At 32.7% G+C, this 61560-nt stretch overlaps 9 protein-coding genes across 14 annotated transcripts; 5 read left to right on the forward strand and 4 right to left on the reverse strand.

The window, feature by feature from the left end:
• The first annotated feature begins 8184 nt into the window (after nt 1-8184).
• LOC115715900 (receptor-like protein EIX2) lies at nt 8185-9261 on the forward strand. Its single transcript, XM_061116120.1, has one exon. It carries the CDS (start codon nt 8185-8187, stop codon nt 9259-9261), a length of 1077 nt encoding a protein of 358 aa, XP_060972103.1.
• Nucleotides 9262-10248: 987 nt separating this feature from the next.
• On the forward strand, nt 10249-10656 carry LOC133038075 (receptor-like protein EIX1; the record flags this gene model as incomplete). Its single annotated transcript, XM_061116121.1, has 1 exon — nt 10249-10656. A coding segment is annotated over exon 1 (408 nt), but the record flags the coding sequence as incomplete, so codon positions are not given.
• Nucleotides 10657-10686: 30 nt separating this feature from the next.
• LOC115716591 (receptor-like protein EIX2) lies at nt 10687-13566 on the forward strand. The gene has a single exon (XM_061115234.1). It carries the CDS (start codon nt 12024-12026, stop codon nt 13422-13424), a length of 1401 nt encoding a protein of 466 aa, XP_060971217.1. The 5' UTR covers nt 10687-12023; the 3' UTR covers nt 13425-13566.
• On the forward strand, nt 10705-11916 carry LOC133037764 (LRR receptor-like serine/threonine-protein kinase FLS2). The gene has a single exon (XM_061115235.1). It carries the CDS (start codon nt 10705-10707, stop codon nt 11914-11916), a length of 1212 nt encoding a protein of 403 aa, XP_060971218.1.
• A 1502-nt stretch (nt 13567-15068) lies between the features above and the next one.
• LOC115716615 (gluconokinase) lies at nt 15069-16897 on the reverse strand. 4 transcript variants are annotated; one of them, XM_030645445.2, is made up of 5 exons: nt 16701-16897; nt 16184-16260; nt 16004-16064; nt 15832-15911; nt 15069-15587 (listed from the first exon to the last, which is right to left on the reverse strand). In XM_030645445.2, exons 2-5 carry the CDS (start codon nt 16197-16199, stop codon nt 15172-15174), a joined length of 573 nt encoding a protein of 190 aa, XP_030501305.1. In that variant the 5' UTR covers nt 16200-16260; nt 16701-16897; the 3' UTR covers nt 15069-15171. The 4 variants fall into 4 exon arrangements, with proteins under 4 accessions (XP_030501305.1, XP_030501306.1, XP_030501308.1 ...); XM_030645446.2 differs by having other exon boundaries at nt 16004-16058; nt 16701-16836; XM_030645448.2 differs by lacking the exon at nt 16184-16260 and having other exon boundaries at nt 16004-16058.
• Nucleotides 16760-19618, reverse strand: LOC115716614 (pentatricopeptide repeat-containing protein At4g31850, chloroplastic). Of its 2 annotated transcripts, none has more exons than XM_061115233.1 (2): nt 16992-19618; nt 16760-16895 (listed from the first exon to the last, which is right to left on the reverse strand). In XM_061115233.1, the coding sequence occupies exon 1, from the start codon at nt 19297-19299 to the stop codon at nt 17026-17028; it is 2274 nt and encodes a 757-aa protein (XP_060971216.1). In that variant the 5' UTR covers nt 19300-19618; the 3' UTR covers nt 16760-16895; nt 16992-17025. The 2 variants fall into 2 exon arrangements, with proteins under 2 accessions (XP_060971216.1, XP_030501304.2); XM_030645444.2 differs by having other exon boundaries at nt 16762-16899; nt 16993-19618.
• Nucleotides 19619-20223: 605 nt separating this feature from the next.
• On the reverse strand, nt 20224-23698 carry LOC115717063 (altered inheritance rate of mitochondria protein 25). Its single transcript, XM_030646001.2, has 11 exons — nt 23084-23698; nt 22175-22261; nt 22023-22064; nt 21848-21892; nt 21568-21633; nt 21417-21473; nt 21265-21326; nt 21050-21170; nt 20874-20954; nt 20696-20802; nt 20224-20551 (listed from the first exon to the last, which is right to left on the reverse strand). The coding sequence occupies exons 1-11, from the start codon at nt 23513-23515 to the stop codon at nt 20521-20523; spliced, it is 1131 nt and encodes a 376-aa protein (XP_030501861.2). The 5' UTR covers nt 23516-23698; the 3' UTR covers nt 20224-20520.
• An 879-nt stretch (nt 23699-24577) lies between these two features.
• LOC115715773 (uncharacterized protein At1g51745) lies at nt 24578-29446 on the reverse strand. Of its 2 annotated transcripts, XM_030644445.2 has the most exons (5): nt 28867-29438; nt 27380-27975; nt 26921-27205; nt 26171-26436; nt 24578-26078 (listed from the first exon to the last, which is right to left on the reverse strand). In XM_030644445.2, the coding sequence occupies exons 1-5, from the start codon at nt 29046-29048 to the stop codon at nt 25107-25109; spliced, it is 2301 nt and encodes a 766-aa protein (XP_030500305.1). In that variant the 5' UTR covers nt 29049-29438; the 3' UTR covers nt 24578-25106. The 2 variants fall into 2 exon arrangements, with proteins under 2 accessions (XP_030500305.1, XP_030500304.1); XM_030644444.2 differs by having other exon boundaries at nt 26921-27975; nt 28867-29446.
• Nucleotides 29447-30027: 581 nt separating this feature from the next.
• On the forward strand, nt 30028-38513 carry LOC115717019 (serine/threonine-protein kinase TIO). Its single transcript, XM_030645947.2, has 23 exons — nt 30028-30169; nt 30603-30744; nt 30837-30911; nt 31010-31102; nt 31200-31274; nt 31414-31506; nt 31719-31782; nt 31923-32007; nt 32523-32595; nt 32673-32741; nt 32843-32932; nt 33058-33127; nt 33214-33366; nt 33614-33752; nt 33854-34025; nt 34119-34217; nt 34325-34858; nt 35035-36192; nt 36924-37157; nt 37272-37415; nt 37506-37586; nt 37662-37850; nt 37943-38513. Exons 2-23 carry the CDS (start codon nt 30655-30657, stop codon nt 38189-38191), a joined length of 4029 nt encoding a protein of 1342 aa, XP_030501807.2. The 5' UTR covers nt 30028-30169; nt 30603-30654; the 3' UTR covers nt 38192-38513.
• The last annotated feature ends 23047 nt before the right edge of the window (nt 38514-61560 follow it).

Here is a 61560-nt window from a genome sequence, read left to right on the forward strand (position 1 = left end):
ATTCTAAGCCTATAATTACCACCAACACTTATCAATTCAGAAGATGATCAATTGAGTTGAGACTTAGAGAGAGAAAAGATTGAGAGGTAGAGAGAAAGGTACAGAACAAATAGAGAGATTGGGTTTGGATTTTGTAAGAAGAATCTTCTGTTGATGAAAAAGATTCTTAGGTAAGAGTGTGAGACTTGAAACACTTTGAGAGAATCGATCTCGACTGTACATTGAAGATGTTCTAGAACTGGAGTAGAGCTATAAATAATATTGATCTATCAGACTTGAATCAATATATCTTGGTGTTAATTTTACTATTTTACTGCTTTAATTATTTTTTATTTTTTTATACTCTTTCATTCCTGTTTTCTCGATTATTGTTTGTGATTTGTGAATATTTTTTATTATTAATTAATTGATTGTTTAAAATTTAGAGCCAAGAAATAGGCATTTTGAGGATCGAAAGGCTACTTTGTGAGTTTCATATGGTCTAAGTAAGGGAAAACAAGATCACCCAAACACCTTTAAGAGATTGTAATCAGGTAATTGTTTGAAAAGTCTTTCATAGGGGGTTTGGTAGCTCAAGTTGGTGACAGGAAACCTATTGATCAAATAGGCAGCTGAGGTGTAGGCTTCCCACCAAAATTGGAGGGGCATGTTGGCTTGTGCAAGGAGTGTGAGACCTATATCAACAATGTGTCGATGTTTCCTCTCCACACAACCTTGTTGTTGATGTGTGTGAGGACAAGAGTTTCTTCTAACAATTCCTAGTGCGAGGAACAATTTGTAAAGTGGTTCATATTCCTTGCCTAAGTCGATTTGCACACTTTTAATTTGTTTTTGAAATACTCTTTCGACATAGGCATTGAAATGTTGAAAAATAGAAGCAGCTTCAGATTTATTTTTCATGGGAAAAAGCCAAACATATCTTGCGAAATCATCCACAAAACTTAGATAATATTTGTAACCATCATTAGATGGATAGAATGAGGGGCCCCATACATCAGAAAAAATGAGTTCAAAAGGCATAGTAGTTTTATTCTCAGTTTGTTTGAAGGAAAATTGATGTAATTTGCCAACTTGGCAAGCATCACACAAGGGTACATGTGTTTGGAGACACCTTAGAAAAAACTTTAGCTAGGATTCTACTAGACGGGTGTCCTAATCGACAGTGCCAAATGGATGATGTCTTGGACTTGTCTTTGACAGGGTTGCTGGATGTGGTGAAATTAAAAACAGTGGGAGTTGCTGAAGCATGACTGTTCTGAAGTGGATTGGTGAGACTTGAATGTGGGGGCTTGGAGTTGGTAAAGACCATCAATGAGGGTACCCCGAAGAAGAGCTTGCTTCGTTGTCTTGTCCTTAATAAGACAACAAACATCATCAAACTCAATAGTGACATTGTTATGCTTAGTGAACTGAGAAATGCTAAGCAAATTTTTGGTTAAACTTGGGACATGAAAGATGTCTTTTAACAGTAATGACTGATGAGGAAAACGAGTAGGAATGGAAGTGGTACCAATTTTATTCATAGGAAGGTTAGAGCCATTATCAACTACAATTTAGCTTTGCCTTTGAATCTGCTGATGTGTTGGAGATATGATGAGTTGCCCCACTGTCCAAGAACCAAGATCCATAGTTGTCGGGTTGTGCTGTTGTTTCAGACAAGAATGCTTGTGGTGATTCAGAGGAGTTGGATGTTGACGAGGGTGTGCCTTGAGTTTAGGAGGGGTCAGTGAATGTTATATCAAATCTGTGGTAACATTTCAAACCAGTGTGGCCAGCTCTGCCACATAACTGACATATGGGTTTGTTTCCTCTTCCTCCTATGTTGCCTTGATATCCTCTACCGCCCCTTTGACCACGATATCCTCGTCCTTGGTTGCCTTGATATCCACCACGGTTGTGAGAATTCATAGTAGTGTTGGCATAGTTGGCTTGGACATTTGTTAAAGAATCAGCAACCAACTGGTTTATGCGCATTTCTTGAGAGTGAAGCATAAATTGCACTTCTTGAAGTGTAGGATTATCAGTGCGAGAGGTGAGATTCACAATCACAGCCTCATACTCGGATCCAAGGCCACCAAGTATGTAAAGAATCAAATCTTCATTGGAGGGGGGTTGATCTGCAGCAGCTAAGGCATCAGCATATTGTTTCATCTTCAAGAAATACTCATCGATTGAAAGGGATCCTTTCTTTGTGGATTGAAGTAATCCACGAATCTGAAGCAATCTGGCCCTGGATCTTGTTGCAAATAGTTGATTCAAGATTGTCCATATCTCAGCCGAAGTTTGACAGTTTATCACATGAGCAAGAATTGTCTCAGAAATCGAATTCATTAACCAGTGCATAAGAAATTGATCGAGACGAATCCACTGATTAAATGCAGGATTAGGGGTATTACCTGCCAGATTTCGTTGAGGTTGCGGAATTGTTCCAAGCAGATGGCCATCAAGATCATAGGCACGAACTGCTGCAAGAACCAAGGATCTCCATAGCATGTAGTTCGATCGATCGAGTCTCAAATTCAGTGGAAGCAGGTTGTTGTTTGGTAGTGCAGCTGGAGGAGCTTCTTGAGCTTCATTTGGTTGCAGATTTTCTGGTGCTTCTGGTCGACCGGTAGCTGTTAGGCTATTTTTAGCCTAAGTTTTGGATCACATTTTATAGTTGTTTTCCTTCTTTATTATTATTTTTAGAATAGAATTACGCTTGTTTTCTTTGATTTCAGGTTTCTACACTTGGAATGTATAAATTGGACAAATTTCGGAAAACAGTGATCTATAAAATAGAGAAAATTTTGAAAGAGAATAAAGCTGAAAGTTCAAGCCTAAATTCGACTATGTTCTGATCATATTTTGGAAAAAGTCAAAACATAAAAGTTTTAGATCTCTTTCTTATCTTTCCAACGCATCTTTAATCAGCTCATTTGGAGTTTGGATGAGAAAGTTATGCTCATTTTACTAAAACAGATCGAAGCTGAAAATACCATCTCGCCGCGGCGAGAATTCCATGGCCGCGGCTAGAAAGTCTGGGCAGAAACGTGGTTTTTTGATGCACTTTTGGCCGCGGCGAGACCACTTTTGGCCGCGGCGAGCGTCCGTACGGTCAGGAGTATTTTTGTCCGACGAACCCTAAAAATTAGATATAAATAGAAAACTGCGATTGGAAGTCAGGGAGAGCGATTTGGAACCCTAAAACACAGCAGAAAGAGGCAAGAAGAGCAGAGGAAATCAAAGTGAAGATCCAGAGTCAATCCACCAACAGTTTCTTTCTCTATTCCTCTTTAATTTCTTTATGTTGAATATTGTTATAGGAATGGTTATGGATTTATTTCTGAACTAAATTTCTCATTTAGGGAGGATGATGATTGTTGTTTAATGTTTTGCCTAGTTAATGTTTAATTGCCATTCCTCCATTCTTGTTTGTGAAATTATCTTAATTTGTGCTTAATTTCATGTTTAAGATTGATCACCTTGTGCATGCTTTATGATCTCAATTTAAAATCTGAAAAGTGAGAATTGAGAATGCTAAAATTGGATAATCGATGTTCTATGTGAAACGAGAGTATTCACATGACTTATGTGACAAGTAGATTATTACCTAATGCTGATTTCATGTTAGTTTAATTAAGGAATTAATTAGATAACATGTGATTTAGAACCTAGAAGATCTGAAAATAGCTAGGTTACTTTATAATCTGTCATTCACTTCAAGAATAGGATAGCAATTAGGCATTAACGATTTGGGTAAACAACAACAGGATTCTCCTCCCTATTATCTCATCTTGCTCAACTTTTAATTGTGTTATTTAAGTTTTCTGAATTACTTTCATTCTTTTTTAAATCATAAATACTTTTGATTTGCCAAATAGAATTATAAGTATAGTTTAGTAGTAATTAATCCAATTCCCTGTGGTTCGACCTCACTTGCATGAGTATACTACTTGATTGCGTGCACTTGCGTAGTAATTAATAATTTTCAGCAACAAGTTTTTGGCGCCGTTGCTGGGGAATTGTATAAAGATTGATATTACATAAAATTATACTAACTTCTACTTTGGTTAATTTTTTTTGCTTATTTCTAATCTGTTTCTTTTAGATTAAATTTTGTAATATTATTAAAAATTAAATTTTGTTCTAATTTAGTTTTTCTTTTTGGTTTTAGTATTAATTTTGTTGTTTTAAATTTTTATTCTTTTTAGTACTAATCTAGTTTTATTTTTCTTTTAATTTTACTAATGTGTTACTTATGAGTTTGACCTGCAAGATAAATCCAGATGCTATATCTTGAGGATTTTGCCCAACAACACAATGAACCATTCTATTCTGCTTGGAGGAGATTTAAAGAGCTTGGAGAGAGATGTTATCCCACTTTCTCAAGTGGATGTTTTACGTGGCTCTTTTATAACGGGCTTAGTGATGAAACAAGAAACTGGGTTGATTATGGAGTAGAGGTCACTGGAGCGCCTCTATTAATGAGAGGTTATGACGTAATAAATCTATTGAATGATATGGCAGATTTTGATTACGACTGGCATTGGGATCCATCACTTCAGGGTTGGAGTCACCAATACCCACCTTATTGCCCAAATTCATCCCAACAAACTAAAAAAGAGGAGCAACTACTATCACTTCTACAATCACTTCCAGAAGAGATTAACCGCTTAACTGACATGGTGAGATCCTTATGTGATAATTCAATGACTCATGATTCAGAATGTAATAACTCCAATGATGAAAGTTATGAGAGTTATTGCTACAATGAAGAAGGGTCATTAGTTGAATACAAGGAAGATAATGAGCCTACAATTGAAGATCAAGATCCTTGTGAAGAAGAACTCATTGAATATGAAATCACAAGCAAGGGTATGGATAGCCAAGTGGAGAGTGAACAACAAGAAGAAGTGTTGTTAGATGAAAGTGTAGAAACTGTGACATTGGAGGATGAAGAAGGACATGACATCATTGATTCGACTTCATCAATGATATTGACTGATAAACCACCAATGAATCCATATATTTCATCTACACCATATTATATCCTCTACAAGCTACAAAAATCTTCTCCCCAAGCACATCATCCAAAGTCTTATGTTGTTGGTGCTGATTTTAGTTCAAACTCATCACTTGCCAAGCTTGAAGGCAAGTACAACAACAATTTTCAAGTTGTCTTGCATGACGCTTATTACGGGCGTCAACCGCTTGTTGATGTGGCGCTCAGGTAAGTCTCTCTCAACCACAATTTTATTTTAACACATTGGGGACAATGTGCATCTTTAGTTTGGGGGGGAGAGATTTAATTTTTTTTTCAGTTTTTCAGTTTATGTTTTCGTTTTTTTTAGTTTAGTTTTTGTTTTTGTTAGTGTCATGTGTTGATAACTGAGCTAGAATATTGATTGACTTACTGTTATTCACTTGTGCAATGGATTGAAATCTTAATTGTGTGCTTGAGTCATAACTTTTTGAATTGAATTAGATGTGTATTAGAAGGTTGTTCATTTAGATGTAAAACATTTGTTTTTGACGCATATCACTTTTGTTCTACTTGGATTGTGGAATGTTGACTTGACATGAAATAGAATTTGTTTGACATACTTTCTTGAAGCGAAATCCTTGATAATTTTTGTTTGGAAAGTGATTTAAGCAAGTTTTCTTTGGACCGATTGAGCCTTTCAAGCCTACCTAGAAATTTCACCATAGTATACCCAAAGTTGAGCCTTAACCTATTCTAAAAACTTCTCACCACTTACCTAAGCTAAACTCATTATCCTTAACTCTTTTCACTCTAAACATACTTTATTATGCCATGAGCCTTTAAGCAAGTTTGGGGGGATAAATTGTTGTAAGTGGGGAAATAAAGTGTACTAGTGAATGATTGAAAAAAAAAGAGAAAGTATTGTGTGTTGTGCCTCTAGTAAAAAAAAAATAGAAGAAAAAGAGAAAGAAAAGAAAATATGTGATAATGTCTTCTTGAGAAAAACTAAGAAAAAAATATGAGGTATGCACATAGGAAAAAATATGCAATCTCTTACTATTGTCTTTGGGATATATGAAAGAAAAGAAAGAAAAACTAAATGTGGGTGCTTGCTTGGTTAATTGTGCTTATGGTATAATGTAGCTTAAATGACTTGTCACCTACCCATGTACCTAAGCCACGTTGCGATAACCTAAAAAGACCTATTGATTCCAAAGAAAAATTTGTCAACATTAGTGGAGAGAGGTATATCATCCAAACTTATTGAACATGGGTTAGCGGAATGTCGGGAAGTGTAGAATGGTTGTGATATGAATGTCAAATGCGATGTTTTGTGTCTGTATGAATTGCTTACTTCTGAATTGTGCATCCAAGTTAGTTCTTAGAGTTATTGAGTTGAAATTCTGGTTATTGATTTGCTTGAAGTTGTTCAGGTGGTAGTAGCAGTTCAATCATTTGAAGGTTTAGTTATCTATTACATTGTTTTTTTTAGTTTAGTTGAGTTTTAGCTTTACTCGGGGGCGAGTAAAGATTCAGTTTGGGGGAATTTGTTAGGCTATTTTCAGCCTAAGTTTTGGATCACATTTTATAGTTGTTTTCCTTCTTTATTATTATTTTTAGAATAGAATTACGCTTGTTTTCTTTGATTTCAGGTTTCTACACTTGGAATGTATAAATTGGACAAATTTCGGAAAACAGTGATCTATAAAATAGAGAAAATTTTGAAAGAGAATAAAGCTGAAAGTTCAAGCCTAAATTCGACTATGTTCTGATCATATTTTGGAAAAAGTCAAAACATAAAAGTTTTAGATCTCTTTCTTATCTTTCCAACGCATCTTGAATCAGCTCATTTGGAGTTTGGATGAGAAAGTTATGCTCATTTTACTAAAACAGATCGAAGCTGAAAATACCATCTCGCCCCGGCGAGAATTCCATGGCCGCGGCTAGAAAGTCTGGGCAGAAACGTGGTTTTTTGATGCACTTTTGGCCGCGGCGAGACCACTTTTGGCCGCGGCGAGCGTCCGTACGGTCAGGGGTATTTTTGTCCGACGAACCCTAAAAATTAGATATAAATAGAAAACTGCGATTGGAAGTCAGGGAGAGCGATTTGGAACCCTAAAACACAGCAGAAAGAGGCAAGAAGAGCAGAGGAAATCAAAGTGAAGATCCAGAGTCAATCCACCAACAGTTTCTTTCTCTATTCCTCTTTAATTTCTTTATGTTGAATATTGTTATAGGAATGGTTATGGATTTATTTCTGAACTAAATTTCCCATTTAGGGAGGATGATGATTGTTGTTTAATGTTTTGCCTAGTTAATGTTTAATTGCCATTCCTCCATTCTTGTTTGTGAAATTATCTTAATTTGTGCTTAATTTCATGTTTAAGATTGATCACCTTGTGCATGCTTTATGATCTCAATTTAAAATCTGAAAAGTGAGAATTGAGAATGCTAAAATTGGATAATCGATGTTCTATGTGAAACGAGAGTATTCACATGACTTATGTGACAAGTAGATTATTGCCTAATGCTGATTTCATGTTAGTTTAATTAAGGAATTAATTAGATAACATGTGATTTAGAACCTAGAAGATCTGAAAAGAGCTAGGTTACTTTATAATCTGTCATTCACTTCAAGAATAGGATAGCAATTAGGCATTAACGATTTGGGTAAACAACAACATGATTCTCCTCCCTATTATCTCATCTTGCTCAACTTTTAATTGTGTTATTTAAGTTTTCTGAATTACTTTCATTCTTTTTTAAATCATAAATACTTTTGATTTGCCAAATAGAATTATAAGTATAGTTTAGTAGTAATTAATCCAATTCCCTGTGGTTCGACCTCACTTGCGTGAGTATACTACTTGATTGCGTGCACTTGCATAGTAATTAATAATTTTCAGCAACAGTAGCCATATCTCTGATACCATGAAAGAACACAGAAATGCAAGAACTAAACTAGAAGCAGAGTGAGCTTGAGAGATGAAGGTGAGGAGAAAGTGAACAATGGAACATGGAAAGCTCAAGCTGAATTCAGCTGAGAGAGACCTTTGATATATATACAAGAGTTTGGTCAAGGACCTTACAACAGAATCAAAACAGAAAAGTACAGCTGGACAGCTTAACTAACTACCCGATACAACAACTAACAGCAAGATTAGTTAAGGTCGTTATTTCCGTTATTGTCCTGTTCTTCATTAGTTACAATATGTTGGATGTATTGGCCATCATTAAAAGTTTTAAACTTGGATAACAATAATTTCACTGGTGAAATTCCAAGCTCTTTTGGATCTTTACATAATTTAATCTCATTGCATTTGCACAATAATAGCTTGATTGGAGAAATACCAAAGTCTCTGATGAATTGTTCAACTTTAATTGGTCTTAATCTTGGTCTAAATAAGTTGGTGGGATCTATACCAAGATGGATTGGCTGTCTTCCACATTTGAGCTTTCTTGTCATCCCTTCAAACAATTTGAGAGGCCTTATTCCAGTTGACCTTTGTAAACTTTCTACACTTCAAGTATTGGATGCTAGTAATAACAACTTCACAGGAATCATACCCAAATGCTTCAAAAATTTAACGGCTATGACCTCTACTCTAGAAAGAAAATATGACTCCATTTACATTAAATTGGAGAATGAAGTTTCTAGAGAGGATGCAAATCTTGTTATTAAAGGAAGGGAAAACGAGTACGACACTATCTTATATCTCTCAAGTACCTTAGACCTTTCAGAGAACAGATTATCAGGTGAAATTCCAGAAGAACTTACATGCCTCGTCGCATTACAATCATTGAATTTGTCCGGAAACTATTTGAGTGGGAGCATACCAAAAACGATTGGTAATATGACAAAGTTGGAATCTCTTGATCTCTCGAGGAATCAATTGTCCGCTCACATTCCTTCAAGTTTGTCAAGTTTAACATTCTTGAGTTATGTCAACTTATCATGTAACTACTTGTCAGGACAAATTCCAACAAGCACCCAACTTCAAAGCATGAATGCTTCTAGCTTTATGGGCAACAAATTGTGTGGACCACCGCTCCTAAAGTGTGTTGAAGATCGCGACACAACACATTCAGATGCAAGTAACGGAGATGGAGAAAGGGGAGATGATGAATATTGGCTCCGATTAGGCATAGAAATGGGATTTGGAGTGAACTTTGTAGGTGTCATTGGTCCGTTGCTGGTTTGCGGATTTTGGAGGCGTGCTTACTTTTGGTTTTTCGAAGAGTATTTGTGGTACAAGCTTGTGGATTTCTTTATCAAAGTAAAGTATAGTTTTTGAAAATATTTGGGTCAATATCATGTGTTCAAGTGTTTTGTAATAAGATAAGTAAAGACTCTTTTTCTCTTTTATTGGGTCTAACCACATGTTCATCACGAACACTTGTTAATTTCCAAATGTTGTGTCATGGTTTTGTCTTCTTTTGTTTGTTTTTGTTCTTTCTCAAGTCATTTTTATGTACAATATATATCATTTTGGGAGATAGCCCCATTTATATATGTTGTATATGTGTTATAATTTGATGGATTTCCTCAAGAAAATATTATGGTTCTAACTTTACACTAGAAATTTAATTTCCAAATGTTGTGTCATGCCTTTACACTAGAAATTTAATATTTTCAATAAATAGAAAACTATATTTTTCGTATTGAAAAATTAACTTTGAAGAGATAAGTATATATAAAACTATATTCCATATCTTTTGTGATGGCCGGAGTCATTGATCATAAGATATATATAAATTTAATTTCAATTAATAATGTGTATATTATATACGTAATTCTAGCCATGTAATGACATGTGTTTGCTTTCTATTTTACTTCTAGAATGTATTACTTATTCTTTACAATAAATAAATATATAGTAATATATAGTACCACCCTCATATTCATTAACCTAGTAATTTTGACATTTTCTTTATTCTTCTATTTATCTTTTACTAATTAATCGCAAGGCTCCACAAACTTTAAGTGGTGCTAGAGACTAATTGTTTCCCTTAGATTTGAGATAAAATCGAAATAAAAAAGAAAAAAATAAAATAAATAAATCCAATGTTGAATTGAGAGTCCATTAATTGTGTGTAATGTGTAGTGGTCAACAAAGACAATTACATATTTATATATATATGGAGGAACCAATTATAATGTATCTTCTCATATTATTATTATTTTAAAAAACTTTCAAAGCCCAATGGAGGCCATGACAACAAAGGTCTGTCTATATAAAGAAGGCCTCCTTCCCATGCATGCCATTATTATCTATTAATCCATGGCTGCATTATCAGTATCCATGACTATTCATGTTACAACAATCATTATGGTTTTCATGTTTCTGGCAAAGGTAGCTCTTATGGGGAATGTTTTTGGCAATGGAGTTGGAGAATCCAGCATACTCTGCCATGAAACAGAGAAAAAGGCTCTTCTGAGTTTCAAGAAAGATTTGGTAGATGATTATAACAAATTGGTGTCTTGGAATGTTTCTGAAGAAGAAGATTGCTGCAAATGGGCTGGAATTTCTTGCAACGCTCTTACTGGCCACGTCTCGAAGCTCTCTCTCAGGGATGGTTCCCTTACAGGCAAGATCAATCCCTCCTTGCTTAATCTCACACATCTAGCTAACTTAGACTTGAGCTTCAACAATTTTGGGGCAATTCAAATTCCAAGTTTTGTGGGTTCTTTTGTGAGTTTAAGATATCTTAACCTCACATATGGACATTTCAAGGGAATGATTCCCCAACAACTTGGAAATCTCTCAAGTTTGCTCTATCTTGGGCTTGGACATAATTTAGACTTATATGTTGACAACCTTCATTGGGTGTCTAGTCTTTCTTCATTGGAATCACTAGACTTATCTTATGTTGATCTTAGTAAGGCATATGATCATTGGCTTTTAGCAATAAATATGATCCCTTCCTTGCAAGAATTACACTTGTCCTATTGTTATCTTAGTCATATTCATTTTCCATCTCACATAAATCTTACATCCCTTGAGACACTTGACCTGAGTTACAACTCTCTTGAGCTTCGAGGTTCAATTCCTTGTACCTTTCGAAACAACATGAGCCTTTTAAAATATCTTGATTTGTCTCGCAATAATATAGACTCTGTCATTCCTAATTGCTTATTTAGTTTTTCTAATCTTGAACACCTCCACCTTTCTAATACTAAACTGCATGGAGTTATCTCAAGTGATGTAGCAAATTTGACCTCTATAGTCAGTTTAAACTTGAGAAGTAATGCTCTAGCAGGAAAAATCCCTTCATCTATGGGAAAACTCTGCAATTTGAAAGAATTTGATTTAGGAGGCAATAATTACAAAGGCAGTGTCTCAATGGTTTTCGAAAGCTTGTCAGGTCGCCTTTCTAAAAGTTTGAAGTCACTGAATTTGGGGAGGAATTTTTTCGATTCCTTTGGTGGCCAATTAGTGGATAAAATAAAAGATTTTGAGAATTTAGATGATTTCTCTCTTCAATCTAATAAATTTTCAGGCCCCATTCCAATTCCAATATTTAAAAACATAATATCCTTGAAGTCTTTAGATCTTTCTTATAACAATTTTAGTGGACCTCTTCCTGAAAGCTTAGATTCTCTCTCAAAGTTAGAATCTTTCTACATTTCCAATAACCATTTCAATGGTCCTCTACCAAAAAATCTCGGGTCTCTCTCACAATTACAAAAACTAATAATTTACAGTAACCATTTTAGTGGTCTTCTACCAGAAAGTCTTGGGTCTCTCTCACAATTACAAACACTAATAATTTCCAATAACCATTTCAGTGGTCTTCTACCAAAGAGTCTTGGGTCTCTCTCAAATTTAGAATATCTTTCAATTGAATCAAATTCTTTTGAAGGTAATGTGTGTGAGTTTCATTTTGCCAACCTCAAAAAGCTTAAGCACATATTTGCTTCTGAAAATAACTTGAGCTTTAAAGTTTAGATTGGACTCCTCCCTTTTCTCTTGGAACCATAGAAATAAGAAATTGGAACTTAGGTCCTCATTTTCCTACATGGCTAAAATCACAAAAAGATATCTTTAGAATAGACATGTCTAATACTGGAATTTCAGATATCATTCCTTCTTGGTTATGGAATTTTTCTTCAGCTGATATTGACATGTCAAGAAACCAAATTTATGGGGAAATTCCTAATTTTCTAAATGATGGTTATTATATGTTGAACTTGAGTTACAACAAGTTGACAAGACCATTACCTCATATCCCAGTTTGGAACATGCTAGATCTTTCAAATAATTACTTGTCTGGTAACATTTCTAATTTCCTTTGTGATCCAAAGAGTTCTAAACAAAAAGTTATTGCCTTATATCTCGAAAATAATCTTTTATCAGGAAAGATTCCTGATTGTTGGATGTATTGGCCATCATTAAATTTGATAAACTTGGATAACAATAATCTAAGTGGAAAAATTCCAAGCTCTGTGGGATCTTTACTCAACTTAATGTCATTGCATCTACAAAATAATAGTCTCAGTGGAGAAATACCAAAGGCTCTGAAGAATTGTTCAGCTTTAAAAGGTCTTTATCTTGGTTTTAATAAGTTAGCGGGGACTATACCAAGATGGATTGAAAGTCTTCCAACGCTGCGTTTTCTTGTCCTTCGTTCAAACAATTTCACAGGTCATATTCCAAATGAACTCTGTAAACTTTCTATGCTTCAAGTATTGGATGCTAGTGATAATAGTTTGACGGGGAAAATACCAAAATGTTTCAACAATTTAACTGCTATGAGTTCTAAATCACAGAATAATCCATTTCAATATTATCTTGGCGTTAATAATCAAAGATCTAGGGAGAATGCAAATGTGGTTATCAAAGGAAGGGAAAACCAATACAACACCATCTTATACCTCTTAAGTACCTTCGATCTATCTAGCAACAAATTATCAGGAGAAATTCCAGAACAACTTACAAGTCTCGATGCGTTGCAATCATTGAATTTGTCGGGAAATTATTTGAGTGGGAGCATTCCTAAAAAGATTGACAGTATGACCGCCTTAGAATCTCTTGATCTCTCAATGAACCATTTGTTTGGTCACATTCCTACAAGTTTGTCAAGTTTATCATTCTTGAGTCACTTGAACTTGTCATACAACAACTTGTCGGGACAAATTCCAATAGGCACGCAACTGCAAAGCATGGATGCTTCTAGCTTTATGGGAAACAAATTGTGTGGACCGCCGCTCCTCAAAAAGTGTATTGAAGATCCTAACACAACGCATTCAAATGCAAGTAATGAAGATGGAGAAAGGGAAGATGATGAATATTGGTTCAGATTGGGCATAGGAATGGGGTTTGGAGTGAGCTTTGTGGGTGTCATTGTTCCGTTAGTGGTTTGCGGATTTTGGAGGCGTGCTTACTTTTGGTTTTTCGAAGAGTATTTGTGGAACAAGTTTGTGGACTATCTTATCAAAATAAAGTACATGTTTTGAAAGTATTTGTGTCAGTCACCTTTTAAAGTCCTTTTTTTAATAAGGAACGTGTTAGTTATGTCTTTTTTGTAAGTTTGTTTCATGTATTATCATTTTGGGAGATATCACCGTGTTATGTTATTGTTTCAAAAAGTTTAAAGAGTTTAATAAGAACATTGTGTGTTTTGCAACTCATTCTTTTTTTATGTGTTTTGTAATTTGTTTTGTATAGTTGATTGTGTTTTTACTGATAATAATGTGTTTGTGTTTGTTTGAGCAAAAGAAATGTGTATTATCGCTTTTGAAAATGTATTGTGCTTAGGAATATTATAGTTCTAGACTTGTTTACATATCTTAATATATCATTGCATATATATATATATATTAATATATATATTTATATATCTTTATATATTAAAAGTGTCTATCTAACGCCATTTCTTGGTTTAACAGAATATACTTCAAAATAAAAGAATATTCTGTTAAATTTAACGATTAGGTTTGATCTCCCGTTAACAAATAAACCCAATAATTAAACCAAAAAATTAAACAATCTTTTAAATATTAATAATCTATTTTTAAATTTAAAAAAAAATCATCTTAGCCACATATCTCTCTAACAAACCTATATAAGGAGAATATTAATAATTTTTTTTATTTATTTTTTAAAAAAATCTTTATTTTTTTGATTCTGATGCATAATGTGATGTTATTCTTTTTAATTGCTTTATTAATTTCTTTTCTATTCTAATGTGAATAAATTTTTGGCAATAGAGAGTCATCAAATTAGTCCAAGTGTTTGCACTCCATAATCTATATATCTATCTATAATATAGGTCATTACTCTTTTTTTTAACCTATTAATTTTACAGGTATAATTATTAATTTTAATTAATGATAAAATTTATTTTTTCTATTTTTCTATCATATAAGGATAACTATTTTTTTATTGTTATTATTTTTTTCACTATGATGTTTGTAAATATTTTTTTGACTAAATAATTATTAAATATTAAATAGATTAATTAAAAATATCTAAATCATATATCATTTAAATTTAAATTTGATTAGATTTAATTCTGTATCTACTTTCTCATTATTTGTAATTGTTCTAAATCTGATCGTGCAAACTCATATATTAAACACAATACTCCACCTTGAAACTGTTCTCTGTTTTTTTTCTTTCTTATTGGTTGGTGTTAATTCGCCCTGATGATTCAAGTGTCATGGTTTAGCAGAAATACCATTTCTATCTTTAATTTTTTCAAATATAAATATTTAATTTTTTCAAGAAAAAAATTTGTAATCTTTAAAAATAAAATACATTCAAAATCTTAAAAAGACCAAAATCTTAAATAAAACTAGCAATACGTGGCTCGGCACGTAGATTCACCTAGTATATATATATATAGAGAGAGAGAGAGTTGTAAATGTATATATGTAATTAAGCACATATATTGATATACATTTTCTTGGTGGGTTATTGCTCCTTAAATGGTCAAAGTGAAAATATTCATAAATGTATATATGCTTGTCCCATATTAGTTCTCCTTGTCAAAATGATAAAATAAATAAGTTTGACTCAAGACTTGGGCTAAAAAAGTATATATAAACATGAGAAAGCATATTGTTCTGTCTCTTGACATGTCAAAAAACAAATTTGCATTTGAATAAAATAAAATGAAGATTTTTGTTCAATTCATAATTAACATCAAACACAGTTCTAATATAAATCTTTACAACTATTTTTCTAAGCTTAATGTGTTCATCATCCCCTAATCATCAATGTTTGAATAGTATCAACAATAATTTGAGGAGCAAGAGTGGCATCTACCTTCAATATATTTTCGGAATCATCAATTTGAAGCAACTCCAACTGCGATCTCAAAAGGGTAGACGCCATAAAATGCTTTCCTTCTGCAGCTCTCTTCTCCAACCGAGCCTCGAGCACCTCAGCCGAAGCATCCAACAAAACAAACTTCACAATATTGCTTGTGCCATAGCTTTGTGGTGCATAGTTTGGATCGGCTGATCGAAGAATTTCCCTGTATCGCCTTTGCAGCGCTGAACACCCGAGAATCAGGCTTTTCTTATCTTCTAAACTTTTCCTTAAGACATCTCGAAGTGTTTCGAGCCATGGGATCCTGTCTTCTTCTGTAAGAGGGATCCCTTTCTTCATCTTTTCTGTGTTATTAATACAGAACATGGATAATAGTAAAAATACAAAATATGACATTTTTAAAAATCAAATTGGAGGGTTTTGTATTGAAGGATTTTTCGGACCAAGGTGGCGTGGACGCAAGCTGCCCCACCCTTCGGCCGACCCTAGGGCACTTGTAGTTTGCTCCCACAAAGTCTTAGGTACTAATTTTATAGGGTATGAAAAATATACAAAAATTGTGTTTATAAATACAAAAATTGATTATACCTTTGTTTGAATTGGGATGAAAATCATCAGCATCAATGAAGCTGAAATTTGTCATTTTTGCCAACATCTCACCTATTGTACTACATATGATATAGCCACACATAAACCCATCATTATATATATAATTAAAGAAGATAAGAGTAAGTTAAGGATTGATTTTGAGAGTTCTTACGATTTTCCAGCTCCACTGACTCCCATAACAACAATGGCTATCTCTGACTCTGACTCTGTTCCTATAAAAAAAAACAGAGAATTAAACAACACATTATAATAAGATCTCATCTCATCTAATGTTGGGTCTGATTATTATTTTGATTTAATTAAAAGAAAGAAGAAGGAATAAAGATGAGACCTTTGGAAGAAGCCATATCTGTAATAAGGGTCAACAAAATTAAGATCGCCCACTCCTCTTCCAACTCATCTTTATATCTTTATATATATAATAAAATAATATAATATAATATATGCGTGTGAGTACACGTAATTAACTCTTTCTTTATTATTAGCTACATATATATATGTCCTAACCAAATACAGAAAGGGAAAACAGAGTCAAGTACTTGAATTTTTTTTTACATAAAATGAAATAACAACACACAAACAAAAGCTTTTAGCATAAAATGAATAAATAGGTGATTGAAAAAGCTTTGGCCTTTGAGGTGGGCTTCTCTCACTTTTTGTTCTCATCACATCAACTCTTCCCCAAGGGTGTTTACTGTTAAATTATGGCAATGTTTTGGCTTGTTACCAACTCAATTTATTCTCATTCAATTGAATCCATTCAAAGTGAGAATTACCTCTACTCTGGCCAAACACAATTATCCTCTAAAAAGTGAACCAATTCCTAACAGTCAAAGAAAAACTCTAACCTTTCTCTGATCCTTCTGAATAGCAAGCAAAGCTTTAGACTTTAGAGCTGAGGGCAAAGCTTCAATTTCCGTCTCCAAAACATCCACCACCTCAGGAAAGCTATGTCTTTAGGGCCACTGTAGCAATGAAATGATCCACCATTTGCTTAGATGTTTTCACCAGTAGATGCCCTCCTCAGTGAACCACACCAGCTTTCGACTAATTAACAGATAGGTGATGATTTCAGTAACCATACAGCAATACACCGAAAATCTCATATAAGAATGAACACTATAAAATAAATAGGCTTACCTTTTCCATTGATCTCTGCAAAAATTGAAATGTTTATCCACCAAAAAGCACATTGGAAGTTTGATTAGAAAGTTGTACAAACGTTTCCACATTCGGGTCACACCCAACAACTAACATTTTCTTGTAAACTGTAAAGGCATGGTCTGTATTTCCTGATGTGATGTAAGCTCGAATGAGAGCATTGTAGGTGAAAACATCAGCTTCGAAACCTTTAAATTGTAGTTCTTCATACATACTCACTGCTTGCTCCACCATTCCCGCGATCCCAAGACTGAGTATTAGCGAGTTGTATGTGTAACGATCGGGACAAATCCCTCTGCACTGCATTTCTTCGTAGAGTAATAAAGCTTCTTCCACCCTATGTGATCTTCCAAGTGCATTAATCAAAAGTTTATAACAAACTATATTAAGACTAAGGCCACTCTGCTTCAATTCCTCAAAGTAACACAAAGCTTCATCAACTTTTCCCGAAAGACAAAGAGAATCCACAAGAACGGTGTAAGTCTTAAGGTCCGGTCTTATTCCTTCTTTAACCATTCTTCTAAACAAGTGACGGGCGGTTTCCACATCGCCTGTTTTCCCAAACCCGTTAATAAGAATATTGAAAATCGCACGATTAGCCTTGCATCCATATTCGGCCATCTCGTGAAAGAAAAGCATTGCTTCCTCATGTCTTCCTAACTTAAAAAGTCCATCAATGAGTGAACCATATGTATGAGGAGAAGGAGCGAAATCACAACCCACATGATCATAGTACAAATCGATAGCCTTATCAACACTACTATATTTCACTAAACTTGAAATGAGTATATTATATGTGATTGCATCGGGCTTACATCCCTTACTACACATTTCTTCATACAGTCCCAATAACAATTTACTAATTTTCCCAAACTTCTCATTATCACCAATGATTTTCCCATTCTCACCAACTAACAAGTTGTATGTAAAAACATCAGGAACACAACTACTTTCCCTTAACAGTCCCCGAATCAAGGTGTTGTAAGTACGAAGATTCGGGGAAATCCCTTTCTTTTTCATCAAATCAAGAGTATCAAATGCTTTCTCGATATTACCTGCTTTACAATAAGCATTTACAAGAATGGTGAAAAAAACTACATCAGGAACAAAACCATCAGCTTCCATTTCATCCCAAATTTCTTCCATAGTTTCCAATTCACCAAAATCACTTAACTTTCCCAACAAAGTAATATAAGTAACACGGTCAGGTTTGTAACTACTCGCTTTCATATCTACAAACAATGCCATTGCATTATCGAATTTACCTGCAGTACAAAGAGCATCAATGAGAACATTATAAGTAACAACATCAGGTTTGCATCCCTCTTTATCCATTCTCTTCAACACATCATAAGCCTCATTGATTTTCCCAGCCATTCCAAGAACTCTAATACATATAGTAAAAGTATAAATATCTGGCTTCAATCCCAACCCTTCCATCTCTTTAAACAAACTCATTACAGTTTGAGTATCCTTTTGTTTTCCAAATGCCACCATCAAAGCCGAATAAACCTTCAACCCCGGCTTCATCCCTTCCATAACCATTCTGTTATAAACCTCCAAAGCCTCCCTAAAAAACCCTGACTGAAGAAGAAAACATATCAACCCATTATATGAAGAAGCATTCAATACAAACCCAGCCATTCTCATCTTCTCAAGCGCCACGGGTGCTTGTCGAATTCCTCCCCTTATGTAAAGACCTTGAAAAATAGCTAAATAAGTGTTCAAATTTCTTTTAACCTTTTTCTTCTGCATCAAATCAAAAACAACAGCCATATCCTCCACTCTATTATGAGTCACCAAGATTTGAAGCATGTAATTACAAGCTTTAGTAGTAAGAACAACACTAGAAGCAACAACCATAAAATGAAGAAAAGCAGAATTTGGATCCTTATTGGTAGACTTAAGAACCCTCATAACCTCTTGTGAAGATTTCACAACTCTCTTCTTCTTCTCCTTAACCCCTTCATTTGGGATTTTCATAGCAAACCCACATAATAAACTCATTTGTTTTCTCCTAATTTTCAACCTATCTCCCAAACTATGATTTGAAGTAGCTATCATAACATTCTTCTTCTCCATTGGGATTGTCATAACAAACCCACATAAACCCATTTGTTTTCTCAAGTACCCATTTGTGGAAACCTTCAAATTATTCTTAAAGTTTCTTCTTTTAAATGAAAAACTATCATGATAATGACTACATTGACTTGAAGAAGTAGCTACTAAAAGTACAGTGTCTGTAAAAGCAGAACAAGTATAGCTGAAACTACTACTACAATACATGCTCAAAGAAGAAGAACAAACTCTTAACAGAGAACAATACAAATCGAACAAATAACAGAAAGATAGCAATTTGCAGAAACTAAAGAAAAGTTTTCTTCTTTGCACCGTTACTGTTTGTTAAAATGCTTCTGAGACACCAAAATATAACATATTATAACAAAAATGGCATCACTTACAGTAAAGGTGAACCACAAAGGTTGGTAGTGGTCTCTCTCTTTCGATGGAATTGTGAGCCACTTGTTTTGGATATCTCTTTCTCTCTCTTATCCAAAGTTTTTATTTTGTCTGAAAAATGTAAAATGGCCGCTAAAGGGAGTGTTTGTGCTTGTTATGTGCTTTTCTCAAAGATCATAAATCTTTATTTTAAGGGATAAATTTATGGTCGGTTTAATCGGTTTATAGTACATTTTATTAACCCAATATAAATTAGTAATCCGTCCAATAAATTAATCGGTTTGGTAACGTTAACCCGCTCAAACTGAACACTAATATTTTTTTTTTTAATATTCAATTGTTATATTTCATTTGTGTTACTTTGTACATAAAAAGAAAGGGAGGAAAAAAAATTATCCCATTTACTATTTTTTAATTTTTTTTTCAAATTTACCGTTTGAGTTGCTCCGGTAGTTACTTCGGTAGTTTCAATGTAAATTGCTATGTGAATTTTAATTATGAATTAATTTGTTATGTATAAAGAAAAATTTTGAAGACATTTTCAAGCTCCATTCTTTTATTTGTTTTTCTCCTTTTTGTGTATTTTTACTGTAGAGTTGAGAATTGAGATTAAGAAAGGGGAGAAAATGATACTAATGAAATAGTAAAGAATTTTTATGTTGCTGATTTTGTTTCATAGATAATACAGAAAGAGTTGGCTTGTATTCTTCTCCTCTACGATTTTGGCAAGATTATTTATACATACATAAATTTAAATAAAACTTAAACATTGCTGGTATAAATTAAATACATTATATAAAGAGAAAGAGGCCCTCAAAAGCTTTCTCTTTTAATCTTTTTTTTAACAATCATTTGCTTCATTTCTATATTGTTTAACAGTACAACAAGACTCCTTAATTATCAAGGTTTTGGTATCAAAAACCGAAAAATCTTTGCGAAAACATCCTTTGGGGAAAGAGGAACATATGAACATTTTAAGGCCTTCGATCGATTCGAAGAATAAGCAAATAGATTCTCATTCTCAACAACTGTACAGCAAAACCGTGTTTACTCGCCAACCGCCATCAAAGGCAATCCCCTGAGAAACAAACAGAAAAACGAAAATGGGAGCAGAAAACACAAGAAAATGCCTAAAAAAATTGTGGGGGAAGGTGTGGAAACATATGTGCATACCGAGCAATTTTAGCGGTCTAATAAGATTTTTAAGTACTGTTTAGCTTACCAGCCACCATGTCTTGAGAAATAATCATTGTCTAATGATATAGCAAGAGCAACTGCCACTGCTCTCTCCGATAAACTCAGCGGACGGAACACTTCTAAATCTTGAATCTGCAGCCAAAAGACCAATTATGAATAACAGTAGGAAAACGAAATATTCGTTGGTAATGGGAATAACCTACCACTTCAGCAGCAGCTCCATGATTGGAGCTTGGATCGGTACTTCCAAAGCGAATCACGTATTGACCAGCATCGGTAAAAAGCTGTGTTTTTTATGACAATATACATAATTAGACAGGTAGTTGTTCACTTTTTCGATTTGTACTAAAGATAGAAAATTGAAAGTGAGAGACACAACCTCAAGGCCGAAACCTCTCCAGTCGCGATCTATCTCAGCCAGCACATTTCCATCGATATCTTTTAAAGTAAAAGTCCAATTCCAGAAGCCGGGGTTTTCAACCACTGCAAATTGCTGGTTCCTGCATAATTTTTTTATGAGAATTAAGTAAGGCACTATTTTTGATTAAGTAGGCTTCAGATTCGAGTATCTCGAAAAGATAAAAAGGGAATTACCCGAGGTACAAATCATAAATCCGCCTCCATAGATGCCATCGTCGATGAACCACACCAACTTCCTGGAAATTAGCATAAAGATCGACAGTATCAGCAACCATACCACGATACACTGGAAATATTAGGTAAGAACAACTAGCAAAGAGGCTTACCTTTCCGTTGACCTCTGCATAAATCGAGCTGTTTATCCACCAAAACGGCCTGCGTACCTAATACAGTGTGAACCAAAAAATCAAATCAAATGCTTCCCAAAAACCCCTCCTACCAAATACAAAAACAAAATAAGTAAAAAAGGATACTCACCTTGAAAAGCTCATTACCCACTGCATCAGTTACATGAGCAACAAAAGGGCGCCTCAACCGAAGAAACTTTAAAATGAAAAAAGATCCATTAGATAGTTACATTATCAAAGATGGATATATCGGTTCATATAGATTGTTGAAGATACATACATCACCATGAATATTGACTCCACAAAACATGGATCAAATCATGTTTTCTAACTCCTATATATCGAGTTAAGGAAACAAATACGGAACTTGACACAAATCACAAGCATGGCATATCAAAATCATATTTTACCTGTCTAGCAAGGACATTACTTTGTTCGCGAATCAAACCGACAGGCTGCAAAACAATCATAATAAGTATTAGAAACTTCAAAAATCTTTCGAACAAAACACTATACATTCTTTTGAAGCTCACAACATTGTCTAAGAACACATGACAGTAAAATGAAGAAGAAATAAACACTTACTGATTGGGGATAGCACACATCGACAATGGCATACCGATTTTCCTGCAAAATCCTCAAATGTAAAGATATTGCTAGGAACCATGAAATTTTAGAAAGGGCTAAAAAATCAGAATATGCAATCTAAGACAAGAGCATTCAAAATAAAATATTACTTGCTCAAAACCAAGGACAAGATTTGCCCACTCTATATCCCTTGTAATCAGCAAATTTGATCTGGCAAGAAGAGGTTCTACCTGGACCTATAATCAAATTCAATCAAGGGTGAAGCTTCAACATTAATCTGACCAAGAAGAATATTTCATGTATCAATCATGTATATGGTAAATTCACTAACAACAAGTACAATATGTGGAATTCAACACTTTTACTTCTTTTGATTTTGTCTTTGATGGTAATCTTTATGACATAGGTACTCATTACAAACCTAATTACAAATCTATGTATTTCTCAGAAGCTAATTAGGATTTTCCCCTCAACTTTGACATGTACCAAATCGTGCCTCTAAACTTTTCAGGCCATCAAAAGTTTTCCCGAACTATTGAGATTGTTGGATTCGACTTTTATTTAAAATACTAATAGGTGAACAATCAACATGTTGGGCTTGTGTTAGTAAAACGGAATTATTCGAAAATACTTGAATCCAACACTTTTACTTCTTTTGATTTCGTCTTTTATGGTAATCTTTATGACATAGGTACTCATTACAAAACTAATTACAAATCTATGTATTTCTGAGAAGCTAATTAGGATTTCCCCTCACACATACCAAATCTTACCCCTAAACTTTTCAGGGTTATCAAAAATTTTCCCAAACTATTGAGATTGTTAGATTCCACTCTCATTTAATTTACTAATAGGCAAACAATCAACATGTTGGGCTTCTGTTAGTAAAATGGTCCAACAATTTCAATAGTTTAAAGTTGGGAGCACGATTTGATACATGTAAAAGTTAATGTGAACAAATTCCTCAATGAGAAATCATGTATAAGTAAAGCTATCACTTTTAATCCAATAAATACATTATTAACAAAACTTGTTATAAAAGAGCAAATCATTTCTACCTCTTCTGGAGTTTCAGGTCTCAAATATTCTGTCACACCAGGAAAAGGCACTGACACAGCTTGTTTTCCCTCCTTAAATTCAGGCACATAAGCTTCTGAAGACAACAACCGATCTTCATACACTGATGATGATGAAGATGAAGAACCACAATGCCCATAAACCACTTTCCTAGTTTTCTTATCAAATTTCCTATCTTCAACCCAAAGCTGAACAAGAAAATCTCTGTCTATATGGGTATCAATATCATTTCCAGCATTATTCCCAAACTGACGAAATGGGATCAAAGAAGTCTGTTTTGAAATAGACCCAATTCCCAAAATGGGATTTTTAGGTGGGATTATCAATCTTTGTTGAAACCCCACATTTTGGTAATATCTAAAATTATTGAGCTTCTTTGTAAGACAACTCCAACTCCTCTTTGTCAAGTTCATTTTTCTGTCAATTTCTCAGTAACCAAACACAAGAAATGTATTGTAATGATATGGACTGCTTCTTCTTCTTCTTCTTCTTCAGATGTTTCTCTCTCTTCCCATGATTCTCGATCACCTTCGGACAAGGGAGGCTTCTCTCCCTCTCTCTCTCTTTGATCCTTTTCTCAAAGTACAGTTGGAAAACAGAAGTGATATTATATGTATTTATTTATTGGGCTTGGGCTTGGACTTGGTTCACTCCTCATTGGGCCTTATTGGGCCTTCATTGGGATATTTTCATAAATACCTAAAAATTTGATCAGCTGTTTTATAGCATTTTTATGAGTAAATATTTTTTTATTTTATAAAAATAGGGATAAATTGTTTTTGAGTTGTTTTATATTTGTATTACGTTGATCACAAGTTACTTTAATAAAGTTCTGTAAAAATAAGAGTAATTTATGAAGTAAATAGCTAAGTTTAACTTTTATGAAGATAAATATCTAAGTTTAAATTTTGGCGAAAATAGTACTTAAGTTATATTTTTGGAGTTTCTGAAAATACCTGGTCGTTAGGTGTAAAGTCAATATTCACGTGTCATTCTCTTATTGATATATTCAAATTTATTTTTAAATAAAAAATAAAAATTTAATGACCTAGACCAATCAGAGATTACCATGTGGCTATTGACTTGACACTTGACTTGACACTTAACGGTAAGTAGTTATTGAATTTCATAAAATATAACTTAAGTAAATATTTGAAGTTCTCAAATGTGAATGGTACTATTCAATAAATGGCATTATCATACCATTTTTGACACATAAATAGTTATAATTTTGAATATTATTTGTGTACAATTATAATAATTTAAAATATTTGTAAATTTTTGGATGATTACTAATAATTTAATGTGCTAATAATTAAAAAGTTCCAAACAATCAAATTGTATGTGTATTTGTTAATTTATCATAATATTTAGGTATAAAACTCTTGACCCTCTCATAATACTATTTGTTAATTCCACACAAAGTTGGAATAATAAAATAAAATAAATATTACCAAACCTATTGATAAGCCTTCTTTCTACAATTTAAGTAGACTTTAAATTAAATAATTAAGTATACATATTTAAGTCAAATTAGCCTTACTTACAAAAATTAAATAAAAACATTAGAAAAAGATTATACAAATTCAAAAGATATCATCTACAATGAATTTCACTTTTCTTTCTATATATGCTGCTTTTGTCTAAATCAGTTGAAAATAAGAAAAAGAAAAAACAAACAAACAAACAAATCAAGATACTTTTATAAATACTTTGAATCCAAATCTCTTTTATCTCACTAAAAATTCTTAAAAAGCTCTTTCCTTTTTTTCAACTGCTGATTTCTTCTGTACACATATGATGATGATGATGATGATGACTTCTTCTTCTTCTTCCTAACTTCACTACCTGTTGTCTGCTTCATCTCATTATTCAAAAACCAACTGCAGTAATTTTGTCTAGAAACAGAAAAATAAATAAATTAGCAATAAATGATTGTAATAGTACTACTAGCAGTATAATTTTTATTGTTCTTCTTCCCCCGACCCGAAATGTACAAGTAATCTATGTTGGATTCCTATCCACATTACTATTTAACAATGCTGCTGTTGCCCCGTTGTTCCCAGCTATCTTCGATGATGATGATGACGATGATGTTGAGGGCGGTCTATTTATCTTCTCGAGTAACCTACTAAAAACTAACTTCACAGGTATGCAAGCTACTGTTGTCGGCCCAGATGATGTTGTCTCTGGTTGTTTCATCACCCCGTCATCTTTTTGGTTACCACTGCCACTGATATCGTGTGTTAGTTTGTTACTGAAGTTATGTATGGATGATAGTGTCCTTGTTTTCTGGCTTGATAGTGAGGCTGTTTTCTTTGGCATCCTTTTGTGTTTTCTTTCGTATGGTGAGGCTGAGTTTTGATGAGGGTTCTTCCTTATGAGGTTGGGTTTATGACTGAAATTCCCTTTCTTGTTGAATGGTGGCGGTTTATTTTCTCGATCTAAGAAAGGAAAATCATAAGCAGTTTCATCACCATCGAGTGTTGATGATAAATGAGGACGTGGTACACGGACCTTAGCTGTCCTCCTCGCGGTTCTCCATGCTTGAGGAAGAGCTGTATTGCCGTCATGTTCCATTGGCTCGTTGCCATAGTCATCTATTGTTGGAATGAGATTACTAGACGAACCCTCTTCTAATGTTTCGATTTGGATCGGGTGCCCTATAATTGCCTTCCCATTTAGCTTACTCATAAGAGAAACTATAGGAACAGGCTCTTTCTGATACCTTGCTTGGACTTTTACATCAATGTCTATCAAAATCGATCCTGATCTCCCACCAAACTGATGACGGCCATCGAAAAGTGGGTCAAATTGTTCTCTTTTAATATTCCTATATCCTTTTGAAGAAGGCCGTTCATCCCAATTCCAATCATCCCAGTCAGTTATATTATGACCACCAATATTTCGACGTCTGGATGCAGCTCTTGGTGAAGAGTATCCGTTGTCCTGTCCAAACATTTCTGCCCTATAATCCTAATAAGTCATTTCAGCCTTGTCAGAATTATCATCAAGAACAGTATAAATACAAAAACTAGAACTCCCACTTGAGAAACAAAAACCCTTACCTTATCTTCATGATAAGCTCCGTATATATACCCTTTCTCATCAGTAGCATCCATTGACCTCTTTGTAAGATTCCGAATATTCCTCTTCCCTTTTAATTTCCATTTGGATACTGATTCATTGGCAGATGTAGGATACCGAGCATAAAAGTGAGAGGCATCACCAGAAAGCATCATATCATCCGGTTCATCGCATCCCATGCGTCCATGTTCTTGTGCTTCGTATCTTCCCAAAGAGCTCACATTTTGTTCCATAGGTACAGCAGCATCTAAACAAGTATCAGAAGGTTGGTGAGAGAGAATATTAAACCAAGAACATGCAACAAGCTATAAATCACAACATAGCACCAAAAAGAAACAAAATATATTTACACATTGGTAATAATATAGAGACCATCAGATTATTTCCACAAAACAAATTGATCATAGATTTGCTCAGATCAAAAGTAAGAATATGACCTACCCCTACGCTTCCTCCTACTAACAAATATGACAATCTAATCTACATTTTTGAACATAATTCCAACCAATTTCAGTACTAATCATTCCAGTAACATTTTATCGATGAAGTCATGCACGAACATATCATATCAATGAACTTAATAATACTTATCAACATATAAGTTTCAATGGTCAATATAATACAGAACAGCACAGATGATGAATTGTCAACCTTCTAAAAACACAAAAAATCAAGCAACTTTAATTATCACTATCAAAGGACAAACAAGTGGATGCAGAAAGAAGAGTAACCTGAAAAAACTGTCATTTCTTCATCCACATCACGTTCTGTCTCAGAAGAATCAGACTCTGATTCTGAAGAACCTGTTTCAGACGAACCCGATTCATCTTCCGTAAAACCAGAAATGTTCCCTTCAGTCAAGGAATTGCGATGTAAGGAAGCTCCAATCTGGGAATCTGACATCTCAACGTCACTTTGTGATATTGCTTTATTTTCCAAGGATTCACTAGAGTCTGCTGGATAGTACACACATCTACTCCTCTTTGCTCTGAAAACAACTCCCAAATGCTCCCTTCCTGAAATAGAAGTAGAAACATTAGCACTGTCAGGTTGCATTGAATCGGGGACTTCTAATTTTGCACTATTCAGCAAAACTTGGACAAGAGGTCGTCGCTTGTCACGTCTCTTGACCAAACATTCATCACTCAACTCCTCATGTGACCTTTTCCTTGTGTCTAAAGAATGTTTACCATTCAAGTGATTTGCATCCATTTTATGACTGCCACTAGGAAGAGCTTGAGCACTATGGTCAACAATGGGTTTCCGGGAACCATTTAAAGCAGTAGAAGGTGAAAGTTTAGTCTTTATAGGGACAGTCCTGAGCCCAAAGTCCTGCAAGCCCCTCATCCGAGGTGTAACATCAGAATGATCCTCTTCCCCACTGAGGTGATGATTTCCCTCTTTGGATTTTTGAGAAGACAAAAGACCACCTATAGTCTCATTCTTATGGGACACATCTACTCTCTTAGATAACTGATTTGATTTGGGATTTCCAAGTTTTACACTATCAATTCCAAGACTTTCTGAAGATGTAACTAACCCCTTTTTGACTGCACCAGATGGCTTATTGATCGTGCGATCAGAAGCTATACCTAACTTTCCTGGCTTCTTCGACTGCTGCTTTTCAAGTTCAAGTGCATGAAGAATAGCATCTTCCCGACGCGCATACTTCTCTCTTTTCTTTATAGGCATGCCCTGTGAGGACTCTGCCCTTTCAATACAATCATCAAACTCGCCACACCTAAATGCCTTCACACGTTTCGATTTCTCTAAATTGTACCAATCCCTGAAAAGTATACACAACATAGAATATCTTACAAAAAAAGAATCCCATAAAAACCAAAAAAAAAAAACATTTGAGTCAAGAAAGAGCCATAAATTTATATCTGCCGACTACATGTATTACACATTTCAAAATCCCATTATCAGTTATTCTTTTGTAACGAGGATATATACAAAAACCCAATAGCCTTCATTATTTGTTTCTAATCTAGATTGTTTCTAAAATCATATCAATCACTAACTACCCAAGAGGGATAGCTCAAGGTCTGTGGATTGAGTCCATCCTCGGTACCTACATAACAATTGCTATGATTTTCTAGTCCTAGTTTCAAAGGAAAGTTGTTCTCATCTTATGAAGAAACTTCATACGAGATTTGCCGCAAAAAAACTTCTAATGAAAGGACTTGCTATTTGTTTCAAATCTAGATTATTTCTAAAATCATATATCAATCACTAACTACCCAAGAGGGGTAGCTCAACAAAGTCTGAGGTTTGAGTTCGTTCTAAGTACCTACATAACAATTGCTATAGATTCTTGTTCCCCAAGTATTCTAGGATTGGCGGGGATCCTAGTTTCAAAGCAAAGTTACGAGGCTCATCACGAAAAAACTTCTAATAAAATGAAAGGACTTGCAATTTGTTTCTAATCTAGATTGTTTCTAAAATCATATAATCAATCAAGAACTACTCCCACTATAGTTCTTCCACCAATTTGGATTCTAATATTGTCAATGTTTTCCAACAAAGAAAATCAATTCTCTACAACTAAACTCATTATAACCCAATAATTTGTGTTCTAATATTTTCTAACCAAACAAAACACTCATTACAAAATCATCAAATTTGTTAGGTATCAAAAAACTAAAATCTTAACAAAGAGAGAATAGAAACATACACACTGGCATCTTCCCTGCCAAGAAGCTTAACCGGAGTCCCTGAACGAGGCGATGTAAGATGCGAAGCCGAAAGCTCATCAGGCCCAACTATCTTCCCAGGCCACCACGAACCATTCCTCCTCCGCACCCAAACGATCGATCCAACACTGAACTCAACAGTACCCGAATCCGTACTCCCCATAACAACAAAAACAACCAATCTCTCTCTCACTCTCTCTCTCTCTCTCTAAAACCTAAACGAAAACCACCACCGGAAAAGGCAACGACGGCGACTCAACCTCCGGCGAAGAACAAGAAGGAACGGAGGATCCGAAAGGGGCCGAGTATGGAGGATCCGATTATACGAATTCGGATTAGGGTTAGGGTTTCCATTCAGAAAACTTAGAATTGATTTTCCATTGGAGTCTCTCTCTTCTCTTCTTCTTCTTATTTTTTTTTAATTAATTAATTAATTTTTATTTTTATTTATTATTATTATTTATGTACCTGATAAAACTGTTTTTTTTCTCCCTTCTTCTTTGTTTCTCTCTCTTAATATTTATTTTTTAAAATAAAAATAATAATAAAAAAAAATATGTAAGCCCAGAAAAAAGCTTCACTTCATATCTTTGAGTTTGGTTTGAATAGGGTGACGTGGCGTGATATTACTAGTGCTGAGCTGGAACAACGAGTTTGAGTGAGTTTCAATCTACACAACACATTCTTCTCCACGTGCTATCTTAATGGGCCCTCTGATATTATGGGGCCCAAAAAGAATTTCCTTTTTTAAATAAATTAAATTTTATGAAAAAAAATGGAATAATTACAAGCAAATGTAAAATAATTATATTTTTAGAAAATATTTTTTTACATTTTTACGGTTTTTTAAAAAATAATACGAAAACAACATAAAATTAACAAAAAAATTACATAAAAGTAACATCAAAATAACAACAAAAAAATAACATACAAATAACAAAAAATTAACAACAAATTAACAAAATTACAACATAAAAAGACCATATTTTCTGTAAATAAAATCAAAAAATTGTAAAAATATTTAAAATTCCGTAAAATCGTATTTTTGTAATTTTTGTGTTGTTTTTATGTTTTCATAAAATAATTCCAAAAAAATTCCTTATTTCTAAGCCCAAAACTGTTCGGCCCAGTTAACATCCTTTTCCTTTTCCATTTTCGTATATTGAAATTAAACAGGCGGGAAGAAGAAGAACTTTGTTTCATTTTCTTTTCTGCTTCATACACACAGCTCTCTCTCTCTCTCTCTCTCTCTCTCTCTCTCTCTCTCTCTCTCTCTCTCCGACTGTAAGTCTCTCCTTGAATTCTCTATCTGTATTTTAATGGCGTTGATTTCTGATTCAGATTCATTGTTGTTTACGCTGTTTCAAGGCATGAAACTATGGTGTTTGTATTTTTAAGTTGTATTGTTCGTCTTTTTTTCCTTTTTAAATGATCTTATTTTCTTACCAAGTCATAAATTAAGGCCGAGACTGAAATTCGCTTTCGTATGATCAAGTAATTTAGTTGAATATTATTACAGATTTTTTTATTTTTCTTATCTTTCCAAATCGAGGCATATCTAATTATTTGAAGTAATGAATTAGGGAATTAAGCTCTAAATAAGTAAATATTTAATGTTTGATTAATTTAACAAGTGTTAATTTGCATTTACTTGTTATTTTTAAGCTTTTGTGTAATTTAATTTCTGAATTGGCAATGCTTTTGTTTTCAATTGCAGGTGGATTTTAATGTGATTGTAGTATTAAAACTGGGTTTGAATTTGGTAAACGATGGGTGTGGAGAATTACCATGTAATTGAACTTGTAGGTGAAGGGTCATTTGGGAAGGTATATAAAGGAAGAAGAAAATTCACTGGCCAGGTATAAACATTATCTTGGTTTCCAAGTCTTGGATTTTTTTAATGTCTCTTTGTTTGTATTTTGCTTTGAAAAGGTTTATCTTGGTTTTTCAGACTGTTGCCATGAAATTTATTATGAAACATGGGAAAAGTGATAAGGATGTTCATAATCTGAGACAGGAAATAGAGGTAATAGACTCACTTTAATTTGGTATTGTTGTTGTTACATAGGAATTTTCTTGATGGTTTTTGAGTATTTGGTGTTTGCATTTTTTTTCGAATGTCAGATTCTACGAAAGCTGAAGCATGAAAATATCATTGAAATGCTTGATTCCTTTGAAAGCCCTCAAGAGTTTTGTGTTGTCACCGAATTTGCACAGGTAATAATTTCGTATTCTATTAGTCCAGACACTTGTAGGCTGCAAACACAGTGGATAAGTATCTGAATGATAACTTTTTCTATTACTTACTTAACAGGGTGAATTATTTGAGATTCTTGAAGATGACAAGTGCCTTCCCGAAGAGCAAGTTCAGGCGATTGCAAAGCAGTTGGTATTTCATCACTAGAAATGTTGATTCATCTTAATTTTATTCAAAGATTTTGTTATTAAAGGCATTGGGTTTATTTTTTGTTCAAAATGTTCAAGTAAAGCTTTTCTCTGAGAGAAAACAAAACTGTTGAAATTTGCAGGTGAGAGCGTTGCATTACTTACATTCCAACCGCATAATCCATCGTGACATGAAGCCTCAAAATATTTTAATCGGAAAAGGGTCTATTGTTAAGGTTCATCATTCAGAAATAATCTACATTATTGTTTTAGTGACATTTTTTTAATGACCAAGACAAGACAATATTACCTTGTTCCTGTTGTCATATTATTAATTTTCTTTTCTGCTATCAATAAGCTTTCTTTTAACTAGTTACTTCAGATTTTATGTAACCTTTGTATACTCATTTTTAGATGATAACTTGTTTGCTTTCTAAATTGCCGGCAGCTTTGTGATTTTGGGTTTGCACGAGCTATGTCTATGAATACTGTTGTTTTGCGATCCATAAAAGGTAAGGTTATACTATCTTAAATTCCTAATGTTCCTTTTATGATTTTATTTTGGTAAGTGTCAGCAAATTGATGATGTAACACACTTGTTGACCCTATGGACTTCTGCCTCTCTTTATCAATTTCTTCTTTTCTATTCCAGGCACTCCTCTGTATATGGCTCCAGAACTGGTACGAGAACAACCCTACAACCACACCGCAGATTTGTGGTCACTTGGTGTCATACTGTATGTATAACTCCTTGTCTTCTTCATACATGTCTAGCAATTTCTGTTCATTTTAGCTTGTTTTTTTGTAATTATAAGTTGAAAAGATTATATCAAAGATATTCTTGATAAACCTTTTTTGAGAGTTTTCCACTCAGACCCAAATTATTGATTGTTCCAATATGCCAATATCTTGATGGTTATCCACTCAGACCAGACACTTGTGTAAAAAAAACGAAAAAATACCAACCAAAGTTACACTCTAAAATTCTAAATGAACACTCCTAACTTAGAAAACAATTGACAAAAAAAAAATCCATTATAACATATTTTGCATTGCAGCAATTTGGCACATTTCTTAGTCTCCTTTGCACCATCAAAGGACCTGATAAATATAAATATCTGTTGAAACCAATTAGAATTTTACATGAGTAATAAGCTTAATCATTAGTATTTCTGCTAGCTGTGTTGTTTGTTTCCTCTACCCCTGATTAATTTTTCTTCTTCTTTCAAACTATAATTCATGTAATTGACAGGTATGAATTATTTGTTGGCCAGCCTCCATTTTACACAAATTCTGTATATGCACTCATCCGGCACATTGTTAAGGTTCATTCTGTCAAACTTAAATGACTATTGGTAATAAGTTGCTAAAGAACCAGCTAACTTGACATGTATTGTGCCAGGATCCAGTTAAATACCCTGACAACATAAGTGCAGAATTTAAAAGTTTCCTCAAGGGATTGCTAAATAAGGTTGTCTTTTATGTTAAAAAGGGTTTTGATCTGACAATAGTTTCATTTATATTTTTCTTCTGCCAATTATTTTGTACTAAGTCTTTGTTAATAAATGACAGGTGCCACAAAATCGATTGACATGGCCTACTCTTCTTGAACACCCTTTCATAAAGGATTCGTCAGATGAACTAGAACCCAGGCCCCTCAAGGTAGTTATATTTCGAACACGATGATATTAAGCGGACATTTGGTAAAGTAAAAAATTCCTATTCTTCTATAGAAAAGAGATGGGAAAAAGAACTGCAGTATTAGCTTATATGTAAACTTTTCCCAGGAAATATGTCCTCCAGAAGCTAGAGAGGCAGCATGTGCAAACGGAGGAAGCACACTTCATCCATCAGCTGGTTTGGCTTTTATAGTCTTTGGTTGTAAGCCCTCTGTTTCTTCAAATGTTTAGTTCTATTTTAATAATTTGAATCTCATGTCCTAGGTGAAAAAAACTCTCCTAATTCTTCAGAGAAAAGTAATAGGCTGAACATTCAAAAAGAGGCTCAATTTGATGCTCCTGACTCTACCATCAACAACTCTTCACCTCGTGAGGATTTCCCAGGATTTGCAAGTCCTAATGATGTTAAACCAACAGGTAGATATTTTCCGTGGAAAAATTAAAATAATTTAAAATGTAGAAGAGAGCAGGCTAGCATCTATACTCCTTGACTTTTCATGCTACAAGCTTTTCTCTGCATGTAGCATGGGGTATGTAGTAGTAGATGAAATGAATGACTAAAAGTCATAAACTCTTAAATCCTATCTTCAGTACTAGGACCGGCCTCGTTTGCTTATTTTATGTGACACTGGTAAATTGTAGTGAAAGTATATATTATTTTCAGGCTGCCAGACATTAGACAGATTAGAGAATAACTCTCGCACAGTCAAAGGGGCACAAATGATTGGTCAAGATAATGAAGCATTAGTACATGTTTTACAACCACTGAAAGTATGGTCTAAGGGATCTCAAAGTCCTTGCAGGTAAATTTAGTTAAGCGCCTTACAACCATTAGTTATTTCATGGTACTTTATGCTTATTTGGACTGTTTATGAAGACCATGATTCATTGACAATTCATGCAGGGATCAAGACATTCTTTTGTCAAACCAGTCACTAAGAATTCTATCAAACGTAGTTGCAGCTGGTGCCTTATGTTCGAATGAACTTCTTGATGAGATAATACATGAGCTTCTTGATTTCACACACCATGTTGTTTGCTTGAAATCATCTGAACTTATTGACTTAATAGCAAAGGTATGCGTTCATTTAGAAAAATATGGTTTTCCTTTGTTTCTCATTGGCATTAACAGATGATGCTGGGCTTATGCAACTTTAATTTAATTACAGAGTTTCTCGATCATCAAAATTTTGGTAAACAACAGAGGAAGTAGCGTTACAGATTCATGGTTCAGGCAATGGGTTTCATTAACAGAAACTTTTGCACAGGTTTTTTTTTATTATTATTATATATTTATTGCGTGTTTGGCTGCATTGACCGGTGATAGCTGGAAACAATACAAGTATCTTTAATTGGCATCTTGTTAAATATGTAGGTTGTTGCTTACAAGGAAGATGCATCTGGAAAAGTCTTGTATGAATCCACTGCTTGCATTACTGTGATGTTAGCTTCAGTTGCTGAAGACCTAAAAGCATTTTATTCCGGCTCAGGTTCTGAGGTCAAATCTACTGCTATTGAGATACTCAAACAGATTCTTGGTCATGCTAAAACATGTGGTTTAGTGGATCTTTTGTGTCTCTGTTTGGCTATTTCGGGCGCAAGTTTAATCTCAGGTTCTTCTGATAAGCTTCGTGCTGCTTGTGAATCATGTCGAGCTATTTGGTCACTTATTGAAGCATCAGAAATTTTTTACATGAAAGAGAAGGCCTATCAGTTTCCCCTCAGTGCTCTACAAACCTCTAGGCTCCAACTTGAAAATAGCAACCCCGATGGTTCATTGTTTGGTATTGAATCAGTTAAGATTGTTGATGCAGTTACAAAAGTATTCCTTGGATCAAAGGCAGTACAGGTTGCTCTTTATTACTGCCTTCAACAACGTCTAGAGGCTTCATTATGTGCTGCCATTCAGGTCTCCGTCTCCCATCCTAGTTACCTATTGTTTAGCTTCCTCATTAACCACTTATTTGATCTTTCATTTTCTTTGTTATGAAACCCTTTAAATCTGAAGGAATATTAAATTACTTCTGTTCATATCAAGCTTGCTATTGTCAGCATTAAGAATAACAGTTTCTATTTATGTTTCAGCTCTTGTTGAGGTGTTGTCTCCATAGTCCCATTGTTCCAGGTGCGTTATGTGGCCTGCCCAGTTCCCTACCTATAACAACAGTTGTCAGTGGTGGAGGAGATGGCACCATTATTTCAGAGATATTCTCTATATTGGCCTTTTGTACTTCATCCTTCAAAAATGAGGTACAAACAAATGAAACAAGTAACACGAAGTGTAAATTTACCAAACCTGCTGTTCTAGTTCAACATTCTTGCCTCATCGTTGCAACAATTGCTCAGTGTATAAAGGCAACTGGAAGAAATTCAGCGTTGTTCATGCTTACAACTTCCCAAAAGAAACAAGTTGCTCGACTTGCTGTCCTTGCACACTATTTCTCTTTTGATGATAAAACAAAAATTTCGTTTCTACCTTATTGTGCTTCAGCTATGTTGGCTCTTGCATCCATTCTATCCCTTGAAACTGGGTCTACAGTTGAAACCTCTATCTCTGAAATAGGAGTGCCTTTGATTCCTCGAACTGCTGTACTTTGTGAATGGCTCCAAGTTTCATCAGGCAATCAAGATAAATCTGATACTCATACTACAAATGCTGCCCTCTCATACTGCCATGGTCTTAGGGATGGATGTGTCGGTTTGTTAGACTGCCAGCTTAGGTTGGGGGGACCTTTAGCTGTTAAAGAATTGTGTGCAAGTGGCATACCTCTGCTTCTGATTGATTTGTTAGCTAAATCCCCTTTCAAAGCATCTCCTCAAGGTGCCGAGAGCACAAAAGATCAAGTTGGGCTATCTCCACTTGGAGTAGTATGGACTGTTTCATCAATATGTCATTGTCTTATTGGTGGAGCTGTGACTTTTCGACAGATTATGAAAATCGAACACATCAAGCTCATTTCTGGCTTACTAAGCGATATACATCTCAAGCTTATAAAGCGTTCAGTCGGTCCTGGTGGAGGCAAAGAAGGCATAAGAATAATAATTAATGCTGTTATTGATCTATTAGCATTTCCTCTTGTTGCTATCCAGAATGCTCCCGGCTTGCCGGCAGCCACTGCCTCTGTGAATAGTGGTTTGCTTCTTAATATGGCTTCACCAGGTGGGAGGGTATGCATGGAAGACAAAGACATGGTAAAAGTAATAGAGGAAGACTTGGGAAAGTATAGCGAAATCCTTTCGCAGGTTTGATCTTTTATCCCTATGCTTTTGTTTAACTACTTTGCTATGATCTACAACTTCATCCCTGCATTTATTTCGATGATATATTCTTCAGTTTCGTAACAAAGACTCTCCACAAAGAACAGAAGATCAAACAAGAATGACAAGTTAAATAAGAATGGAGATATCAAAATGAAAGTAATAACCAGAACACAAACTTAAATGTAAAAGAGTTGCTACAAGAGTACAACGACATTATGTGGATCGATCAAGATGACATTGTGTCCCTTGTCTAAGGGTAGATATCTTTATTGATTTGAGATGAGAGAACTGCAATCTGTTGTTACAAAAGAGTAACAGTTACACATTAATGGAGTCTAGCTCCAGTACAAACAAACTCACATGAGAGAAGTCTTCTCCAAGGAAGAACAATCTTTTTAACACCCCTCCTGAACTCTCTCTTTCTCTCTCAATTTACAAATCTGAATTCCTCAAATCTTGGAGCTAAAAGTTATCTTCAATACTATAGAACTAGCATAAGTTTTCCAACTGTCATAACAGAATGTCGGTTCATTCTGCTATGCCTTTTCATGAGATGTCTGAGTAGTAAGCATAGGATCTTAAGTATTAGCTAACTACAACATTCAGTGTTTTGGATAAGAAGTTTTATTGAAGTTTGAAACATTCCAACTGTCATGTCCTAGACGAAAGAAAACCTTTATGCTTCTATGCCTAATTTCTTCTTTATTTTTCAGGTTGGAGTGCCAAGTTTAATTCTTCGGTGTTTGGAGTATGTGGAACTAAAAGATATGGGAAGGCCCGTCGCCTTTGTTGCTAAAATGATACGCACCCCGAATCTAGCACGTGAACTAGTGAAAAAAGGTTTACTGGATCCAAATAGGTGGAGAAGATTGCTTGATTCTTCATGCCCAAAAGAAGTCACATTAGATGCTCTAATGATTGTTTCAGATTTAGCTCGTATGCACAAGGTTAGATATGGCCCAAAACAGTAGTTGTATTTCAGAATCTCACTATAGGTTCTATTGGAAGGGCAACAAACAAAACTTCAATGCTCTAAGTTCAGATTTTTTTGTATGTTTCAGATATTCTATGAGTACATCGACAGAGCTTCTGTGTTGCAGTACTTGAAGGAATTTCTTACTCATGAAGATCCCAATGTACGTTCAAAAACTTGCAGTGCTCTAGGCAACATGTGCCGAAACAGCCCCTACTTCTATGAATCATTTGTAAGTATAAACACTAAACTGTTTTGGCTTTTTCTCTATGAAAGATATATATATATATAAATATTCTTTTAACCGAAAGTAATGTTCCAGGTAAGGTATCAAATCATCAATCTCCTTATTGATCGATGCTCCGATCCAGACAAACGCACAAGAAAATTTGCATCCTTTGCTGTAAGTTCTTCTGCCAGTAAAGACTATTTCCTTCAAACAAAAACATACCTACATACGTGCATTTTCTCTTTGCAGATAGGAAATGCCGCGTTCCATAATGACACATTATATGAAGAGCTAAGAAGATCCATACCTTATCTTGCCAATCTTTTGCTTTCAATTGAAGAGGACAAAACCAAATCCAATGCTGCAGGCGCATTATGTAACCTCGTTCGCCATTCCAATAAGCTTTGTGAAGACATTATATCCAAAGGAGCCATACAGGTTTTTGTAAACATATCAAAATTAAAACATATTTTTCATTTAACAATTTGCTTAATGAGTTGTTTTGCTCGCGTTTTGTGATGCTGCTGCAGGCGGTATTGAAGTTAGTATCGGAGTATTCATCATCAGCAGTAGCGCCAAGGCCAATCCCTGGTCCCGGTTCTCTAAACGAGTCACCACTAAAGGTAGCTCTTATCGCACTATCGAAAATGTGTGCACACTCACCCTGCAGGCAGTTCCTCCGATCATCCGAGCTATTACCAATCATCAAACAACTCCAACAATCCCCCGAAAAAGAAATTTCCAAGTATGCTTCCGACATCACAACCAAACTTTTTTAATAGTTAAAAGTAAAATTTCATCATGTGATTTTATTCTTTCTTACACACATCATCAGCAACTGCCGTTGTTGCTAGAAGTTAGGCCTAAAAGTAGTCTTTTTTTCAATTTAGTGCATAAGATTCTCATCATCATATAAGTTTCTCAACCCCCTTTTCTTTTTTTCTTTCTCTCTTAAAAATCTAGTCTTGTCTTGTCTTGTCTTGTCTACTTTTTTCTTTGGATGCCTAAAACCTACGTAATTGACTATCACATTCACAACACTGTGACTCGTTTGGTCAATCTCTTAAATGGCCTAGTAAAATTAAAATCTCCCATGTGCAATCTTGATTCTTTAGTGCCATTTCTAGGGTCTAAAATCCTATTTTTTTAATTTATTATTTGTTGGTTTCGACAGACTGCAATCCCAACCAAAAATTTTATGGTATTGAATCATGTGTCCCAAAAAAAATAAAAAATTGTTTATTGGCTCAATAAGTAAAAAGTTATTTAGTCTTCCTAGTAAGTCAGAAAATAGGACCGTTATAACAACCTACTGAGTTAGATTAGACAATCCTCACACTCACAATTACCATGTGCATTATTTTTCTTTAAATTATTTGGATAATGGAATGGTATAAAATAAAGTTATAATATTTTGGTGTAACGGTATTTATATAGGTGTAGAGTTGTAATCATTATTCATATTCATATATACAAATATTACAATGTTTTTAAAACCAAACCAAATAATAAATTATAATTACACCAAACCAAACACAACATAAATTCGTTATTGAAATGTTAAAATGTATTTTTGTGAAATGTAATATCAGTATTGATACAATTTAATATTGAGTCTTAAATATTTTATTTTTTTAAAAAGGGAGTTATCTAATAGTGGTTTTAGACACTTTAGTATCTTATAGCAATGATGTTATTGAATTCTTATGGTGTTGTTGGAACAATGGAAGGTACTTGTAATAGGTAAATTTCCCACTATAAATTCAATAATTGCACTTCTGACTTGACAATGAAAATTTTACCCTATTGGACTGGCCAATGTACTGCTCTGCTGCTTGTACATTATGTACTATTATCACCTATCGGCATTCAAAGTTGGGCCATCACTTAGTTTTTCTGAGTTTTCACAATTATTTGTGAAAATGCCAATTTTGTGTACCAGACTTTGTCATCTCTTAAATCCTCTTTAGTTATTTTCAAGAGTGATTGTCTACTTTTTTTACTATTAAAAAGTAAGAAAAATTAATGTTTGAAAAGTGAAACTCAACTCAGTGCCAAAAACTTATAGTGAAAATAGTGGGGCCACACTGGAAGAATCAAGAAAGAAGCCAAACCACTTGGGGCACTTTTGGGCTTTTGGGGAAGAGCATGAAATTAAAAGACTCATTTGAATGAAAAAATTGAATGAAAAATTGTGATGATTGAAATGTGTGAATCAGCTTTCAATTTTAATGCACCATGTGTCTAATTCTGTCCAAGGATAAATAATTTAGTGGTATTATATCTGGTACTAATATTAAACATGCCTATTTAGTACGATGAATTCAAAGTAATTTGATTATTTAGAATAGTAAAATAAAAAATATTTAGTTAAATTATTGTTAATTGAATTATATTATTTAATTGAACACGATAAATTATTGTGAAAAAATTTATAAGTTATTAAATATATTAAATCCATTGTATTAAGACAAAAAGTAATGTTTAGAACCATAATTGTAAATACGTGCGTATTGGGTCAATCTGGCCCATATTTTAAAATAGAGTGCAATAATATGGGTTGTGTCGTGCAGACTCATAAAAGAAATATAGTTTGTGTCGTGCCAACTTTTTAAAGGGTGAGCATGGCACGACTTGTGTTTCATAAATAGATCAGTTTGTTTTTCTATACCGGTTTGAATTGAGATGAGTTAAGAAATATTTTTTTTTTTTATCTATTAATCAAAAATATCTTTATATTATATTTTATTAAAAGGGGCTTTTTTCATTTTTACACTTTAAACCAGTTTTTTTTTTTGTATTTTTACGGAATTCTACATAGAAATCCCTATTGCAACTAGCGCTGCAACCTAAATTGCAACAGAAAATCGTACAAAAACCCCTATTGCAACTAACGCTGCAATCACTTTAGAAACCCAAATCGTAAATTTGAAAAAAAAAAAAAAAAAGTTTAAAAAAAATAGTATATGGGATAACTGTGAGTAAGTTGTTTAATATACTCTCACTCTATTTAAGTTTAGCACATAATTTACATTAACTTAAGGGGTATAATTGGGATATCATCTATAAAAGTGAATATATCTTAAAGAATATACAAATAAAGATAAAAATTGAAATAAATAAAATAAAAAAGGTATATAATCTATTTTTTTTTTCCACTTTTTATTATTGTTTTACAATTATTGAGTTGATCACTAAATTATATGTATTTTTTATAATTTTAATTATTTTTATGTTATTTTGAAATAATATTTTATACATAATTACATATAAAATTAATTAGAATTTGTATATTTATTAATAAATACGTAATGTATTATTATTATTATTATTATTATTATTATTATTATTATTATTATTATTATTATAATTTTTTAATGTATTTTATTTATTATTATTATCAAATTATAGAAATTTTTAACGTGTCGAGTCGTACCAATTTACAACACTGTCTCAAATTATGTTTAAGCTTATATTTTTTTTTCTATAATATCATGCTTGTAATTTTTGAATTTGTGTAGTCTCAAAAAATTTAATCCGTATATACAAAACTATTTGGAACCACTCTTTTAAAAGGGAGATTATCTATAAGATTATCATCTTATAGATAACCTTATTTCAACAATAATAATTTTCCTAAACTTAAAAAACATATACTAAACTTAGCATTAATTTTTACCTTTTCAAAAATGAAAAAAGCACTTAGCTTTTTCAGCCATAAAATCAAATCAAATCAAATATCCACTATTTTAACAAGAAAAAAAAATAACCCAATGTTCCCCAAATAGACATATAGGCATGCATAACCACAATCCATAGCCCTAGAGCAGTAGTAGTAGTACTACTACTAATACCACTAATATTAGAAGTAGTACAATACATAATTACATCGTTCTATTTCGATGAAAATAATAGTGAATAATTTATCCAATTAGAAAGTGACACCTGTACAAACTACAAAGCTCCCTACCACTGCAAAGTGTTAACCGTAGAGGAATCTCGTGCAGTTAATAGATTGGTCCAAACTTTCACCCTCTCATACGTGTCCACTCCTCACATACTGTTTTTCTGTTATTATTATTATTATTATTATTATTTTAATTTAAAGACTAATTTGTAATGTGAATACATAAATTTAACTATTGGATTGCTAATTAATTAGTAATTTTTACAGTAATAATATTTAAGTTATATTTTTAAAACTTTCATGAGTACTTAACCGTTAAGTGTCAAATTATTATTTACATGTTATTTTTTATTAGTATATTTAAATTAATTTAACTAATATTTTAAAGAGTAATTTACTGTGTAAATACTTAAGTTTAATTTTTGGTTGTAGATAAATATATAAATAATTTTTTAAGTAATAATATCTAAGTTATATTTCTAAAATTTTTATAAATACTTAGTTGTTAATTATCAAGTTATTATCCACGTCTTATTTTTTATTAGTATATTTAAATTAATTTTGAAATAAAAATAAAAATATAATGACATGGACTAATTAAAAATTGACACATGATAATTTATCTAACATTTAACAGTTAAGTACTTATAAAATTCTAAAATAATAATTTAAATACTTATTTATCCAAAATTAAACTTAATATTTATACCTAAATTACTATATTTTAAATTCCAAATAAAATATAAACAAAAAATACATGGGCTTTACAAAATCAACAAGTTTTTTTACTTGCTTTGAAGAACTTCAAGAAGGCCATCATGATAATCATCTATCTTTCCTTATTACTTTCTTTTGTTTTTAATTTATTCTATTATTTATAAATTTCTCTTTGCATGTCAATCTATTCTTTTTCTTTCCCCTTTTCTTCCTTTTCTCTTCCCAAGAAACAAAAGTAGCTACTTTTAAATTTTTATTTTTATTTTATTTTTTAATTTATTTACATGAGAGCAAAGGAAGCAACTTTGTGTAGATTCCTCATTGGTGAATTTAACTTTACCTTTTTTAATATATATTTTTTATTTTTGGAAATATTCTAATTCTTTTCCCACCTTAAGTCCACTACTTTAATATTAAATTCCAACCCCCCTTTTTTCAATGAAATATGATAATTTATTAACCCCTAATTTAGTATTTACAATTTACTAATATAATATATAAAACTCATTTAAATATCACTATCATTTAAACAAAAAAAAAAGTTGTGATATAACTCTTATATAGTCTAATTAATGTTTATATTGAACACCACACTACAAGGACTCTACAAAATAATTTAATGTTTGGATTAGTATTTAATATCTAATAACAATTACAATTTATATAAAAAAAAATATAATTATTTATATTAGTGGTGACCAATTTACCAAAAATACCATCAATGAACTTTAAAATGATTCTTTCTAACTAAAGTGGTCCCATAATAATAAATTATCATTTTTTATATTTTTGAAGGGATAATATTATCAGATATTTGAAAATTTAAAAAATAAATAAGTGAGTTTTATGTTTTTGTGTGTGTGTGTCAGAAAAGTACATTAACATATCATAATAAGTGAAGTGATAAGTTTTTGTGCTTATCAAAGTGTTTTTTAAAGAGACAGCTATAGCGCACTAACCTAAGACAATGACCTGTTTGATTTTTTTAATGGATAATCTTTTTTTGTGTGAGTAATTAAAATTCCTAGAATAACTAAAATCACTTTTATAATTATTTTTTAAAATTATTTATTTCTAAATTAAGAAAAGTACTACTTCTACTGTGGGCTTTGGTTGGTGGGTCCTACTTATTTATTTGTTTTAATTAATTTAAATTATTTAGAGAAAAATATCTGTAGTTCTGTACGAGGTAGGATGACGTGGTCACTTGGGGATCGAACTTTATTTGATAAGACAATTTTACCCTTTGGAAAAAAAATTGAAATTAAAATAAAATTGTGTTTTTGATGAAAGTTTGTGTGTTTTTGATTGATAGATGATGATGATGATGACACCGAAAGCAACATGTCAACAATTTTGATGAGGAAAAAATATATATATTTTTTATCTCTTTTTCCGACATAACTTTAAAATAAATTTTTTAAATAATTTTAAAAAATGTTGGTGTGAGATGGTGTGTTCTTATTCAAATAAAAAAATAAGAGAAATACTAAAAAGTGCCTAGCACTACTCTAAAAATCTAAAGGAACTTGTATCTGGGTAGGGATGGATGTAAACTCGTAAGCTACCGAGTGTAACGATAATCGTCTAGGTCTTATTGTGAAATAAGAAAGTTCCCCTGCCACAACAGATAGGTTGGTTCCTCTGTCGTCGTTAAGGAGCTCTTAGTGAGGAGACCTTAAGTTGCTAAAATAAACGCGATGGGAGGATCGAACTGTAAAGTATAATTTTGAAAAAAGATTATTGTCAACATGTAGAGACATTTATTTGGCCCTTCCTTTTTCTCGAACTTCGTGAAGAACTCCATTCTATCTCGCCCTTGTTGTGAACAAAAAAAGTGGGGTTGTGCCCTAGTTGTACACTCCCTTCCTAACATCTCTTATTAATTTTGAACTTTGTTCACGGAGGAACTAAATTTTTGACGAGCCAACCCTTTTTTATGTGCTTTCCCCTGAAAGGAAATGAGTTGCTCCTTTTGGCTCTATTATATCACTATTGTCTATGGGTGTGATTAGATATTGCGTCTTACATAATTTAATTTAATAAGTCTTATAGAATTTTGTTAACAATTTACAAGATTTTACCTCTAAGTGACGTTGGGCACTACTGATATCTCGTAACAATGCTCAATAAAAATATATATATCATTAATAATCGTCAATAAATTAGATATTTCAAAACTAATAAGTAATAGTACTGTATATAAAAATGTGTGTTAAACCTTATAATTAATGATTAAAGGACAAAAATAAAAATAAAAAATAGCACTAACAAATTTGACATAAATTTTAGCATATGTAAAATTGTTATAATTTTTAGCATGTGTCAAATTTAGTAGGGCTGAATATTTGGGTTGGATTTGACTCAGCCAGTCAACCCATCCAAACTCGATCGGTGAAACCTGTTATTAAAGAAAACATATATAGATCGGACGGGTTAGGTTGAACCTGTAACTAGTAAATGGGTGGCTATGGGTTAGTGTTTTTAAACACCCACAGGTCGAGTTGAACCCGCACCCACCCGTAAACTTTAAGATAATATATATTATTATATTATTTTATTTTTAAAAAGTAAAAAACACTTTTGTTGACCGAGGTTTTCGGCAACCAATATAATAATAATATTTAAGAAAGCTATAAGGAATTAATGAGAGAGATTTTTACGTGGTTGGGGCATTAATGAGCCTTAGTCCACGAGTCTGTGTATTTATGAGTGTATTTATTACAGAGAATGTATTTGGTGGTTTTCCTCTCTAGTTTTTATGAAACCCAGAATTCTTGACCCATGCCTTAATGAGTTTGGGGGGTATTTATAGTGTTTTTGTGGGGTGATCCCTAGAATTGAGGTACATGTCTTTCTGTAATTTTCAGTAAAGGCACACATTCCTAATGGATACATCATAGGAAATGCATGGTTTAATCCCTAGGCTTTTTAGGGGTTTAATGGACGTAATCCTTTATCCGTTCTTGATTGATGTGATTTCTCATAAAGTAGTTGTCACTAGGCTTACTAATCATAGTGTAGTAGCTGCAGAAAGGGAGTTACGCCGTCAGACTTTAAGACATATGGCAGTTTCAATACGCCTCCTCCCATGCGGCATTAAATGCGAGATGACTGTTCAGATAGGATCTGACACCTCCCGGAGATGCTTTGTTGTAGCTTTGCTCTCCGGGAGTATGTGAAACTCAGATGCCTTCTCCGGGAGGCATGTTAGATGCTGATCCCCTTGACTAAAGAGACTTAGCTGAATTATCCCAACGTCAAACCCCTTCAGTCTACGTGTCTCAATCCGGTTAATCCACGTATTTTGGACAAAATCAGGGGCAACAACTTTAAATGTAAAAAGAGAAACCTAGATTTATTATTGGTCACTCATCTCTTACTTCACTTTTTATTTCGAACGACACAGCCCCGAGCCCCCCTCACATCTCACACTCTCTCGCCTCCTTCTATCGATTACGAACGAACGACACATCCCTCCCTCCCTCCCTCTCTCTCCCTCCTTCCCCCATCTCTCTCTCACCCTCCTATAGGCGCAGCCCCAATGACTAAGTCGCCCTCTCTCTTTCTCTCCTCCTCTTTCGACGCAACCCCAGCGACTCAGCCCCCTCTCTCTTTGTCACCTCCTCTCTCGGCGCATCCCCAGGGACTTAGCTGCCACCTCATTGTTGCCTCTAGGTTTCTATCACCTCATTTTCTTTCCCTCTTTCAATTTTTTTAGGGTTTATAACCCTATAGATACTATATCTCATAAAAACAAACAAAAAAAAAAGCAAAACCCGTGACCTGCCCGTGTAACCGGTGACCTGTACCCGATCAAACTCGTGGTATTCCAAGTGGGTACGGGTGCACATTTTTCACCAAATCCCATAAATTCAAAATTTGGCCAATTCTCTTGTTATTCAGCCCTAAAATTTGGCACAATGCACCATCAAAGAGCCAATTTTTTTTAATGTGTCAAACTATTGTATTATATGACTAATTTGACGCTTTATTAGAGATGTTCTTATGTGGTATTTTATATTTTACTAAAATACTAATATGGTACTTTATGAATAATGCTTATTTGAAATCTTTAATTATAAATTACACACATTTAGTATCCGTCCAAAATTAGTAAGCAAATGTTATCTGACAAATATGTTTTAACTTATACGTAATTAAGTAATTAAATAATTAAATAAACTTAAATTCCACTTGCAGTTTTGTCTAGTTTATAAAAAAAAAAAATTATCGAATTTAAATAGTCTAAATTTAAATAAAATACAGTAGTAATAAGCTTATTAGAAATATAAAATATAAAGTACATAATAAATATTTATCTTTTTCCAAATTGTGTAAGGTATATGTAATATTGAATTATATTGTAATCCATATTGTATTAAATTATATTAATACTATTATTTAGTGAACTAATACATGTTGTCTTGATGTTAACAACCTTGCTTTGTACCAAGAAATCATGGGTTGAAATTGAATCCAACATAGAAAAGGGCTTTTTTTATAAATATGGAATTTTTTAAATGTATTTTGAAAAATATGGACATTTAATGGAAAAATTTAAAATCTGGAAAAAAAATTAAAAAACTTAAAAAATGGAAAAAATAAAACACCTATAAAAGAATATTTCCATTTATAAAATCCACACCCAAAATATCTAAACTCCATCTATTCTCTATCGTGGCTTGCATTCTTCTATGCAATTTCCTTTATTCTCCTCCAATTTCTTTCCTTCTCCTTTGGTGTGATTATGATTCTTCATCTTAGTGTTCATGTTCCTACTGTCGATGAAGAAAATTAATAAAATCTGAAGTCAAAATAGACAAAGGTAAGAAACTATTGAATTTGATTACATTTTTGACGTAGTTAACCTATTATTTAGGAAAAATGATAAGAAATTTTAATTTTAGGTTTTAATTTTGGTTCTCATAGTAATGTATTGTATTGTGATTGTAATTTTTAACAAAAAACCTCTCATATCTTGAAAAAGTTCACCTTGTAGTTCAATCTTAGGGTTTTATATTGCTTCTAAATGTAACCTGGTACATTACATTTGAATATGGCCTGATACTTTACATTTAAATATGTTTGTATTTGTTGTGTTGTGGTTGCAATTTATAATAAAAAAAAATACCATGTCTTGAAAAAAGTCACCTACTAGTTCAATCTTAGGGTTTTATATTACTTTTGAATGTAACCTGGTACTTTACATTTGAATATGGTTGTGTTTGTTTTGTTGTGGCTGCAATTTATAACAAAAAAATACCATGTCTTGAAAAAAGTTACCTGCTAGCTCAATCTTAGGGTTTTTTATCGCTTTTGAACGTAACCTGGTACCTTACATTTGAATATGGCTGAGTTTGTTTTGTTGTGACTGCAATTTACAATAAAAAAAATGCCATGTCTTGAAAAAAGTCACCTGTTAGTTTAATCTTAGGGTTTTTTATCACTTCTGAAAGTAGCTTGGTACCTTACTTTTGAATGGTTGTGTTTGTTTTGTTGTGACTGCAATTTATAATAAAAAAAATACCATGTCTTAAAAAAAAGTCACCTGATAGTTCAATCTTAGGGGTTTTTATCGCTTCTGAAAGTAACCTGGTACCTTACATTTGAATATGGTTGAGTTTGTTTTGTTGTGGCTGCAATTTATAACAAAAAAATATTATGTATTGAAAAAAGTCACATGCTAGTTCAATCTTAGGTTTTATATTGCTTCTAAAAGTAACATGGTACCTTAGTTTTGAATATGGTTGAGTTTGTTGTGTTGTGACTGCAATTTTTAACAAAAGATGCTATGTCTTGCAAAAAGTCACTTGCTAGTTCAATCTTAGGGTTTTATATTGCTTCTGAAAGTAATCTGCTGCCGTACTTTTGAATATGGTTGAGTGTGTTGTGTTGTGACTACAATTTTTAACAAAAAAAAAAATCATGTTTTGAAAAAGGTCACCTGCTAGTTCAATTTTATGGTTTTCTATTGCTTCTGAAAGTAACTTGGTACCTTACTTTTTGAATATAGTTGAGTTTGTTGAGCTGTGACTATAATTTTTAACCAAAAAAAAAAATCATGTCTTGAAAAAAGTCACCTGCTAGTTCAATTTTAGGGTTTTGTATTGCTCCTGAAAGTAACCTGGTACCTTACTTTTGAATATGGCTGAGTGTATTGTGTTGGGACTATAATTTTTTTTAGAAAGAAACATGTTATTTTAAATTTCTTATAAAGTAACTTGTTAAATGAATTTTATTTTTTTCTTTTTGCTTCAGGAAGTGACCTGGCACCTGTAATTTTCTTGGAGAATGAATTTTATTAAAGCATTAATTTATTATAGAGGATAGTATGAAAGTAACTGCTACTCAAATTACAAAGTGATTGGTGTACATATTCAAGATAATTGTTCATTATTTGATCTTGGGAATTTATTTGATCAAAAATGAAATAAACACTGATTGGGACAATATTGAGATCTCATACCAAGTAGCTAAAAGTGAGCCACCAATCAAGTAACCGTAATTCCAGAAGACTTGTTGATTATACTAATGAAGTTGTTGACTTCATCATTGAAGAAACTACAAGAAACAAAAGAAAAAGGGAGGAAGATAAAACAATCATTGAAACTCACAAGTTGCAAATATTAGTAGAAGGACCATTTTTCAAAGATAATAAATGTTCAAATTTGGACTTTGCTACTTTGTGCAAATAATCTACTACCATGCAAACTGAATTTTGTTTAATGTATGAGTTATGACAGAGTTTTATGAAGAAAGTAATCTGTTCATTTACAAAATAAATCATGACATCTGTATTAGTAATATACCTAGTTGAGTAACGTGTTAATTTGAAAAGTAACCTAGTTGTTGAATTTTAAATTTTGTTTTTGCTTTAGGAAGTAACGTGGTACTTTTACTTTTGATTTTGGTATAGTTTGTTGAGTTTTGATTGTATTTTTGCTCAAATTAACGTGTTTATTTTTGCTTCAAATTGTAACCTGGCACTTTTACCTATACTTTTTGTATAGTTTGTTAGTTTTGATTCTATTTTTGTGTAAAGTAATCACATGTGAATTTTGTAAGTAACCTGAGACATGTATCACTAAATATAATTGACTGTGTTGAATTGTGACTATTTTTTTAATAAATAACCTTGTAATTTGAAAAAGTAACCTAGTAGTTAAATTTTTAGCTTTAATTTTTCTTCAAAAAGTAACATGGTATCTGTAGTGCGTGTTGTGCTATGGTTGCACAAAGTAACGTGTTAATTGGAAAAAGTAACCTGGTTGTTAAATTTTACATATTATTATTGCTTCAGAGAGTAACTTGGTACTGTTAGTTTTAATTTTAATAGTAATAATTAATTCAAATGAAAATCATTCCTTTATAAGTATTTAGAATAAATTTTCAATAATTATTTTTGGGTAAGATTAGTATCAAAAAGTTAATGTAGAATAAAATAATTTAACTAATAAGTCAAATATTTATTTTTGTAATCTAAAAAAAAAAAAACTAACGTGAAACACAAATATATATATTAAATTACAAATTTAATATTTTTAACTAAAATAAAAGCAAATTTTTCTAAAAAATAATATAAATCTTTACAAAATAAATTAACAAAATAAAATATGGCTTTATTTCATAAAAACTTGGACATATGGAAATATAATTCCACACAACTAACTTAAATTAGAAAAAAGCCATAGATTAAGTAAAATCATAATTTCTCCATATTTATCAAACTTGAGGAAAAAAATCCATATTCTACATAATTTCCTCCATAGAAAACCCCTAAAGTGGTAGAGTTGTTATTTTCTTATTATCAATTAGTTAATATATTTAAAAAAAATATTTAGTGCAGTACAAAATATATATTATAAACTAATATTATATATTTGTAATTTTATTTCAAAATAACATCATGTATAACATATATTTACTAAATTATAATATAAATATTGTGTTAAATATTTTTTATAATCATTATTTTTTTAAATATTTTTCTTTTAATTCTAAATTTGATATTGACACTTACATATTGAACTAATTCACATGCTAAACTTAAGTCAAAGTTTGCTACTTGTTGCATTGAATTATAAAATATTAGATATTGGAACTTGACCAAAACAATTAATTATTATTTTAGGCAACTACAATAGACTAGGCTAGAACAAAGTATATATAATTGAGATAGGGCAATTATTGTAATTTATTAATTAATTTATTATTTATATAAAAAATAATTAATAATAGTTATCATTATTAATGAAAGAGGTGTGGTTGTCACTTTCATATTTCCCACCTTCCTATGAAATTGTTTCCAACTCTATAATTAATATAGGAATAGGTTAATTACTAATCTTTCTCCCCGAATTTTGACATGTATTAAATTATGCTCCCTGAATTTTTTTGACCGTTAAAAATTCCCTCTAAACTATTGAGATTGTTAGATTTAAGGACTTTTGTCTAATTTTAGTAAAAAAAATTTAACATGGATGAAAGTTTTAGAGACATGATTTAGTACATATCAAAATTTAAGGGGCATGATTTGGTAGATATCAAAATTTGGGGAGCATGGTTTAGTACATAAACAATCACTAAAACAATAAAATTGAATGAAATTAGACAAAAGTTCTTAAATCTAATAATCTCAATAGTTCGGGGTGAATTTTTAACGGCTAAAAAAATTCAGGGGACACGATTTGGTACATGTCAAAGTTTAGAGAGAAAAATTACTAATTATATTTGATTAAGAAGAATAAAAATATAAAAATAGTAATAGGAAAGAGATTGAGAATAGAAATAAGATAAAATAAAATTTAAAATACATAAAAAAAATTAATTATTTTAAATTTTGTATTAGAATAATCTTTCTTTCTATTTCGAAATCGAAAGTCATTCCATCAATTAAAAGGGTAAAAATATCATTCCATTAAAAATAAAATTCAACTAAATAAGAAAGAGTAATTTGCAGCATAAATACTTAAGTTTAACACTCAGTTGTAAATAAATACCTAAATTTAATTTTTAGCGCTAATAATACTTAAGTTATGTTTCTGAAACTCTATAAGTATCTAACCGTTAAATATTAAGCCATTATATCCACGTGTCATTTTCATATTGGTATATTTGAACTATTTTTTTAAATAATAAAAATTTAATGACTTGGACCAATCAAGAATTACCATGTGGTAATTTATTTAACTAGGTACCTACAGAAGTTTTAAATTATAACTTAAGTATTATTACTGTCAAAAATTAAACTTAGATATTTATTTGCAATTGGAAGTTAAATTTATATATTTATGCCGCAAATTACTCAATAAAGAAATAAAATAAAAATTGTTATATTTCTATTACTTTCTATTTTATTTACCTGCAACCAAATGCTACCTACATAATTTTGGCATGCATGTAAGGTGAGATTCAACATAAATGGGCATATAATAAATATAATAGTAAATACAAGTTTGGTGTAATTGTAACCATTATTTTCAATTCTTATATGTATATGTGTTATGCATTATTAGCTTAAATAATTCCATTCCATACCTGAATAATTTCTGATATAGTTAGCTTTTAAATGTCATGACTTTAAATGTCATTTAAAACTTGTCATACATAATTTGAAAAAAAAAAAAATTAATAAAAAAAAAATATTACTATATATAAAATATTATATCATACTTAATATATTTATTTATTTTTTAAAAAAAAAAATCTCAACCACCAAATACTAAAAATAACAAGTACTCGCTATTATTAAGTTTTGAATACAAATAAGATTTTTTGGCCACCAAATTACATTTTATCCTATTGTTAAAGCGAGTTTGGCCAAAGAATGAACAACATCATTACAAGATTTGTTACAATGCACAAAATTAACATCTTCGAGCCTATTACAAAGACTAAAAATATCATCTAAAACTAGACTCAAAGAAATATTGACAGAAACTTTATTTTTAAATGTAAGCACAATATTCAAGCAGTCATACTCAATAATAATGTTAACATACCCAAAAGAGATGCATTGAATCAATGCTTTGCGGATAGCCAAAGCTTCAACCACTTCAGGAATAAAATAACCATCCAAATACCAACTTACCGAAGCTATAACAATCTTCAAATAATCACGAATCACCATACCTATGCCACTACAATTACCCAAAGAAATAATAGTGACATCCGTATTGACTTTGAGAAAGCCAAGTGGTGGAGATTTCCATTTTAGCACTGCTTGACAAGGGGCTATCCAAGGTACTGACCCGCCAGCAGGGGCGTCCACTACCAACTGACAGGTGGGGGAGCTGCCGTCGAAACCTATTTGTTGTGAAATGATCCAAGGTAATTGTGGGCCTAATGTACAGTGAGTACAAGAGACAATTCAATGTTGTTATTGACCATTTTATTACGTTTGAACCAAATCCTCCAAAGAATCACCATAACCAATTCAACCACATTCTTTAAAAGGATATCAACAAACCTATGAATGAAATCAAGAAAATCCATATAGTGAACAAGTGGATCCCCTACACAAACTCACAAAGTTTCTGTTGGATTTTGTGCCCTAAATAAAACTCATTTCAATATAATCAGATTTACTAATTAATAAAAGATCAGAAATCGTTTTTATGTTGCATGGTTCACATAATTTATATCATGATTATGTTTAATGTATAAATTCTATTAAGTCCATAACATATTTAAATATGTATATATTTGTTCATGATTATAGTGTCGTCAGCATAGTGGAATATAATCATGATTATATGTGCAAAAGTTTAATTCCTATGATTTGTTTGTTCATTAGATTTAGACTGGCATGATAATCAACGATAAAGTATACTTACACCTTGGATAAGTGTTATGTCCTTTCCAAGGTATTGTTGCGATATTTTTGCACACGCAAGTGTACGTATCGTTTAAAGTAGTAGACTCACTAGGAGTGAGGTCGATCCCACAGGGAGTGTAGTTAAGTACGTTAAAATTAAACTTTTACTTCTATTTGGTTAAATAAAAAATAAAGAAAGAATTAAGAATAAGAAACTAGTAAGAAACAATTATACAAGAAAATTGAAAGTTAATAAAAACTAGGGCTTCGATTTCAATTGTTTCTATTGAATATGGCCTAGTATGATTATTTTCCTAATATTAATTTCTATGCAATAGCAGGTTTACTAAGGTAATTTATAGTCTTCTCAGATATATAAATCTCAATTACATCCAAACTTTCTACTCTCGTGATAAATTTAACATGCAACATGCATTAAACACAGAAACCCTATAAGCTATCTAAACCATATAGGTACTCTCGTCCTATATCGAAATTCAGTTATATTCTACTATAGCATATTTGACACTCACTTCTCAGATCTCGCATCAAAATCATAGACAGATAATTGGTGATCAGGCAATTAAAAGTAATTAAGCACAAATAAAATAGAATACATAGAAATTAGGGGAAAATAAATCATATTAAAACCATAAAACAATGTTAAACAATCTCCATCTAACCCTAATTAAATATTTAGCTACTCATGTTTATGAGAGCACAATCACACATATTAACTTTTAGAAAAGAGATGAAAATAGAGAAGAGAAGAATGCTGAAAACTCTCTGAAGAATGCCTCCAATATTGCAGTTGATCTCTCCACTTTGCATCTGTATTCTCTTTGTTTTTCTCTCTAAAATTGCTTGCTGAAATCAACTCTCTTCTGCTCTTTATATAGGCATTCAGGGCTTAAAAAGATGGGAAAATCGCACAAATTTAAATTCCATTCGGATTTAAATTTTTGGGAAACCTCAAACGAGATATTTTTTTCTGCTGCGTTGACTGATAGTATTCTGGTCATAACTCTCTCGATATTGCTCGGAATTGAACGATTCAAGATGTTCTGGAAAGATAAAAGAGAGATCTAGAACTTTCATGTTTTGACTTTTTCCAAAATCGAATCAGAACATCGTCGAATTCAGGATTGAAGTTTCGGTTTTATTTCCTTGCACAATTTTCTCTATTTTAAATATCATGATATTTTTATCTTTTTTTCCATCTTTTTCTCTGATATTTTTCTAATCTTCTTCTATTTTAAATCTGCAAAAATAAAAGATAACAAGCGTAAAAATGCTCCAAACATGATTAAAACTCAATTAAAAATATACTAAACTTAATATAAAATTAATATTAAAAATAACCTAACAAATTCCCCCAAACTAAGCTTTTACTCGTCCTCGAGTAAAACAATAAATAAACATTAAACAAGTCAATCTCCAAAACATGAGTAATTTTCAAGTAGCTTCAATAACATGATTATGAAAAAAATTCACTTATGCCTATAATCCAGAATTTCAGTTCAATTACACCCTTGACAGATTTCAATTTATTTTCATTTAGCTCATGAAACCATAGAATGCAATTAACTAACAATTAAATCACTTTATGCATGCCAATTACAATCATCAATCCACTAACCTAAAATTCTATACGCTTGCAATACTTACCACTCTCCACTAATATAAATTAATGCACAACTAAGAATCAGAAGGTCTTTCTAGGCTTGTAATGTTAGGCTTAGGTAAGGGTAGATGAGATGGTCATTTAGGCTTGTCTATACCATAAGCTTCTCCAATCATGTCACCCAGAATATTTTTCACACAATCCCAATACCCTTTTTCTAATTACTTGAGAGATATTGAATTTTTTTTCAACAAAATTGTAACAACTTTATATTTATCTTTTCTTTTTTTTTTTCTAGATTTGACACTGATTGTCAGATTTTTCTTTTCTTTTCTTTTTTCAAGTTGTTTCCAATCAAATTTTTTTCACATTCTCTCAATTTTCACACTTTTTTCACACACATACAACAAATTTCTCATCCAAATTCCCCCAAACTAAAGATCTACTTATGGTATAATTAGGGTTAAATATTTTGGATATTCATGGATTTATCTTTTTAGGCTCAATATGTGTAGAACAAAGAATAGGTTAAGGCTCAAAAAGGGTAACTAGGATAAAAATTACAAGGATGGCTTGAAAGGCACAATCGATCCAAAAATTGCCTAAATCACTTTCCTAGTCATGCATAATTTATTATTTCGCCTCAAATAGCAAGCAAGCAAGTTTTAGAATTTATTTCAAACAACTTTCCATATGTCCCAATTAGCATACATAAACCAATTCAATTACTAGAAAATTACCTAATATGATTCTATGTTCTTTTAAGTATAAAATTAAAATTAGTCAAGAATGTGATATCACCAAGCACACAGATTTTTCGAAAAAATAAATAAACTTTTCAAATCATGCTGCCTACCTACTTTCTAATTGACTCACATTAAGCAAATTGACTCACAATAATAAAAACTAAAAATTAAAAATTAAAAGACATAAAACTTAAAAAAAAAAACTAAAAATAAAAATTTAAGTCACCCCCCCCCCCAAAACTAAAGTGACACATTGTCCCCAATGTGACATTAAAGAAAAGGGAAAGGAAACTTACCTGAGCGCTACATCAACAAGCGGTTGACGCCCGTAATAAGCGTCATGCAAGACAACTTGAAAATTATTATTGTGCTTGCCTTCAAGCTTGGCAAGCGATGAGTTTGAACAAAAGTCAGCACCAACAACATAAGACTTTGGATGATGAGCTTGGGGAGAAGCCTTTTGTAGCTTGCAGAGGATATAATATGGTGTTGATGAAATATATGGATTCATTGGTGGTTTATTAGTCAATATCATTGATGAAGTCGAATCAATGATGTCATGTTCTTCCTTATCCTCCAATGTCACGGTATCTACACTTTCATCTAACAACCCTTCTTCTTGTTGCTCACTCTCCACTTGGCTATCCATACCCTTGCTTGTGATTTCATATTCGATGAGTTCTTCTTCACAAGGATCTTGATCTTCAATTATAGGCTCATTGTCTTCCTTGTATTCAACTAATGACCCTTCTTCATTGTAGCAATAACTCTCATAACTTTCATTATTGGAGTTATTACATTCTGAATCATGAGCCACTAAATTATCACATAAGGATCTCACCATGTCAGTTAAGCGATTAATCTCTCCTGGAAGTGATTGCATAAGTGCTAGTAGTTGCTCCTCTTTTTCAGATCGTTGAGATGAATTTGGGCAATAAGGTGGGTATTGGTGACTCCAACCCTGAAGTGATGGATCCCAATGCCAGTCATAATCAAAATCTGCCATATTATTCAATAGATCGATTACGTCATAGCCTCTCATTAATAGAGGCGCTCCAGTTGCCTCTGCTCCATAATCAACCCAACTTCTTGTTTCATCATTAAGTCCGTTATAAAATAGCCACGTAAAACACCCACTTGAGAAAGTGGGATAACATCTCTCTCCATACTCTTTAAATCTCCTCCAAGCAGAATAGAATGACTCATTGTGTTGTTGGACAAAATCCTCAAGATATAGCATCTGGATTTATCTTGCAGGTCAAACTCATAAGTAAAACATTAGTAAAATTAAAAAAATAAAACTAAATTAGTACTAAAAAGATAAAAATTTGAAACAACAAAATTAATACTAAAACTAAAGAGAAAAACCAAATTAGAACAAAATTTAATTTTTAATAATATTAACTAACAATCCCCGGCAACGGCGCCAAAAACTTGTTGCGATATTTTTGCACACGCAAGTGTACGTATCGTTTAAAGTAGTAGACTCACTAGGAGTGAGGTCGATCCCACAGGGAGTGTAGTTAAGTACGTTAAAATTAAACTTTTACTTCTATTTGGTTAAATAAAAAATAAAGAAAGAATTAAGAATAAGAAACTAGTAAGAAACAATTATACAAGAAAATTGAAAGTTAATAAAAACTAGGGCTTCGATTTCAATTGTTTCTATTGAATATGGCCTAGTATGATTATTTTCCTAATATTAATTTCTATGCAATAGCAGGTTTACTAAGGTAATTTATAGTCTTCTCAGATATATAAATCTCAATTACATCCAAACTTTCTACTCTCGTGATAAATTTAACATGCAACATGCATTAAACACAGAAACCCTATAAGCTATCTAAACCATATAGGTACTCTCGTCCTATATCGAAATTCAGTTATATTCTACTATAGCATATTTGACACTCACTTCTCAGATCTCGCATCAAAATCATAGACAGATAATTGGTGATCAGGCAATTAAAAGTAATTAAGCACAAATAAAATAGAATACATAGAAATTAGGGGAAAATAAATCATATTAAAACCATAAAACAATGTTAAACAATCTCCATCTAACCCTAATTAAATATTTAGCTACTCATGTTTATGAGAGCACAATCACACATATTAACTTTTAGAAAAGAGATGAAAATAGAGAAGAGAAGAATGCTGAAAACTCTCTGAAGAATGCCTCCAATATTGCAGTTGATCTCTCCACTTTGCATCTGTATTCTCTTTGTTTTTCTCTCTAAAATTGCTTGCTGAAATCAACTCTCTTCTGCTCTTTATATAGGCATTCAGGGCTTAAAAAGATGGGAAAATCGCACAAATTTAAATTCCATTCGGATTTAAATTTTTGGGAAACCTCAAACGAGATATTTTTTTCTGCTGCGTTGACTGATAGTATTTTGGTCATAACTCTCTCGATATTGCTCGGAATTGAACGATTCAAGATGTTCTGGAAAGATAAAAGAGAGATCTAGAACTTTCATGTTTTGACTTTTTCCAAAATCGAATCAGAACATCGTCGAATTCAGGATTGAAGTTTCGGTTTTATTTCCTTGCACAATTTTCTCTATTTTAAATATCATGATATTTTTATCTTTTTTTCCATCTTTTTCTCTGATATTTTTCTAATCTTCTTCTATTTTAAATCTGCAAAAATAAAAGATAACAAGCGTAAAAATGCTCCAAACATGATTAAAACTCAATTAAAAATATACTAAACTTAATATAAAATTAATATTAAAAATAACCTAACATTGTTGCGATATTTTTGCACACGCAAGTGTACGTATCGTTTAAAGTAGTAGACTCACTAGGAGTGAGGTCGATCCCACAGGGAATTGGATTAAGTACCACTAAATTATACTTATGATTCTATTCGGTAAATCGAAAGCAATTATGATTTAAAAACAGTAAAATATGAAAGAAATTCAGAAAACTTAATAACACAATTTAAAGTTGAGCAAGATGAGACAATAGGGAGGAGAATCCTGTTGTTGTTTACCCAAATCGTTAATGATTAATTACTATCCTATTCTTGAAGTGAATGACAGATTATGAAACAACCTAGCTCCTTTCAGATCTTCTAGATTCTAAATCACATGTTATCTAATTAATTCCTTAATTAAACTAACATGAAATCAGCATTAAGTAATAATCTACTCGTCACATAAGTCATGCAAATACTTTCGTTTCACATAGAACATTGATTATCTTAATTTTAGCATTCTCAATTCTCACTTTTCAGATTTTGAATTGAGATCATAGAGCATGCACAAGGTGATCAATCTTAAACATGAAATTAAGAACAAACTAAGATAATTTCACACACAAGAATTGAGGAATGGTAATTAAACATTAACTAGGCAAAACATTAAACAACAATCATCATCCTCCCTAAATGGGAAATTTAGTTCAGAAACAAATCCATAACCATTCCTAAAGCAATATTCAACATAAATAAATTAAAGAGGAATAGAGAAAGAAACTGTTGGTGGATGAATCTGGATCTTCACTTTGATTTTCTCTGCTCTTCTTGCCTCTTTCTGCTGTGTTTTAGGGTTCCAAATCGCTCCCCATGACTTCCAATCGCAGTTTTCTATTTATACTTGAAATTTAGGGTTCGATGGACGAAATTGCCCCTGGTCCGTACGGGATCTCGCCGCGGCCAAGCTTCCTCTCGCCGCGGCGAGAATTTGCCAATTTTAGGTGCTTTCTGTAAGTCGAATCTCGCCGCGGCGAGCCTCTTCATCGCCGCGGCCAGATATGCAAAAAACTCAGAAATTAAGTTTTTCTTCGGCTCAGCACGTCTTTCAATGAATTTCTGCACCTGAAACCTCTTTTACTCCAAAGAACCTGAAAACATAGAAAACAAGCGTAATTCCGTCCCAACACAGCTAAAAATGCACATAAATTGGATCCAAAACATAGGCTAAAAATAGCCTAACAAACTCCCCCAAACTGACTCTTTACTCGTCCCCGAGTAAACTAAGACTAAACTAAAAAAAACTGACAATGATAGCTGAACTTTCCAACAATTAAATTGTTACTACCACCTGCACAACTTCAATCCATCAATAACCAGAATTTCAACTTGCCAACTCTAGGATTGAATGTGCAATTTACAAGTAAGTAATTCATACAAACCTAAAGCACCGCAATTCCCATCAATATCACAACTGTTCTAACTTTCCAACTTCCCACTAACACATGATCAATAAGTTTGAATGACATACTCCTCTCCACTAATGTTGACAAATTTCTATTCGGAATCAATAGGTCTTTTTCGGTTAAAATCACATGGCTTAGGTACATGGGTAGGTGCGAAGTCATTTAGGCTATACTATACCATAAGCACAATTATACCAAACAAGCCTAGACATTTATTTTGCTTTCTTTCCATATATCCCAAAAACAGAAATAAGAGATTACAATTTTTTCCTTATGTGTGTGCCCCATAATTTTCTTAACTTTTTTTCTTCAAGAAGACACATTTTTTTCTTTTTTTTCATAGGCACAACACACAATATTCTTATTTTTTTTCAATCTCTCATTCCTACACTTTATATTTTTTTTCACTTACAGCACTTATTCCCCCCCCCAAACTTGCTTCAAGGCTCATGGCATAATAAGGTATGTTCAGGGTGAAAAGAGTTTAAGATAACGAATTCAGCTCAGTTAAGTGGTGAAAATTTTTTTAAACAAGCTAAGGCTCAACTTTGGGTATACTATGGTAAAAATTTCTAGGTAGGCTTGAAAGGCTCAATCGTTCCAAAGAAAACTTGCCTAAATCACTTTCCAAACAGAAAATATCAAGGATTTCGCTTCAAGAGAGTATGTCATACAAATTCTATTCCATGTTCAATCAATCATTCCACAAACCAAATAGAACAGAGGTGATACGTGAGAATAGCAAATGTTTTAAATCCACATGAATCACTTCCTAGCACACATCCATCTTAAATCAAACAGTTGCAAGTCAAGCACACAGTTATGTTTTAATCCATTGCACAAGTGAATAACAACAATTCAATCAATCGTTCAATTTAGCTATCACACAAGACTAAAAAAAAACTAAAACAAACTAAACTAAAACAAATAAACTGAAAAATTTAAGTCTCCCCCCCCAAACTAAAATGCACATTGTCCCCAATGTATGGAAATAAACCAGGGTGAGAGAAACTTACCTGAGCGCCACATCAGTATGGCGGTGGAGGTGGTGGCGGGTAGAATCCACCTCTCGCATCCATGAGGGCCTTTGTGCCAAACGAAGAAAACTGACCTCCAATGTTGCAAATTTTAAAGCTTTCCTTAGATTGAGAGTCACCTTCATATTTCCCACACAACAGTCTTTTCATACGTCGTCGAACAGTTCGAAATCGTTCTTTAGACTTCCCTTTCGTCTTGTTGGTAGTGACTTCTCGACCATCCTTTACAACTTCCAGTCGACAACAAGTAGGAATTTCAGTTGCAGCAAATACTTTGAAAGTCTCTTCTTCTTTTTGAACACGCAACTTTAACTCCCCCTTCTGTACATCAATTAATGCTCTTCCCGTTGCTAGGAATGGTCTTCCCAAGATGATAGGAATATTCTCATCTTCTTCCATGTCAAGTATTAAGAAATCAGCAGGGAAGATGAACTTACCAACCTTTACCAAGACATCTTCAATTATACCCCGAGGATGAGTCAAAGACCGATCTGCCATTTGTAAAGTAAGCATTGTGGGTTTTGCTTCCCCTAATTTTAATCTTTTGAACATTGATAGGGGCATTAAGTTGATACGCTCCCGCATCACATAAAGCTTTTGTTTGTATAGAACCCCCTAATGAGCATGGAATGTTGAAACTACCCGGATCTTTAAGCTTGGGCGGTAGTTTCTTTTGCAAAATGGCGCTACACTCCTCGGTTAATGCCACCGTTTCATAGTCCTCCATTTTTCTCTTCTTAGACAATATCTCCTTCATGAACTTCACATAACGGGGCATTTGTTCCAAGGCTTCAAAGAAAAGGAATGTTGATGTGTAGTCTTTTGAAGACCTCTAGAAATTTTGTAAACTGCTTGTCTAGATTGGTCTTTCGGAGTCTCTGAGGATAAGGTATCTTCACATGATGATCAATACTGATTGGTGGAGACTGTTGTTGTGGTGCAGGACTATCAGTAGCCTTCTTTTCTATTGACGTTGGAGTTGGTGCTGATTGATCTATAACTTCTTCATTGAATGGTTGTACCACATCAGGCCCATCATAATTCTTTCCACTCCTCAAGGAAATTGCTTTACATTGCTCTTTTCCTTTTGCCTCACTAGTGCTAGCTGAATTTCCTTGAGCTTGGTTTGCCACT

This window comes from Cannabis sativa, chromosome 5 (genome assembly GCF_029168945.1).
Source record: "Cannabis sativa cultivar Pink pepper isolate KNU-18-1 chromosome 5, ASM2916894v1, whole genome shotgun sequence".
Classification (NCBI taxonomy): domain Eukaryota; kingdom Viridiplantae; phylum Streptophyta; class Magnoliopsida; order Rosales; family Cannabaceae; genus Cannabis; species Cannabis sativa.

Coding starts and splice junctions, on each gene's coding strand:
- LOC115715900 (XM_061116120.1), top strand. CDS start 8,185: ATGTATTGGCCATCATTAAAAGTTTTAAACTTGGATAACAATAATTTC.
- LOC133037764 (XM_061115235.1), top strand. CDS start 10,705: ATGATTCCCCAACAACTTGGAAATCTCTCAAGTTTGCTCTATCTTGGG.
- LOC115716591 (XM_061115234.1), top strand. CDS start 12,024: ATGTCTAATACTGGAATTTCAGATATCATTCCTTCTTGGTTATGGAAT.
- LOC115716615 (XM_030645445.2), bottom strand. Junction 15,912..16,003: donor GTCAGTGGAGCTGGAAAATC/GTAAGAACTCTC, acceptor TATCATATGTAG/TACAATAGGTGAGATGTTGG. Junction 15,588..15,831: donor TCATCCCAATTCAAACAAAG/GTATAATCAATT, acceptor TTAATAACACAG/AAAAGATGAAGAAAGGGATC.
- LOC115716614 (XM_061115233.1), bottom strand. CDS start 19,299: ATGTATTGTAGTAGTAGTTTCAGCTATACTTGTTCTGCTTTTACAGAC.
- LOC115717063 (XM_030646001.2), bottom strand. CDS start 23,515: ATGAACTTGACAAAGAGGAGTTGGAGTTGTCTTACAAAGAAGCTCAAT. Junction 21,634..21,847: donor GTAATGTCCTTGCTAGACAG/GTAAAATATGAT, acceptor TTCATTTTAAAG/TTTCTTCGGTTGAGGCGCCC. Junction 21,171..21,264: donor ATTTATGATTTGTACCTCGG/GTAATTCCCTTT, acceptor AAAATTATGCAG/GAACCAGCAATTTGCAGTGG.
- LOC115715773 (XM_030644444.2), bottom strand. CDS start 29,048: ATGGGGAGTACGGATTCGGGTACTGTTGAGTTCAGTGTTGGATCGATC. Junction 27,976..28,866: donor GGCAGGGAAGATGCCAGTGT/GTATGTTTCTAT, acceptor TATACTTTTCAG/GGATTGGTACAATTTAGAGA. Junction 26,079..26,170: donor GAGCTTATCATGAAGATAAG/GTAAGGGTTTTT, acceptor ATGACTTATTAG/GATTATAGGGCAGAAATGTT.
- LOC115717019 (XM_030645947.2), top strand. CDS start 30,655: ATGGGTGTGGAGAATTACCATGTAATTGAACTTGTAGGTGAAGGGTCA. Junction 30,745..30,836: donor GAAGAAAATTCACTGGCCAG/GTATAAACATTA, acceptor TTGGTTTTTCAG/ACTGTTGCCATGAAATTTAT. Junction 37,416..37,505: donor CCTACTTCTATGAATCATTT/GTAAGTATAAAC, acceptor GTAATGTTCCAG/GTAAGGTATCAAATCATCAA.